The following is a 60,948-nucleotide window of genomic DNA, read 5'->3' as shown; positions in this document are numbered from 1 at the left end:
CCGCGAAATTTGCCATTTTGAAACTCTGATTTGCGAAATTAAATTCCGCGAAAATTTCTTCTCGCGAAAATTTCTTCCCTTAAGGGTATTTTCAAATAAGGTTTCACACTAGAGATTTAGAGTTTATACATAACTTTTTGAAATGTGAAAACACTAATAATATCACCCTGATAATATCAATTCAATATACCCCGGTGTCACGTCTCCCCGGTGGAAGAAAACCCTTTAAGTTCCGTCCCCATTGGAAAAAATGAAATAATTATACTATCCGCACTGTAAAAATAAATTATAATATCCCATCCCCACTGGGTACTTGTGATTGAAAACACTAAAAATCAATATCCCGATCATAAAATGAAAGGGATTTTCCATCCCCACTGGGATATTTTTCCTCAATTCATCCCAATTGGCGATAATAAAGAATTATAACAAATAAGATGTTGGATGTAACTAAATGGAATTTATATACCAGTGGTCTATCATACTAAGTTTCGTTTAAAAACTTTGTTAGAAACTATCATAAATGGATGTTAAATGGGCGTTGCCAAATTCAAAGAGTGACCACATACCAAACATCTATCATGCTAGATTTCATTTCAAAATTCAATCGTTATCAGTAATTATCATGAAAAAGACGTTAATTGGATGTTAAATGGACGTTATCATTTTCGAAGGGTGTGGTATATACCAAAGTCCTATCATGCTAAGTTTCATTTAGAAATTTAATCCCAATCATTAATCATCGTGAAAAAGACGTAAATGGATGTGAAATGGAAGTTGTCATTTTTAAACGGTGTGGTATGTACCTAAGCCTTACCATGCTAAGTTTGATTTAAAAATTCAATCCCAATCATTAATTATCATGAAAAAGACGTTCAATGGATGATAAATGGATGTTAAATAAAGTCCATAAGATAAAAGTTATTTTACATGCTGTCTGAAGTTCGCAAAAATATAATCATTAAACCGTTCGCTAATTACATAACTGCGCAGCTCGAAAATTACATATCTGCGCAGAAATTACATAACTGCGCACAACAACCTGGCTGGTCATTAAAATACAAAGTTAAATCAAAACAAAAATGGTAGGGTAAAGATGCGAGTGGAGCTGCGTATTTGTATTTTAATGACCAGCCAGGTCATTCATTTGAGGGCTATGCATGTTAGCCTCCACTGAGGCAAGTTACCCGGTATAAGAAGATTAAAAGAAAAAAGAAAAAAATTGCAATACCAAGAACATGATTCATATTTTATTTTTCAGACAACAAAATGTAAAATAAATGACCTACCAGCCACTTTTTTATAATCCTGGTTCAATTCCACCAACAATGGCTTCGAAATCTGGAAAGAATGCTATCAAATATTATATTTTGTTGAAAGATATTGTTGGATTCGAGAAAAAGAAGAGTAGACTTCTTAGAACAGAAACTTTAGACCAATACCAAGCACTAATGGGTGAAATCTTTTATAAAGAAGAGAAAAAGAATGAATTTGATGAAGATGCATTTGTGTCAGCTGAAAATCAAGACCGACATGTTAATTGCACGGAAGAGAAATTCGAACCCCTGTCAAGCAAGCTGTTCAGAATATTAATTGCTGTGCCATCTAAGATTGAACGAATGTACTTATTAGATTCCAAAGAAATGGTGAAAAAGATATTGAACATTGAAGTTGGTGATATGGTTGATGTCGAGTTAAACAATTCTGAAGGATCCAAAACGGTTTCGGGTGGGAGGATTGGCTATGTTGGACAAATACAAGGAAGGGTTGGAGAATATATTGGAATTCGCTTTGAAGTAAGTGATTGTTGTTTTGCCTTATTTTCAAGATGATCATAACCTCTTGTTGGTGCTATTATTTAACTTTGATCTTAGTATCCTTTTTTAAAGCATTCTCATTAAATTAGTTCCGGTACGTTTTACGTTTCAAGCTTCTATTCCTTCTCGGCGAGTTATTCTCATTGCAAAAAAATATACCTAAGCGAAGCGCTGTCCCATTTTTTTGCAACCTGTCTTAAGATTCTTGGAGTTCTTAGATGATTATAATATTTGATGGTGCTAGATTTGATAAATGAATTTGAATGAAAATTGACAGACCGTTTCTCAGTTAACATGCACATGTCTATTTATTGACCACCTGGATACTTAGATCGTTTAATATGTTTGCTATCACTCATGATGAAATGTCTAATAAATTCTTACTCTGTGTCTAGAGGAGTACATCGTTGAAAAAATCTTTCTTGATTTTACTTAACATTATTCATCGTCCCTCCACACAGCATCTTTAAACAAAATATTGATTCGAAATTTCTACTTTCCTTCGCCTTGGCACAATATTCTTAATATATTGTTTATTTTATTTGTCAGTATTTTAAGCTATTCTTATGCTTGAAATAGTTTACACTCTACCACAGAGACTCGATAAATATCTTTCACGTGGGCGAAGAAAATGTTTTTCTTGTAAATTTGTTACCTGTCCCTTCAAGATCCGACCATGAAAAGGTGTAAATTAACCAGGTACCACAATAAGTACGCTGCATCAATTTGGGTACAAATGCCAAAGTAAATGGTCATGTAAGATTAAAAGTCTTTTTTTGTTACAGGAAGCTTATGGTGATAGCGATGGATCGATAGACAGAAAGTTTTATTTTCATGCAAAAGCAAAACATGGACTTTTCGTATCTGCTGACAAAATCAAAAAAGTGATCAAGAGAAAGGACATTCCAAAGGAAATTATGAAAAGACAAAAGAGTTCTGACAATTCTTTACAACCACAGAAAAACCATGGTCCAAATAAAAGCTTTGGAAATCATTACAACACAAGAAGTCAAGCCCCATCCTCTATGCCAGCTGGTGGATCATATGCTAAAGCCACAAAAGGAGGGAAGGCAGACTCTAAAACAAAACCAAAGAAGGGCAGGAAGAAGGAAATCGAAAGCGTCGGAGATGAATACGAGGGCCACCAAGTCAATACAAGAGTGGTATTTTTTACTGAAAATGCAAAACAAATATGTGGCGTTTTGAAGTTTTTAGGATATCTCAAGTCAGACGATGATACTGTTTGGGCTGTCGTTGAGACGGTAATAATTTTTTTATCACATTACACATTCAACTGACGTGGTGTAGTGTACTAATTAAAAGACGGGAAGGGATAGACGACGCTGATTTCAATAGTTCATTTAACCTAAGAAATTTGCTAAAAGATTTGGCGACTTTAAAGTTGATTTGCCTCATCTGGTTTTTAACAAACATGCAGTCGTTGCCTACAAGTTTTTTTTAAGAAACTAGTTTTACCAAACTTTTTGACATAACCAGCCTATTTTTCATGTAAAGAAAAAAAAACATTTGTTTCGATTGGAAGGTTCTTAAGAAAAACCGAATTAAAAAATGTTATTTTTTCATTCTCAGCCTCAGCATGTTTCTTAGATGTTTCTTAGTTTTTAGGCATTCTGAGCCTCGTGTTTCTTAAAAGTGTGTTTCTTAAAAAAAAAGGTGTATATTAAAATGGAAAAAGTTAACTTTTGGGTACAAGGATGTAAGTGCCGTTTATCCGTAGCTTTTCAAATATTTTTTTATTCAAAATGCAGAAAATGCGCAACCGAAAATTCAAAATTAAAAGTACTTTTCTAATAATTCGAAGGAATTGCTATTTATCACATTAAGTTTTGTATTTTGACAGGACAATTACTTTACAGTAGCAGGATACGCTGATACAAAACTTAAATTCTCGAAAGAATTGAAAGCATTGAAAATTCCCTCCAACAAAGGGTTCGTTGCTCGGCCATTGGAACTGATGAAGGAAGAAGTACTTATGGGACAAATCCACGAGGATAGCAACAAACCATGTAAGTGGCAATGAATGAGCTCGAACTATGTTTTAGATTGTATTTGAAATAAATAAACATTAAGAACTTACTATCGTATTTTGATAAGTTGAGGGGGAAATTTCTGAGGACATTTCTCTTCAAATGAGGATATTTTATTACTCCTTATGACGGCAATCTAGTCATAGTGCGGAAAGGGGTCTGACCCCCCCCCTTCTTAAATGACCCCCCCTTCTTGACATCCCCCAACCTTTAAAAATGCCTATCCCCCAAGTGTTTCGGGCTTAATCTTTTATGGTAAAAAGGAAAGGGAAACAGTAAAGACTGGCAAAAATAATACCACTTTTTAGTGAAAATAAAGAACTTCCTTTTATGCTGACCAAATTTCATAACAGTGCTGGAAAATAATATACAATATATGTAAGCCCCCCTTCTTAAACGATTCCCCTCCTTCTTAAACGATCCCCCTCCTTGCTATCCCCGCCCCTTTTTTTAGTGAAAATTTCTGATCCCCCTTCTTCACTTTTTTGGAAGGTGTCACCCCCCCCCCCCTTAAGTAAGGGGGGGGGGTCCGAACTATGTCTAGTGTCGTGAAAAAAATGGCTCTTCAGATTAAAGATGAATTGAATTTTTAAATAACAACTGTATCTGGCCATTAAAAAAACGATCCGTTGAGCAATAAATGTATCATTACAATTTTTTTTCGCTACATTTTTTAAATCCGAATCTAAATTCTATTTATTGTATATGCCACAATACACATTTCTTTTTATAAGCAACTCCAATTTTCGGGTCAGGGCTAGGGCTGCTTAGCATTCTAGCTTATTTTCTGAAAATTTTGCTTTGACCAACCCTGATTTTATGCAATATTTATGCGTATGGAGTCAAGGGCTATCGTTTGCCATACTAAGATTATCTAAAAAGCTTTTACTTTACGAGAAGCTTTTACTTTGACTAATTTCAGGGCTGGAGCCTTATTAACTAGAAATGGTAGCCCGTATGCTTCTCGGAGATATTACCTGTAAACACATCATTTTTGCCAACTTCTTTAAACATTGTCATTTTAGATAATAGAGATGTTGAAAACTCAGGTCATGATGAAGAGGCTGAAGTTCTTAAACCAAAGGAATTAAACGCACGAGAATTCAAGAATGAGCTCCTAAAACAACAACAAGACATTGAAATGAAAAGTGTGAAGAAAGAAAATATGTATCATGCAAGACTTGAGGACAAAGATGCGATAAGAACTGTAAATTCGATCGATCCTTCCACTCTAACAGAAGAGTTCAAAAATCACATACCAAACCCAGACAGTTATAGTAAAGCTCCAAAAGAAAGTTCAGACTATGCATCAATCAACCCTCAAAAAGTTGGAAAGGGTTTTGCTGAAATAGGTGATGACCCATCAGTTATACCGAGTGGCCCGAATCAACCAATTTACGACGAGGTACAACAGCCTGGAACGAGATACTCTACAAAAAGAACGGACTATCAGCAAGTTAACGATATCAAACCTTCTAGAGCTCTTCCTGATATCTATACTGTGGATACGACCCAATTACAGGGTTCAAGTGCTTTGCAAAATCAATATCTTCAAAGAGAACTTGATCAAATGAAGCATCAGTTGCCAACAAATACTTCTTCAAACTTGCCACAAAACTTTTACAACGGTGTTAATGATGTACAACCTGGTCAGTCATTCCAAATGGACATAAACCAAGGAGACCAACTTCAAAGTAAACAATACTATAGTTCGCTTTTAATACTTTCCGTCTGTAGATGGAAATCCGTCCAGCTAAGATATCGTACACTATAATGTTTGTCTTAGCAGAGATGTAACTGTAACACTGATAAGTTCATTTTAAGCTTAGCTCATTAAGTGCCTAAACGAAATTTATATTAGTAGAGTAACATTTTGAAGACAACAAATTAGTTTCTAATTTTCAATGAGTAATAGTTTATCTGATAGTACTCTGTTTTATCGACTGAGAATATTTTTCCCTTACTCTAATTTTGAACAACATTTTGTATTGAAAACTAGGACCTGGTATGGAAGACAAAAGAGTAGCTGAAGAGCCCCCAATTGAGTTAACTGTGGAAATGATGGTGGAGGTTTCTGTGAATAAAAAACCTTATTATGGTGTGGTCAAGTGGCTCGGTCTTTCAGAAGTAGAAGGTAAAATGGTGGACATCGTGGGCTTGGAAATGGTATGTTCACAGCACGCTTTTACTTTCTGCAACTGGTCGAACCGTTTTTTATTACCAATTGCTATAGCTTAAGATTTTAAAAGGAATATCTACAGTACTCCTCAAATGGGCATCGAATGACAGTAAATGAAGAGTACTTTTCTACTACTTTAAGTTGTGTTTATTGACAAAAAACCGGGGGGGGGGGGGGGGTACTAGGGCAAGATGGGTAACGGGGATGCTCCGCTGGTCAGAGTACCTTTTTTAACCTCCACGAGTCCCAGGTAGGGTCGCAAAAACACCACAATAGAAAAATCAGTCCCTCGTAGGGTGCCTATTTTTGGAAAATTTTGGGGAAAAGTAGAAAATTTGAGAAAATTTTGGAATTTCAGTCCCATTCAGGGTCACTTTTTTCGCAAATTTCGAGTACCACGTAGGGTCTATTTTTCGAACCTCAGCGGAGCACCCCCGTCGGTCGACAAGGGTAGTACCCCCCCCCCCCGGGGACAAAACTTATTAGCTTGGCAGCTTTCTAAAACCAATCATTATTCCATAAATTAAAATCATACGGATGTGAATGTGTGTTTCTAAAAAAAGCTGTTAACCCTTCGAATATTTTATGGGGGCAAAGAGGCCCCCAAATTTATTGATGACATCATGACCACCTGATGACGTCAGGACCCCCTCTAACATTTTTTCACTTTATTTTTTTCGCTCAAATTTTGTGAGGCTACTCCACGTGACATATATTTTTGGGGCATAGGATCAATTTTTTGTCGCCTGTTGGTATTGTGTATTTTACAGACCGGCCCAAAAATGACCCTTTTTGCTTAAATCAGTTCTAGAATACTGTATCTAGTTATCGGAAAATGCTGTTGACTTTAAACTTTGACAAATGCTAGGTATTGACAATACAAGCTTGCAGCTAAAATGTCAGCAAAATCAGACGAGCGGTTATGCTGAAAGTGAGCATTTTAGGTAAAAAACGAACCGGTCTGTACCGTGGACCATATCTGCCATTTTTCAAAATGTGTCTCACTTTTTGTGAAGAAAGGTGTAAAGACTCAAAAGCTCAAATTTTGTTTCATTTCTACTACAAAAATTTTGTTACACTTAATGAAAAATAAGTCGTCATTTTAAATTATTTTTGACGCGTTAAATCATTAACGAGCTTTTCCCGCGCTCAAAGTCGACGAGTTAGTATTCTAAAAAGCTTTTTTGAGAAATTCTGATGAGTTTGATTGCTAACGAGCTTTTTTGTAATTTTTTTACATTTCCAATCCTAAAGTGCTAATTCCAACAATCAAAATCGACGAGTTAGTATTTTAACAAGCTTTTTTGCGAAATTTTGACGCGTTAATTTGCGAACGCGCTTTTCTCGCGCTCAAAATCGACGAGTTAGTATTCTAACGAGCTTTTTTGCGAAATTTTGATGCGTTAGTTTGCGAACGAGCTTAGGTCTGTAAGTAACCAATCTCTCATTTGATAAAATTGAAACTTTTGGGTTGGAATAAGCCGGGGTGGGGGGGGGGTGTTGGAAAAAATCTCAAAACTTAATAAGCAAGGGATTGGAATAAAAATGTCCTGGGTGGAAAATTCTGGCAAAAGAGGCTAATACAGCAGAATTAGGACAAAAGTGATAACTGTCAAAAACATTTTCCCAAAAATTAATAAGCGGAGGGGCTGGAATAAGAATGTCCTGAATGGAAAATTTTCGAAAAATTAATTAGCGGGGGGGGCGGCTATTAGGTACCCGTTAGTAGTTGCCAAGTTGACAGCTTTTGAAATTCACTTTTTAGTACTTAAGTTATGTATCGGCTGTGGTCGGTAAACGTCTCCAAAGTCAGGTCACCCGGTCTAGGCGAGATAATTGTTAAAATTCGTATTAACACAGATTGACATGCTTTAGATTGGTTACTTTAAAGCAAAAAGCTACTAAAATTAAAAAAGATTTTGAAGTTTTTTTTTTTAATTTTAATAAGATAGAGGAGCTTGTTCGAAAATTGCTCAATAATATCTTATTGATGATACTATACTACATTTCGGAATCTTCTAGATATTTTTATTCCAAAGTACTGATGAATGTTGGAGTTGTACATCTTACTCTCCCCAATATTTTTTCTAAAGGCTTTGAATTGAAGCCCCGGGGGGGGGCACTCGATTTCGAAACGACGGTATGTGCCGCGCAAAATCTGCTTTTCAAAATCGTACCCTTACAGTGCAGTTCAATATGCCTGAAAAGGTACCCTTTCAGTGCATTTTCTCTTGATTTACCCAACCGTTATAGTACACTATATTTCTCAGCTGTAAATCTGCGTGAAAGAAAAAACTTGGGAAATTTTCTGTTTCAAAGAAAAACTGGGAAAATTATTCTTGTCAGCTGTAATTATCAGACAATAGAAACTTTTTCAAACAAACGAGAAGAATAAACCTTTCTTTTTAACAATTATTTTGAATTTGTTTTAAAATTCGACCCTTGCAGTGCAATCTCACAGAAACACACCCTTACAGTGCATTTTGGGATGCTGAAAAACCCCACCCTTAAGGGCGGCACATGACGTAGGCCAGATCATATGAGTGCCCCCCCCCGGGATTGAAGCGAAATGTCTTTGAATAAAAAAATTGTCCTTCATTACCTTTTATTTTATTTCAGGAAGAGGCGTATAATTTTGCAAGTACTAACGGAATTTTTCAAGGACAGAAACGTTTTGATTGCCCAAGCGGTAATAGTTTTTTTACCAAAGCGAAAAAGTGTAAACCCGACAGGCGTTTCCAAATGGAAGAAGAACAGCCAAAACAGAAGAAAAGAGGTATAATTGGGTATTGTTTTATTCTATAATAAAAAAGGAACAAAACGTCTCAAGTAATGGTTGTTAACCGTTCGTTAGAATCATAACGTGCTCTTTCGAAAATTTTTACCATTAACTATGAACTATCTGACTTATGCTTAAGTATTCAATTTTTCAATGTTTTAGTTCCCTGATCCATAAATTTTGCATTCGTATGCTTAGCTTAGTCTTTTGCATTATATTCCACTGAGAGTACTCTTCTACTGTCTTAGTTAACAAAACTCAAACGCCTCGGCCAAAGGAAGATGTGCCCCTCACAGGATATTCTCCACCTGCTACTGAGCTGAAGCAGCGGAAACACCTTGGTCGTATGAAAGGTATTCAGGGACATCACAACTCGTGCTACATGGATTCCACTTTATTCGCTATGTTCTCCTTCACCGATGCTTTTGATGCCGCTCTCCTCCGCGAACGAAAGGATGATGTTACTGAAGATTATAAGCCAGCACAGAAAATCTTGAAAGAAGAAATTGTCAATCCGCTCAGACAGTAAGATGATCTAACGCTTATGTTTCCTAAGCTTAAATTATAATACTCATTTACGTTGGAGCATGCCCTCGTATAAGCAATGTAAATGTATCTAAACAGTGGGGTGGATTAGTTCAAACAAACATGCAAATGTTGCAGAGCCAATAAATCACTTGTAGTATTCTTATGCTAAGCCACCCCACTACGTGAGGGCTAAAACGTGACTAAAACGATTTGGAACGGCCTGTAGTTTTTATCCGCAAAATCGAGGAGGGTAAAAGCGCTACTTATCGTGTTTTATAAAGTCCAAATCTAGACAAATAGTATGCTTTATGATAAAGAAAATATTTGAGTGTGTGATTTTTCGCATAGAATGTGCTCTAATTTAGGCTGAAATTGGAACCAGTGCTAAATTGAGAGATTCTGATGCATATACAAATGGATTACCAAGAAATTGGAACCTATACAAAAGTCTTCAAAAAGTCTAATAATTTGCTCACTGTTGTCTTTCTCATAGAAATGGTTTTGTTCAAAGTGGCAGTGTAATGAACTTACGAAAAATTTTGAACAAACACGCTGGAAAGTTGGGAGGTTTCATGACTGAAGAAAAAGGTTAAGTGTCACCTCTGATGGTTATAGTTCAACTATATTTTATTGAATATAACGACTGTTTTATTCAAACTTTTTCATTTAAAACCAGTTAATCTAAGCTCAGCACTGTTTTTGACAGGTTTTCGACAGGTTTTCACTTGAAGATCGCATATGTAAATTTTTATTTTTTTTAAGGTGCGAATTTTTAATGTACCCAGGGGGATTTTAGCACTAGAATATTAAACAAGTACGAGGTCTAAAAGAAATTTCGTGAAATTTTTGCATACACCCATGCAAAATTTGAGAAGTAAATGTTTTAGAACAGTTCAAGATAGACACTATCCTTTTTTGGTCTTCTCTGGACCAGTTTTTCCAAAAATTGGTCTTTCCTTTTTGTATACCATCGCATCCCTAGCACTGTAACATGAAATATTATCTAATCAAAGTGTAATGGCCCATGTCCAAAAATGGTTGATAATTCATTGCGTAAATTCTTTGAGAAAAATAATTCTGATTCAATTGATGTTTTCTTTTCAGATCCCGAAGAGCTTGTGGTATTATTATTTGAGAAAGTCATCCCCATGGAGCCTTTGATCAGCATCAAAACACCAAATGCCGTCAATAGATCTTTATTGTATCAAATCTTTCCACCTAAACCTGATTATGATTTACCCAGTGTTCAAGATCTTCTAACGTTGTCCCTGATCGATACAGATCTTCTATTGAACGAGGTTTGTTTTAAACTGCTGATAGGTAGAGGAAGAATTTGATGGGAATTTGATTTGGCGGATAACAGAAAAATCTACTAACAAGTCTGAAAATGTTCTTTACTTATTCACTTTTTGCGAAATGAAACTGAATGAAGTTAAGGTTAATACAATTAAATACTTTGCTCGTGTTCTTATATAATTAATCAAAACAAAGGCTTACGAATGCTCCACTCTCTTTGCTTCCTCCAATAGATTCCACCAGTGATGGTGCTTCAGATGCCACGATTCGGCACTCAAAAGATGTGTGAAAGGATTTTTATCAATCCACAACTCGACCTCACCAATATCTTATACACTAGTGAAAAACTTTGTCACTTTTGCAATGAGAGAGCTTCCTGTATGTGCAAAGACTGTTCAGGCCAACCTAAACCTTTCGGTGCCGAAAATCGTAACGCGTTTTTGTGTAAACATTGCATGGAGGTATCACATAGACATCCAGACAGAGCTCACCATAAATGGAATGAAATAGAACTTTGTAAAGAACCGATAAAATATGATAAGGGTTCGTTGACTATGGAGTTGTTTGCTGTGGTTTGCATTAATACCAGCCATTATGTTTCTTTCGTCAAATGTGGAGATGGTGACAAAGAGAAATGGGTCTTCTTTGACAGTATGGCTGATCGTGAGGGTAGGTTGTGTTGCTTTCTGTACAATACTATTCTTTCTAATTCCATCTTTTTGTATCGTTTAACAATAAGATTGAGCTCTTCCAACCCAATTAAGGCACCTCCATTGGCTGACCCATGGGCAGACACTTCACATTTATCACCAGAATGTATCAATCGTGGGGGCATCCGAGAGTTTAAATTCCCGAAATCCCGTTAAATGTTTCTTAGCTTGTTCTTCGTCCCCAGCTTAGCACACAACGTTGCTTCAACCATGGAGGTATAAAGAAACAGGAGAAGTATGCTATTGTAACCAAGCTCGCCCTACAATTAAAAAAATTACGAGGTATGCATGCTCATAATCTCATATATCGTGCATTTTTGATAAGCTATTTTGTTGATAGTTGAAATCTTATTGGCTAACTTGATTGTTGGAAATAAGATGAGACGAGATTCATTGTTTCTGACATTGGTGTAAGAAAATATTTGGACTAAAAAAGGGCCTGTAAACTTCATCCTTCATCAAATGGCAAGATTTTTCGATCAACATTTTATTCAAGGTGAAATCTATTGCTTAATACTTTCCTCCAAAATTCTCCAGCGACTTTTTGTCTCCAAATTGGGTCTGAAATTTTGTGTGCTTATAAAGAACCTTTTATTTTCTGGCTGGAGAAAATATCGATTCAAAACAAAACTTAATGGATGACAAAATTGAACGCAAACTTATTTCGTAGGGCTAAATTTTATTTTACTCTCGTATATTAGAAGGCTAGAAATCTTCGATGCTGATAGTAAGAATGTTCAGAGCAAACTTGAGTTCTACTAAAAAGTCATATTTCATCGGGCGAGCTCAGAATTTCTTTTGATTTATTCCATAAAAGAAATCAAAAGACTTTAACGACCAATTACCGACAAATACGTCTCCTGTCTTTCTTTATACCTCCATGCTTCAACGTTCATCTAACGTTATATTGACGTTGTGAACATCAGATATCCATTGAAGCAACGTTGTGTACCAGTTGGGTTACATCTAAACTTTGTGAGGAAAAAGCGGCAAAATTTGTCTAAATGCATTAATCCCGAGAAATGTTTGCTTGATTACTGTTTTCCCGTTAAATTTAAGGGTGGAATCCCGTTATTGGCGTAGAGTTCCAGTCCCGTTTCCCCGTTGTATTTTCAATTAAATCACGAAATACCGTTCAAAAAAATGCCTGGTCCGGTGACCCCCAATCCCTCATATATATTGATCTTTTCTTGAAAATTTCAGGAGGAGACAGCGATGGTTACAATATACCAGAAGTTGCAGAGCTTCCTGACTTGAAAAAGCACTTGAAAGACGTAGAGTTGGTCAAAGGACTGAAAAAGGAAATGCACAATAAAAACAATGAGAGATTATTACGTTTTTTCGAAGACGCGTCGCTTTGCATGTACAGAAGTAAAGAATATCTTGCCTATCAATAGAGTTGATTAATTATGTTCTATAGACTTCGAGTCTTCATGATGGCCGATATGAAATTGTTGGATGAAAAGTTCAGAAAGCGTTCCACAATGAATAAACGAATGCGATGGATGAAGATGGTCGTCATTGGGGAAGTTAATACTAATATTATTTCTTGTTGGCTTGCAGCTTTATGATTGGATATAACCTACCATGAATAAAATTGATAAAATCCTAGTTGAGAATGCTGCTGCACTTCTTTCTTGCTCTTTTTTGGAAGGAGCCAAAAGCTTTTTAGAAATAGAACATGGGGTGTTCTGGTCATCATGATTGGTATTGATTTTCTTCTATCGTTCTTTGTGGAATTTGATTAAAATACTATGAGCGGCTTCGAAATGAATCTCTCACGCAAACGAATAATTTGAAACTTCGTTCGAAAATTTCGAGATTACACCCCTGTCTCAGTGAATGACCCAGTGAGAGAAACATTTGAGCAAGTTGGAAGAAGTGAAATATACAATAAGATGAGAAGTCACCTGATTCCAAGAGGGGGGTTTTATTGCTTTTCATTGTGTATCACCAAATGAGATGAGAATTCAGTGCAGCAATGGGGATGTATTTCATATAATTTCAGAGTATTTTTCCAATTGAGACGATTTTTCGACTGATCATTTCACAAGTTGGTAGGTGGCCTCGTTAGGGTTGTTTCCATTTTGTCCTTGAAAGCAAATGGAGAATCATTGCGCCCTCTGAATCAGTTATTAAGGTAACTAAGATAAATAAGTTTCCAATTAATATATTTAAAATTTGCTGAACTCAAGGTCTTTTTTGTAGTGTACATTATTATTTCTACTATTTTATTTTTGGATTCGATATTTTTTTTGCTAATTTTTTGTCTTTTTTTTTTTGTAATTTGATTAATCATATCTAAAGGTTCCCCTCTTTGTGGGATTTAATCCCACTTCCAATCCAAATTCGTTGTTTTTTAATTTACATGGCATCTGTATAATTTTTTTAGGCTACACGTATCACCTATGATATGTTTTGAAATAGGGGATGCGTATCGTGTATAGAATTCTCGTCCGAGACTTGTTTCAATTTATAGCCTGTTCATTTCCAGTACACAGATTTGATCAGACTGATTTTACTCTCCTTTCGTTTTTCGAGTAAAGACTAACGTAACGCGTAAACTAAACTAAACTAAAGCGTAACGTTCTTTCAGCTTGGTTGGTAAAATATACCACTCAAAACACAAAGACGAAGGTCACTCTCGAACGGCAATTTCATACACGATATGCATCCCCTATATCAATCAGTTTTGGGTATGCGCGCAGCCTAGTATACTTTCGAAAAATAAGCCACCTTCTATTAATCAAGGATGCCTGGTTGTCAAGTTTTAAACACTTTTTATGTGCTATTTTCCTCGATATTGGTAAAAGAACATTATTTTTGAAGCACGTCTAACAAAAGGTCTAGAAGTCAATGATGATGCTGATGTCTAAAGTGACATATTCTTTCTAAGGAAAACACTCATGGTATTTCCTGCCATTTAGTTGCGTGTTTTTCAAGCTTTGGATCGATGGTATTCCAAAATCTGCAGGGATAAAATGTTTAGTATTCGCCGAACATGATATTCTGTATTCCAGTCTGTGTAATTATGCCTTATTAGTCATCCACCCGCCCTTTTGCTTTTTCACTTAACTACTCTCATCAATTCATTTTCGTCTATTTAAATTATTATTTAAAAATCTTAATTGCAATTTAATTAAGGAAGTTTGGTTTTTTTATACTCCGTCTGAGCGAAACCATCCTTCGCAAGGGGGTTTCCTTGCAATCATTTACGTATTACGTTTGTCGAAATCTATTTTGTGTATTGTGCGGTATAAACTATCATGTAACATTTCCTTTGCTTTTGTCTTTGGTATAGATTTTTAGTTTACTGACACTATGTCTCTACCGAACCTCTCAAATACATTTTTCGTAAGGCTCACTACCTACAAAATTCGTCAAATACGACCAGTCATTTTACATTGTGTCCTAAAAAGCAGAATAGATTTGATCCAAAAATAAATCCTGCAAGCTTGTCATGCCACACGAGTTTAGAATAATTATAATACCCCTACAATACCATAAGATTTCTTTGTTCTTTGCTCGAGTAATACGGTATAGATTATCAGGAATTTTATTTCCACAAATTATGCTCCGCTTCCTACCAACTTCCACAAGTTGCATATGATCATTTCAATCCAATTTCCAAAACGCCTCTATTGAATTTTGTCAAGGTCAAAATAGAATCAAATGAGGTATGGCATGTACGTCATGAAAAATGGTCATCCCATTTTTCAATTTGTAAAATTTATAGAGCATTATATTTTTTGTATTTTTACATCTTTTCTTAAAAACCTAAAGGTATTGACACTAATATTCTAGTTATGTTCAGGGCTTTTCATAAGATAACAAATAGTTACATAGATGTTCTCAAAATATTCTTTTTTACCAAGTAGCACGTTTCGTTAGCCTTTAGAATGTCTCCTTGGACGTTTTTCAATCTCTTACCTCGAGTTTTGTTTGCCCTGTACTTTGCTCTTATGTAAAAAACACTTTTCTCGTGTCTTTCTTACTTGAAAAACTGTCTATAATTTATAGTATATATTAGCCTTGGGATTACTTTCAGATTGCAGTTCATTTTTTTTGTCAATACTTAGCCTAGCACTATGTCAACACAATGTTTTTGTAAATACAATTTGTGTCGTGTTTTTATTTCTCGGTTGTGATTATATATGATTATATGACAACAGCTCTTACTTTAGAATTATAAAAAGGATTCTCTACTCAAGCTACTTTTCATTGTCAATTTTCCTCTTTTCCACTTTATTTCTAACCAGCATAATTTTTTGGAATATCGTTGCGCTATAATACAAAATTCGAAGGACTTTTTAAATCTTGGAACTCAAATAAATACAAACTCAACTTGATCGGATAAAAAGGATAACATTTGTTTTCTTAACGTTGGTGATATAAAACATTTTCTTGTACATAATGATTGCGGTATTGACATGTCAGATATGACAAATGGGGTTTTCACTTAATCAGGAGGGTTTTACTCAGAGTATTCAAAGAAAAATATCTTATGCCAAAATGCAGTAATTTGATCTAAACGGCTGGTTTAAAGGGACAAATTCCAACGCTATTTAAATAGACGTATCTTTCGAAATAAATAAAGCAAAAACATTTTACACAATTGCCTCTTTAAATTTTTTGTTTTGTTAATTTGTTACAAATAATTGTGTTGGAATGACCTCTAATTATTTGAAAATTGGCTTTTATTGGAGTAATTGTTGGCCTTTACACCTCCTGAAAGCATAACACTTATCATCTATCACTTGGCAACTGTACATTCCTCCACATGTAGACTCCGCAGATACAAACGTTTTGAAATGCGAGTATTCTCTCTTTTTACAAAAGAAATTTAACATACATCACGCACTGAATATATCATCCTCAAAGATAATCATCAAACACCGTATATTGTCTTGGGGGCTGTAAAAATTGCTTTTAGGGTTGTAATGATTTCCAACAATCCAAGGCTAATGCCCTATAGTCTACTACACGTTAATGCCAAGTTCCTGTGGTTTTTACATACTAAAAATAAAGAGGCCCCAGGGCAGGGGGGGGTGGGGTACTTAGGCAGAAATGGGTGCTGGGTATGTGCGGACGGTAATGGCCGGTTTTTTCACCTTTCAGTCTCTCTAAGGGTCGGAAAATTCACGATTTTTAGGATTTTTTTTATTTCTAAAGAAAAAATTGTAGAAAAGTCTCTCTAAGTCATTATTTCGGCAAAAGTCAGTCTCTCTAAGGGTCGGTTTTCGGAGGTCCCGTCCGCACATACCCCTTATTCGTCAACCCTTGTACCCCCCCCCCTGGAAATAAGCCCTAAGGTTGACCATCTTTACTCATAACTTACACATAAAACTCATACCCAAAAATTGCAGGACGAAATTAATTTTGAGCTCATATAGTATCAAAAGTTAATTAATCATTTTGGCGCTTAAAACTGTGTGTTATACCATGGAGGTATAAAGAAAACAGGAGTTGAATGTGTCGGTAATTGGTCGTTAAAGTCTTTTGATTTCTTTTATAAAATGTATCAAAAGAAATTCTAAGCCCTAGTGTTTGCTTGAACACATAATCAGTATTGAGATTCTCGCCTATACGAAATTAGAAAAAAATCCACGAAACAAATTTAGTTCCACTATCCTTCAATTGTTTGAAAAGATTTTCTCAAGCCAGAAAATGAAAAGTTCTTTATAAGCACACACGATTTCAGACTCAATTTGTAGAATAAAGTCGCTGGAGTTTTGGAGGAAAGTATCAAGCAAAAGTTCACCGAAAGAAAACATTGACGAAAAATCTTATATTTGATGAAGGATGCCAAGTTACAGGCCTTTTTTAGTCCAAATATTTTCTTACACTGATCAGAAACAAAGTCTCATCTAATTTTAAAGCTTAAATGGCCAAAAGATTTAACTTTAAAGCTCATTAAAAATGCACGATATTGAATTAAGCATGCATTAATCGTAACTTTTAATCGTAAGTTGGTTACAAAGTGTTTTCTTTAACCTGCATGGTTATACATTTTTTTAATACCATAAACCACTGAAAGTATTTTCGTTTTGTGTAATGTGCGTGTATGATTGATTGATGATGTCCCTTTAAATTGATATTTTTCCTTCTCTCCTTCGTGTGCTCTCCTTAAGTTGCTCGCTGAAAGGAGGAAATAATAAACACAAACACTCCTCTTATTTTCTTGTCATGCATTAACATGATTTGATGGGATATTGAGTTTTTGGTTTTGTATTGCATAATCCTGGCGGGAAAATAAAACAAACGTCATTGCAATTTATAAAATAGCGGGAAATATCCGCAATTCTATAAAATGTGTGTATTAGGTATTTGGCGCGAAGTATTGAGATTATATCAGTTTAGGGATAAGTAAAGGTCTTACCGTAATTGTCTTTTTGCAGGCAAACATGGCATTACATTGGGCTTTTTAATTAAGCGGCAATAGATACAATATTTCGAGCATAAGAAAATATAGACAGAATGGTGAAAATCCTTTTCGTACAATCAAAACTTCCAATAAAACGCGAAATTCAAACAATCCAACCAAAACGCATATTCGGTATTATTTATTAACTAAAAATCTCCAGCACCAGCAACCTACAGTGAGAGTTTGTTGTTGCTTGATAAATTGATAAATTTCTCACTACGCAAGTTTCTGCGTAGCTAGTCGGGGTATTTAAAAGGCTGGAACACCGGATTCTTCCAGTCGTTTATACAAACTAAATCCCGTATTATTATTAGTATTATTAGTATTACACGCATTACAAACGACTCCAGTCTACGAATTTCCCCCTGCTGACAAAAAAAAGAATGAAAAATCCGGAAAATTTTTGACTGCCATGTGTCAATTTGCTGAAGTCTCTAGTTTTTGAGGAGGAAACCCTATTTATTTTAGAACTTTCTTATAAAAAACATACAATATAGTGATCATTCTTATAAAAAAAATACCAAATTCAATTTGAATCTGAGACAAAGAAAGTACTCCAAAGATACATGTACGTGACACCGGTGGGATAGTATAATCAAAAAGGTTCAAAAAGTTCCTATAAAAAGCAAATCATCGATCCATCCTTCAAGTAAAAAGATTGGTTGCAATTCACTTTCGATTTCGACCAAAACTTTTTAAAAACACGTGGTTTTGTTTACAAATTCAAACCTTCGCGGACTTTCTTCCCGGGCTTTTCGCTGCGATTTCTCGATGCGATTTGATTGGCTACCGCAAAAACTGTTGAAAGCTGATTGGTCAAAGTATGCAGATGAATAAAGTCCCCGGGTTTTTTTTTGTCGAAAAATGCATTGCGTTGAAAACAACAAGACAAGGTCGATAGCGCCAAATTTTTATTTTCGTGTGGAAGGTGAAGAGGTTGGACGGTCTCTTGGACAAAATTATCCCTGAAATTCAACTTAGTCTAAACCATTTCTTTAAAAAGATCTGAAAATCCCTTCACCAGAAGCATAGGAATGAGTCAAACAAACCAAGGGTAAGCAATACTTTTTTGCATTTCTATGAATTTCAAACCTCTCTACCTGTCTACTTTTCAGTTTGATATGGCTGTTTTTTAAAGGCAAAGAAAGTTTTTTTATACCATTGTGACCTACTTTTTTAGCCCAGCACTTCGAACCAGACGGAAAACAGCAACAGGTACTGAAGTTTTGGACAGAAAGAGAAAGAATCGATCTTCGACAACGGTAAGTTGTACACGATTATAAATGTTCGCGCCGTCCTTGAATGAGCAAAATGGCTGCCTACTACCATTTTTATTCCTCATTTTCCGTTTTAAACACAATATTTCATGATATCAAAACGAATTGGTAATATTTTTCTTGTCTCTTATCAGGAGGAAGAATCTCGCTCCAAAAAGAGGCTGCATCAAAGAAACCCAAACAAGCAGGTCAGTGTAAATTTCATAGTGAATCTTTAAATTCATTAGATTTGATTTCTGCTCCAATAGTTTGAAGATCAATTTTCTGACATTTTTTTTTACGACTGACTGACTCTTTTTTTTTGCCATGAACACAAGTTATTTGTGATTGTGGGGAATCTTCAAAAGTATAGCAGGTGAAAGGCCGTGTTCGTCTGGCTGGTATAAGTGTAATTCAGCTTATTTCCAAAATAAACTTCTTTTTAGTCGTAATTCAAAAATTTTATTGTTGCCGTTTGGAGAGGGTTAACTAATTGGTACTGTGAATTTGGGTAACTTGCATCAGTGGAGGCTAACATGCATAGCCCTCATAGCCCTGAGCCTGACCAATCAAAGCAGCAAAATTTCCAAACAAATGAATTACGCGGCTCAGCGACTCTACTCTACCATTTTTTTTTTGAGTTAACTTTGTATTTTAAGGACCAGCCAGGTCATTCATTTGAGGGCTATGCATGTTAGCCTCCACTGATGCAAGTTAGTCGGGTATGGTTGATAATAGGTGATTGTAAAAAATGAAATTCCAAGGGACTCCTCAGTAGAGAATTGTTGATTTCTTAGATTCCTAAGTTTGGGGTTGGGTGTCAGGCAATACGACTCATCAATAATCATGCAACTGTTTCTCGGACAAAAAAAGCAGTCGGAGTAGACAAACTTCTGCGCTGATTTTATTTAGTCTGGATCTGGACTGTTTTGTTGTCGGACTACTGAGATGCACCCGTGATCGTGGTCTGATATTTTTACATTATACGGGAAATTTGTTCCTCTGAAATCGATTGTGATTGTTTTCTCAATGGTGAAAACAATTCTTGCAAATAACTATTACATGCACATGATTTAAAAATCATAGCAATCAGTAGCAATGTTGTGAAACGGGGTAAAAGAAAAGAAAAGACACTTATTTTGAGATAGGAACTTTGCCTTGACAGCAGTGATTTGCTGTTATTATCAGGGTTGACTTTCATGAGGATGGTCCTTTAAAATATTTTGCAACATAAAAGTATATTTTGAGCAGTTTTGAGTGCTGTTTTCCCTTATCCCAGACATTCTTAAAGTTTTTCTAAACACACATGGTTTAAGGTGTTCAGAAAATTCATTTTCAGTTGCTACTTAAGAAAACTTATGGCATAAAAAAGAAGATATTTTCTTCACAAGAGTAAGCTTTTGCTTTTTTAATCAGTTTTTTTAGGATTTTCATGTATGAACTATTTAAAGGGAATTGATATGTGTGATTTTCAATGAAACTTGTGATTATATTCTTAAGAGCTCATTGACACGATTCCAAAAATATATAACGGGTGCGGCTAAAAAAATTATACAGGTTTGTCAAGATATTGTGAGCATATTAAAGATTTTTGGTTTAAATTTTTTATTCCATGAATAACTTTAAAATCAGTCCAGTCAATTAAAAGTTATTTCATTTAAGGTTTCTGAAGCATAAAATTTTCCCAGAAAATGAAAACTTCCATCAAAATTTGAAAATTCCAGTTAAAAAGCACACTAAAACCGCCCAAGAAGTATAAAATCTATTAAAATACAACCATATTGATGCTTTGACACCATTAGTTCAGTTTTATGCGTCTTTTTTGGATCATTTTTAAAACAAAATAGTATTTTGAAATTAGCGCCAACAAAAACAACATTTCCCCCCAAAACAATGCCTTTGAATTTCATTTTGATCAAATTCCCTTTTTTAATAATAGTCTTGGTTTTTTGTCCAAATTTTGATTTCTGTTTTTAATGGATTTTGTCATTTTGGGTAGGTCAAAAGTTATTGTTTTCTTTTTTAAGATAACTTTTGATTGGATCAAACTGATTTAAAGTTTCCTCTATAGAAAAAAAAAGAAATGAACTATCAACTGTAAGATCGCAATTTCTTGATAAACTTTTTTAGTTGAATGCTAATGTAATAACTGGATCAATAATTTTATGAAATTATGGATGACTTTCATTATTTTGTAATTACTGATCAAGAAATCTTACACATTTACATTCAAACAATGAAAAATTTGAATATCAAACCTCTTTTTCTCAGACATGTATTTTTAGAACAGTTATGAATTTTAAGTCCTTTTTCCTAATCCTTCGGTTTTTCTGAGTAGAGTTTTCAACTATCCAAATAAAAACAAACCAGGAAACTTTAAAGACGTTGTTTAAAACAGCAATCTTGCAGGGCACAACACTATGACAACACTATGCATCCATAGAAAGTGTAGAAATTGTAAGGGGTAAACAGACCAGCTGAAGACAACAAAATATAGATGACGATTCAATAAAGATGAAACTTAAAGTACTATCATAATTCAACTTTTTTTTTTTTGTACACTGTATGAAGCTCTGGTCCTGATAATGAAGCTTTTTGATGAAATCATCTATCAATTATTGACAGCAAAATAGTTTGAAAATTACTAAACAGACGTGTACTCAAGAGTGATATTGGGAATTGATGAGTTCAATTGAAATTTTCGATTAAAAAAAATATGTGACACAAGTATAAAATAAACTGTTGGATTGAAAATATGCAGGATCTAGAAACAAGAAAACAAAATATATCAATTGACCTGTAAAAAAAACAGGAGAAATGCCAGAAAATCCGGTTTTGTTGACATTATCTTGGGACTTAAAATCAATACGTGATTTTTTTGCCGCATATGACAATATGATTTTTCCTGTTAAATGTTTTTTGATCTTCTGAAGATTCACTCACAGGGTTACTTGTTTGATGAAAATTGACTCCTTTTATATTTTTATCAAATTAAGTGCGTTAATTTTGCTAGGACCTGACCTTTGAGACTGACTTGATAATACATATAACATATAGTAAACTAACTGATTCAAAATTTCTCTTATCTTAGTTAATAAATCAATGTAAATTTTCCATTTCCAGGAGATGGCATTGGAGTCAACAGAACAGTTGGACGATTCCACCACAGAGTTAAATTCATCAAACTGTATTGACACTAACAATGAGAACAATAATAAGATAGTCGCTTGTAAGCAGGATAATTCCAGAAGAAGATCTTTGCGCACACTGCGTTCAAATCCAAACAGCAAAGACAAAGTTATAGAAAAAGACACTTTAAATCTGACAGATCGTCCACAAACACCTACTGAAATAATTAATGGAATGACAAGTTTTACATTTTCAAATTACTTTACACCCTGTTCTAAAGAAAGTTCTCCTTTACCTGCATTATCATGGGCAGACTCAGATGAAGTATGGGAAACAATGTTACAAAAAGACCGTGAATATAAAAGAGACTCTTTATACATAAGAAAGCACCCTTCGTTGCAGCCAAGAATGAGATCAGTTTTACTTGATTGGTTGGTGGAGGTAAATGAAGCTTTGACACTGGCTCTTTGTCAGTTTGTGAACCCTGTTATATTTGAACATTTTCTTTTTCATAGAATCAATTGTGGGAACTAGATGCTTGGTCTTCAGACAGTTGTTTTATAACAGGACAAAGCATGCTTAAAAGAATAATTTATCAAAAAGCCTACTAATACAGTATCTATCTATCTTCTATTATGTGTTGCACTCTAAGGAGCCTTGCACTTATAAAAAGTTATTCAAAAGAGAAGAGACACTTGTTTGAGGAGATTGAATTTACATTTATCATTTTGTATGAAGCTTTGACTCAATTATTTTTTTACTTTCAGGTATGTGAGGTATACAGGCTACACAGAGAGACCTTTTACCTTGCAGTTGACTACGTAGATAGATACTTATCCACACAAAGAAATATCCCAAAAACTAGACTGCAATTGGTTGGTGTGACAGCCCTTTTTATAGCAGCTAAAAATGAAGTATGTAAATGATTGATTCTTAAAATCAAATTTTTTTGATTTTTATGGGAACATCAAAGATTTGTTCAGCTAAGAGTTCTGATCTTGTACACCCACAGTTCAATCCTGTGGAAGGACTGCATTAAATATGAACATGAAATTGAAATGTATCTCATATGCCTGCTAAAGTCAAAATTGTACTATATCTGACAATATTTTTTTGTCTAGGAAATCTATCCACCAAAACTTACAGAATTTGCTTATGTAACGGATGGTGCATGTACAGAAGAAGAGATATTGCAACAAGAAATGAACCTCTTACAGGTGAGCAACAAGTTCCTTGAAAATATGTTAAGCGTTGCTCATAAAACAAGTCATAACATACACAGGCTTTTCCAGGAAGAAATAAGTAGGATAGCAACGAATCACTCACATAACAAAGACAGCAATTTTTCGCTCACCATACGAGATTGACAAGCGTTTTACTAAGCGTGAGCGCGATCGCGCACGTCTTATTGAAAAGCATGATACAGTTATCTGATTTAACATGCGGCCATAATTGCTTAGAACGCTTGAGCATATCTCGTTACTGAGAAATGCTATTCCTTTGCATCATTTCCCAAGTTCCATCTTAATGCCAAGTTTAGTAATTTTTCAATGATTTTCTTTTCAGTGCTTGAAATGGAAACTTTGCCCTGTCACTCCTGTCAGCTGGCTGACAGTTTACTTACAAATTGCTAATAGAAGATTAAACTTACCTTCAAAAGAAAATATAGATGAAAATTTTGAGATGCCATATTTTTCAGCTGTCCACCTGTGCAGAGGATCTGAGGTATGCATCTTCCTGAGCCACTGAAAGTCTCCCGTTGAGAAAAGATCTCAAAGTACAAGACCATCATATTGTATAACCTTACATGGTAGGGGCAAATTCTTAGGACCTGTGCCATTTTTTTATGTGATGCAACCAAACCTTGTCCATTTCAAAGATTGAAGTATTTAAAGAGTTTCTCGTGAGGATGGTTTTATGCTAAGGCCTAGGAAAAATTTTTAGGGTGCAAAGTGACGTCACAAGCAAAACCCCCTTGACCTTGAAAATTTGACAAAATTTCCCAAAACCACTATACCACTTTTAACCAGTTGTAAGCTCTATAAATTGATTTAGAGGACTTTTTAACATAGGGAAATCATTCCCAACCTAGCTCAAGTAAATCAACCCGAAAAGACATCAAAACGTACTTTAGGCGTACAAACTTTTGCGAGCAGAAACTTTCACGAGGACGAAAAATCGGAATTCACTACATTTACTTTCGCCAATTTAACAGAAAAATATTTTTTGCGAGCATAAACTTTCGCAAATCAAGACGTAAAATTGAGAATTTTCACATGAAAAAATGGCTTAGGGGGGCAAATACTTTTTGGATTGGCTTTAAATATTTTTCTTTTGACTTATTAGTATTTTAGCAGGCTAAAAAGTGCAATGAAAGTTACATTTTATTCAAAGTTTGAAGTTTTACAGATTTTCTATTTTGTCAAAAAATTTTTCCGAGCATAAACTTTCGCAAATGGCCCTTCCTAGAATTTTTAAAGACATTTACTTTCGCGAAAAGAGCCAAAATTTGCGAAAATCGCGAAAGTTTCTGCTCGCGAAAGTTTCTACGCCTAAAGTAGGTTGGGAAATCGACTATATTCACATAAGTCCTATATTATTTTTTGAGAGGTTACAACTGGTATAAGTGACGTCTGTTTTTGAGTCAAACTCCCCTCGTGAAAAATTCTTTAAATACTTCATTCTTTAAAATGGACCATGTTTGGTTGCGTCACATGAAAGATGTCATGGTCCTAAGGATTTGCCCCTACTAACATAACTTATTATTGGTTAACTTCTCAAAATAGTTATTCTGCTGTTGTTATACTTACTATATAAACAATTTCCTAATTTTTTTCAGCTAATTGATATATGCTGTTTGGACACTGGGTTTCTTCAGTTTTCATATAGTATTATAGCTGCATCAGCGTTGTATCATATGGTTGGGAAAGATTTAGTTGAAGTCACAGGTAAGTCAATCTTCAAAAGTTGAAGTTGAAGCGATTTACGCTTGTTTCTTTGGGTGAATATCTGAGCTTGCATGTTTGTCCATGAGAGTTTCTCCCTTCTTCCCTGGCAACCCCAACTCAAAGCTATCAATTTGTCTTAACTGGTATCTACTATTGCTATATCTTCATCTCTTTCATTCACCAGGTCATAAACACGAAGAACTATTTCCTTGTATACAGTGGTTAGCTCCTTTTGCAAGTGCTCTTCTTCAACAGCAAGTCAAACCACCGAAACATTTTGAAAAGGTGAGATTTATAATGTTCAATAAAGTGCAGAAACTTTACATGTACCTCACTTTCTTGCCTAATTCAATATCTACACCACACCCTGTCATGGTGAAATTTCATCCAACCCTGATTGCTTGAGCAAGCATTGTTCGGGAAGCAATTTGAAGAAATGAGGATTTTGCTAGATTTCTAGAAAAGGGTACAAATCTTTTTAGATAATTTTTTGCTGGTATGATAAAGAAAAACCTGCTGAAATCAAGAAGAGAATTTTTGGTTCTTCTGGTGCTCTCTAATGGGACAGTTCCCCCTGTTTCTATGCTGCTATTGTCCAGGCGACCACTGTTTTTTTATTCCCACCTATTTGGGGACTGCTCTAGAAAATTAGACAATTTCCTTTAACATTATTCCCGTCTTCTTTAGATTCCAAGAGAAGATTCACATAATATTCAAGTTCATAATAATGGGGTTCAAATCTTGGTAAGCTGCAGTCTTGTTTGTTTAGTTCTCTTTTGTTGGACAAAGGGTTTGACACCTCTAACCATAATTGTTGCTACAGGCAAAGAATAAACAGTAACTTGGACCCCTTCTAAGGCCAATGAAGGCCGTTTCAGTGTCAAAATGAATCATGGTTTTGATTGCGCTCCTATGAAGGCCCTCCATTGGTCAGATGCCTCCATAATTTTAGATTAAAAGAGTCGTTATCAATCAGAGCCATGATTGTACCCATGATTCCTACCTCCTTAAGCCAGAAGGAAATGATTTCCTCTTAATTGAATGGTATTTTCAAAATGTCCTTACATACCTGGTGGGCTTAGGATCTATAGTATAGTGATAGATTATGTTGACTGTCGAAGATTTGATTTACCTCTTACTCTCTTTTCTCACAGGATCTGGTTCACACACAACTCAGCACTGTTCTACCTGTCAATAACCTACAAAGAAGTAGTCCAATGGTGCAATGCAAAGGTCTCTTAACACCTCCCAGGAGTACGGAAAAAGAGATTCTTTGACACATTGATGTCTTCTTCACTTCTTGATCCTTTCACTTTCCACGCATCTTCACCTTACATTCAATACTCAACTGATATTTTTGTGTTCGATTCTCAAACTGTTTAAAAACGAAGTTAACGGTTTTTTTTTCTTCCTTAAATTTTCCTAAAATATTTTTATTTTTCAATCCTAGTTAGGTTTTTTCCAATATTTTTAAAATTGATATCAAACATTTCAAAAGAGCCTTGCTGAACTTTAAATATAGATGCAAAACGTTAATTATTTTGTGTTACAAGACAATATCACTCACTCACTGAAAGTGCCAAAATCTTTTAGCAGGTGGCATAAGTTTTGAGTAGCTTTTGAAATGTTCGTTGTATTTCCTGTTTTTGTCTATCTTAATTTTCAAGAAAGACAAAAAAATAATGTTCCGAGTTAAAAGAATTAACTTTTTCATATATCTTTGTTATCTTTTTCAATTTTTTTTCTCTGAAATTTTAAAATTTATACAAAAAAAACAAGTAATAAATTATTATGACCCTTACCACCAAATATTATTTAGTATTTGAAAACTTAATGTACATAAGGAATTTTAAACAAAGAATGGTAAACATTTTTTATTGAACAAAATTTTTGACCATCTATTGAATTATAATTTTTTGAGTTCTGGGGAAGACGGGGGAAAATCTTGAAAAAATTATTGCGAGTCTTACTATATAATTCTATTATCTTAAGACTTCCTTGACGAATAATTTTTCACAAAATATCAATGTTTCGCTCCGGAACATATTCTTAACATATTCTGCAAATGTCAAAGCTGATTTGAAATGGTCTCTTTTGAATGATTTGGATAAAGTTAAAACAATTTTGAAAATAATTTTTGTAAAAATGTTGTATTATTTTAAAGAAATAAGATAGAAAATTAAAAAAAATTAACTGAGATATCTTCCTGTGTCTTCTGGTTCATCCTAAATGCAAATTCGGCATTTTCAAGCTTTCCCTTTTTCCGGCAGTTCTTTGGATATCCTGTTGTAGCTATTTCTGAATATTTTCGGTTTTATCAACGCTGATTCTAGGGCCCCCAAAATACTGGCCAACCTTTTAGATATTATATCTTTTACCTATATCTTTTAGTCATTTTCTAAAGTCACAGATGCATCTGCACTTTTTAAAAGGTATTAGGTGTAGAAAGTTTTCTATACCCCATTTTCATGACTTATTTTCAATACCCAATGAGCTAGAGTGAGTTATATGCAATTTTTATCTAATTTTGGTGTTGTAATATTTCCTTCAGACGCAAATATGTTATTTTGAATCTGTCTCAAACCATCAAAAACATCATTTTTAAGTATAACCATCATTCTTTCAAAATAAACAAAGATCGTCTAATTCTGATAAATCTACAGGTCAAAATCCTCCTTTTGGTCTAACTCGTAGGAGTTGGATTGGGCACCATGGTCAAGGAAAAAAAATCAAAATTGAATCTTTCCAGCGAGATTTAACTTAAAATTTTTTTAGCTTAAAATTTAAGCCAAAAAGTAAAAAAATTGCAAAAATTGGACAAAAATCCACTTTTTTAAGATTTTGACCATTTTTGGTCAACGAGTGATCCCAGAACCTCCAAATTTGGCCCTACTTTACTAGACTCTCTCCTCCAGCAAATTAATTTGAAGTTTTACCACTGGGCACCTTTGCTTTCTATCATTCAGAAATGGGGCCGTCCACATAGTACGTACGCACTAAGGCGGGGAGGAGGGAGGTCTTCTCAAAAGCGTATGCTTGCGTACAGGGGGAGGGGAGGGGTCAAAGGAAAATGTACGTACACAGAGAAAAAAAATTTTCATAGCCCTTTTTTGCTTGTTTTTTTTGTTTTTTTTGCTTCATGTATGCAATAAAGGTCCGAACAAAACGACTTGAAATCGAAAATTTCTTCAACCGGGGGGGGGGGGGGGGGTTTGTTGAATGCAAAACTACGTACTTACCAGGGGGTATAGCCAAATGGAAAATGCACAAATGCGTTAGCTTGCGTACAAGGGGGAGTGGGTATCCGATTTTCGCCATTTTAGTGCGTACGTACTATGTGGATGGCCCCCAGGTCCGCGCATATTCGGAGATATAAGCCTTTAAAGTTGGAACTAGCGATTTTCTTTTAAAAAACTTAGAAAGAAATGACCGTGACACTTAAAAGGTTAAGACGACCTTTTGGGGGCCATATACTTTTCACATAATGCTCCAGAATGTTCTTGAAATTACGGCTGAGCTCAGTGTTCTTTTCCTTTGTAAAAAACCTATAATTAACGGAATTAAAAAGTAAAGGGATACAGCTATAGTTCGTTCCGAAAATTTATTTTTAGAGGGTTGGTATATCTGAGGAGCTCAGTCAAGATTTCTTAATCCCTACTAACAATGTTTTCATCTTAATGACAAAAGATTTCAAGTCAAGCTTGAAATAGACCAAAGCAGCTCTAAAAATATTTATTTAAATTGTAACTAAAATTTATTTCAAATACATAATTATCCTTAAAAAATGTTTTTCCATAAAATTCAAAAAAATATCACAATCATCACTACATTATTACGAATAGAAAATTTCGGAAAGAAAATTACAAGTAGACACAAAATTATACACATCACAAATAAGTGGTGGTAACATTTGTACACAACCTTAAATATTACCTTTAAAAGGTGAAAATATGAAAATTTACACAAAAGATAAAAAATTTACGATTAAAATAGAGAAAAAGAGAATACAGGTCATCGACATGTATTCGACTGTCAAATACTAATTCTAACTGAAAAATAATTCAGCACACGGCGGAGATTTTCGGCAAATGGTGGAGAAAACATATTCTTCCTTGTCGATAGTGTAGGAAAAGAATCTCTCGAAACGTAGTAAAACGCAAAATCTCGATCTAAGACGCCATAAACTCTCAGTATGATATATTCTCAAGAAGTTATTGGAAATAAGCAAGAACGAATGAATTTGATTAATCCAGGTACAATTTGATCTAAAACACCCAGTTCAGTTTCTCTGCAAAAGATGAGAAATGGGAAAATGCAGTTTTAAAGTACTATGCTACCTAAACATATGAAATCACAATAAAATGCAATAAAATTTCTAAATGTTAGTAAAATTTCCTAAGATCGTGCAAGGCTTAAAAATGTTTTGTAAAAAATACGAATGCAAAATACACCTCCTTTTCACGTAACCATAACGACAATGAAATGACCGTCTCTTCCCCTGGTCTTGAAAAAAATCATTAGTTGGCTCGGAAACATCTTTATTACTCGTTCAGTTTATAATCAAAAGGATCAGGAGCTCTCATTGTTCTGTTTGACCAAAATATTCACAGATAAACGCGCATGTTTTGGACTTCTTCAGATGGCTGAAGATGAAAGATCTCTCATTCTTTGATAGTAAAAGAAAAGACTATCTAATTCTTACTCGATCAATTGCACCTTTCCACCTTATCACTAACTCCTTCGCATGAATTCTACTCAAACATCATCTTCCTCGTAAAAATCTTCAGGATTATACAAAATATTGATCTCATAAAATTTGGCGCCAAATTGACGTAAGAACGTAAAATCATCTTCGTCGTAGTCGTCAGGGTCAAAGTCCAAATCACTCAGATCTTCAACGTCCGAATCTTGTCCTTCATACCCATAATGCAACAGAGTGTCTTTGGGATGATAAGCATCGTCATTATTGGCATCAGTAAGATTGGCATTAATGAACGCAGCGACATCAATATCGTCCGCACGGCTACGCTCGAAACGGGCGCGGGCGGCTGATTCGGATTCTTTGAAACTGGACGTGAATGTCGTTTCGATGTTTTCCGTTTGAACGGCTGTTTCAGCTTGAAGGAGTTGCTGATTTTCTTCTGTAAATCAAGAAAAAGTTGTGTTTAAAATATGAATGAACGAATCTCCCCAACATGCCTGTGATACTCCGAGTTTTTTTTATTACACCAATAAAATGCGAAAACCATGGTTAATGTTTCTAGATCTCGAGTCGATATACTTCTTGAAGATCCAATCTATTGAATACTAAGCTCTTAGGAAAAATTCAAGAATGAAAATATAGTTACCGTCTTTTTGAATGAATTGGCTTTTAGTGCTTGCTCCGAAAAGCGCACTGGCGGCTCCTGCGAACCCAGAACCATCAGCTCCGGAAACTGCAATGTTTGAACTTGCCGTACCACCTGCTGCCATAGCTGATTTCTTAGCGACGTTCGCGCGGGCGAGAGCGTCTGCTTCATCTCGGTATTCATCCATAAAGATGAGATCGCGACCTCCAGTGTGCATGAGGAGTTTCTCGAGATCGTAATTCTCAAAATCATCCTCACCGGCACCTAAGAAAGAAAAATATTTGAACTTTTGAAAGATTTTGAATAAATAGAGAAAAAGAGAGAGTGTCAAAAATCCATCACTAAACGTTTTACAAAAAAATTGCAAAAAGAATCAGATTTTACAAATTCAGGCTAACAGGAGGATGATGGTGTATTATGTATGACGTCTGATGACGCTTTTCTTTGTCAAAAATTCGACATTCTAAAACTCCTTATAAAAATGCGATAACACACATTTTCTTCTGAGTATTCTTTATTCTGGAAACTAATAATGTTAATATTCGGGTCTATAAATGAATGCTTTGTTACTGTTTTATGGGGAATGAAAACAAACCTTCATCGTTGTACGGCATAATGTTTTCACGGCCATTGTCATCCACATAAATAGGTATTGCTTTATTTTTCTTAGAAAGGTTGGCCACAGCTAACGCTACCAATACAAGAACCAATAAGAAGGCGAGCACTAAGACAACTAAGATCGTCATTCCGTTTGAACCCATCGCTGGCGCAGCACCTGAAGTGAATTGAGAAACATATGATCAAACTGACTTGGGTATTTTATATTTTACATGACCAAATGTTATAACTTGTTTATGCAAATTATAGCCTACTTGACTTTATTTCTGCCACTAATACAAGTAAAGGTTAGGGGCACGAAGGGTGATGAAACTAAAAAAAAAACAATCACACAAACCCAGAGGAGCATCTCCTGGTTTGATACCGCAGAAAGGTCCAGACCATCCAAAATAACACAGACAATATGGTGGAGAGCCAGCGATGCATACTCCTCCATTGAGGCATAAGCTTGCAGCTCCTGCATCACAAGAACAATTCTTATACACGTTTTCACGGTATATTTCAACGTATTTGCTTTCTTGTTCCACTTTTCCAGGACCAATTTTTCGATCGAGGTAGTTTCCTTGGTAAGTGTTGTGTGCGATGCATCCTATGGGAAATGTAGAATGAAGACTTTTAAAGATGATATTAACAGAGTTTAAATTTTAAAAAAAGCTTAGAACATAACAATATAGCATTTTCTTTCCTTCAATTATTCCATACCTGAAACAAATCCCGTTTTCGAGAACTAAAAAGAATTGATCGTTTAAGCCTAAATAAAAGACTAAAGCAAAGGAAGGGTTGAAAGTAGAGGGTTTAAAGATTTAGATAAGTTGAATTTTAGAATGGAAATCGAGTATATGTAGATATTTGTAATGTGATACTTTAAAAATATTTTCTTGAAAAGGTCAAGCCAGATTTATACGTGACTTAGGTGTGTGATTGAGTATAAATTCAGTATGAAAGGAAACGAACCTCGGAAATTATCGACAACTTCTACGTCTCCGTTAATTTTGTACAGATTACCACCGACGTATAAAACACCTGATGTGTCTAACAACTGGTGTCGTCCTTTACTACCCGTCACACGACCGACAATCTCGTTATTTGACGTCATTTCTAACGTCGCTTGATTACCGATACGGTGGACAGTGATGTTATGCCACATTCCGTCGGTGATGTTAGCGTTGCTAAGGACCAGTGTTTTGTTGCCATCACCAAGATTGAAATGATAATGAAGACGCCGGTCGATGATCTGAAAATAAGCAGATAAAAAATTAAAGAAAGCCCAACAGCATTATGATATTAGATATTGGTATCCTAGTTGATCTTTTGAAACATCATTCGTTTCGAATGTTCGAATCAATAGATCTTCGAGGTTGCGAGTAGTCAACTACCGGGTCTCGTGTGTCTTTGACGGATATTTCAATAATACACAAGGCAATGTTAAGAAGGTTTGAAAAAAGAGCTTTCCCAGCACAAGACATACCTCAAGAGTACTGAATTCAAATCTCCTCTGGAACCTGGATCCTTCTTCATGTAGAATGACACCATCTCCTTTCGTGCGCACTTGCACTTTGTAATGAGTGACGTAACGATCATACCACGTAACCGGTTGTTTCGTAATGGTGTACTTTGAATAACTGTTCGACATGTATGTGTAAGCTTCCACTCCTGAAAAATAATGGATATAATTTCAAGAAATTGTCCATTTTGAAATTATACATCAAGGATATCAATAGACTAGAGTCTACTTCTGGCTGATTTTGCTTTTTGATAGTTTTTGATGACGCTGAGTCCAGTGAAGTAGACATTTGAAGAGGTTGCCATTTTGAAAATGAATGTTTAAAATCCAAATAACAAAACAAACTACTTAGAGTTGAAAGATATAACCAATAACAGATTTGCAATCTCTTATTCTGAAATAAAAACATTGCTTTATACTGTTTTTACCTTCCAAAAACAACTAAAATCTGGCGCACTGTTTTACAGTCCGCCTAAGCAAAAGCATATTACCATATACTACCGGGCTACTTAATCGCGCCATCCAGTCTATCAAAAAGCTTTAAGTGGACCCCGGGCTAGGATATCAATGGTGAAAAGGATCCGTGGATTTACTTTCACTCATTATCTAATTTATCAGGGTTTCGATAAGGAATCGATTGCATCATTTTTTCTTAGTTTAAAGGATTTTAGAAAACTTTTGAAACGTGGACTGGTACAACTAAATAATAAGTCTCAAGCGTGCGTGCTGGACAAATGTTTTTGGGAACTTTCCATAGTCATGTTTAATGAACCAAATCGTTTTTTGAGATACTGAACAAAGACGGTTTGTTGGTGAAAAAGAAATTTAAAACGACTCACGTTGATCACAGTTGCTTCCCATCCATCCGTGAGAACACTGACATGCGTACGATTTCGTCATCACGTTCAACATGGACATATCACAAATACCATTATAGCAAGCAGGACAAAACATATTCGTGAAAAGCGAGCATCCGAGCTCCGTATTGTAATTCAACAACGGGAATCGCAAATCGTACATTCGTCCGTTGTCAATGATATTACGGATACACCCTTTGAAAGGCATGAAGCGGTGCGTGCGGTCGTTAACGTCGCGGTTCGGATAGCCAAGCGTGTAATCACGCACTCCACCGACTTGTAGAGGATAAATACCATTGATAAATCTAAGAATAATAAGTGGAACAATTTACAGAAAGGGCCAAAGATATAAGTATACGATGCTTTTGATGCTCGGAGTGTTAAATGAGGCTGTGGCAGAAAAATTGTGACGACACAGTTCCAATAACAAAAAGGTTTTATTTAAATCATTCGTATTTCTTTTTTAATTGTCAAAGAGTGAATTGACGACAACAATCTATTGTGGCCCAGAAATAATTTTCCTTAACGTCAACGAAGTTTCAATGATACTTTGGCTAAAGAAACTTACTTCCATCGTCCGGGAATGGTTCCAGTTAATTCACATTTGCTTTTATCTTGAATGGAAGGTTTATCCCAGCTTTCTTCAATCGCTGCATAGCGGCATCGATCCAAGACGACTTTGATAAACTGAAAACGGAAATGATTAGAGATGAGTAACTACTTTAGATACAGGTTGAAATTTAACTAGAAGACTGTCGGGTGATGAAATTTTGAATGTAAACTCGATTATTCAAATAGGTTAGACCAAAGAAATTTGTCCAGTTTATAATAGATACATAGAATATTAATCAAATTTCACAAACCTAAAAAATCTAGATATAACAGACTGGTATTTTTAAACTACTTCAGTTACGTCGCTATGAAGAACATACTATAGGTAGAATGGTTACTAGGGGTTACCACAGAGATTTCTGTTACCTTTTCACGTTTATAGATACGGACGTGATGGAAGACACCATCAGCAAGTGTTGAATGAACTGATTTTAATGTCTTCTGAAACACTTTCCTTTCACCCTGACTGACTGAGATGCGTAGCTGACCATTGTCCAAGTCGATTGCCAGGAAGTCTGAAATATCCGTCTTTTGCCCTAAGGGAATAAAGGAAGAAGATCTTTGCATTGTTCGCCTTGAGTTATGCATTTAAAAAAAATTAGCAATGTAAAGAAGCTTAGCACGGTCTAAAACAATTCCTTTACTTCAAAAGGTCATATTAGGAACTAGGCGAATGAAAAGAATTAAGATTATCTCTTAATATAATTTTTCCTTACATTTGGTGATGGGCCCATGGTACAACAATAAACCACTTTGTCTTTGTGTTGCGAATTCAAATTCAATTTCACCTTCATAGAAAGAACTCAACGTATCCAACCAGAAATATCCATTGTCTTTGATATGTCGGGTCGTCGCTTGACATTGAGGGCCGTCGAAACCAGATGGACATTTACATCTATAACCGTTAGAGCCAAGTGGAACGCAAATACCACCGTTGAGGCAGGCTTTGGAGTTCAAACTGGTGCACAGGTCAGGACCTTTAGCTTGTTTGGTACATCGGCTGAGGACTTGAACATCAAAAGTAACGATTGATTTTCCAGATTTCTGAGCAGGGATGATTCCATTTTCATTTGAAACTGTGGTGTATTTGCTGCTGCCCTGGATGACATTAGAACAGAAGCCATCTCTGCAAGTCTCTTTGGAACAAGCATCGATACCAATGGAAAGGATTTCACTACCTTCAAAAACAAGAAATAGGAATTTGACGTTTGCGTTTTTACTAATTAATATTTATTTTCTCAGGGGTTAAATATTTTGAAACATAGAGACTCGTGTATTCTTTTTTTCGGTTGACTGTTTGTTTTACGCCGGTAAAATTCCCCTTTTAAAGTTAGATCTAAGGGTAGAACTTGCAAGGCTCGAATTTCAATCACCGTGATCTATATCATTAAACTTGAAAATTTTCTCAGAAGCAACTTCTAGAAAATTTAAGATTAAATCATAAGCCTCCATAAAAACTAAAACTAGGCTATATCAAAACAACCTTCCAGAAAAAGATGAAACAGATATACACATACCTGTCTCTCGTTCAAGTTCTTCTCTCTTCTCACTGATTTTCGTCAACAGCTCCATGTAAGACATATACTCTACATCGTCATAACCTGAGTCCGCTCCCACCTTCTTCAAAATGGTGAACCAGATGTCCACTCCACGGTAGACTGATCGCGCTTCTTGCACGCTAAACACCACCACTTGGCTTCGATCAACACGTAACACTTTTGATATGATGGATGCAAAATCGACGTATTTGATTTCATTACATGTCAACGGTTTTCGTAAACCACGCATGCGTAGAGGGAACCCATTTTGAACGACTTCATCGGGGATATTGGCGACATTTATATCGATTGAGCTCGTTACGTCCTGACCACTTAGATCTCTTGAGACAACTTTAAATTGATAATTTCCTTCCTCAGCTCCAAGTTCGGTCACTTGAACGACTCCAAACTCGTTAATCGTGAAACTCTCACTCTTCGGTTCCAATCGATGTTTATAAGTATGATTCAATCCTCGATCATTATCGATAATCAAGACTCGACCGATTTCCGCATTTTTTATTTTACCGTTATACGATAAAACATCGAAGGTCATTTTGCCACCGTTTGATGCCTTATTGTCATTTTTATCACCGACCTCCACATAAACATTGGTGGTGCTCTCCAGGCCTCCTCTATCAATTGCTTTGACTTTGATTTTATATAATTGTTGATCTTTAACGTCTCTATCAAATTTGGCGTTCGGTTTTGTTTTGATGAAAGCTTTGTAACTGTCCGCTTTGTTGTAATCGATAGTGAATAAACCGTACGGATCGATCAAATCGAAAGTGCAAGGACACTGATTTTTGACCGGGTCGTCTGGATCGGTAATATGTACGGTAGTGACCAATTGCTGTGTTCCGGTTAACTCTTCCTCGACATGTCCACAGAAATCGGGTGGGCGGAAAGAGGGTGGATTATCATTGACGTCGTTAACCAAAACAGTGAGTTGGGCGTAACCTGTTTTGGGTGCATCGCCCCGATCACGCGCCCCGATTTGGATAATGTGTTCTGATAATGTTTCCCGATCTAACTTCCATGCTAAGGTGACGATTCCGATTTCGGCGTTGTTTTCATCACGTCGAATATCGAATTGATAATTCTCATCGGGGTTGACGATAAAGAAATCGAACTCTTTGTTGACGCCCGAATCTGCGTCTTGTGCTGAAACTTTGATGACCTATTGAAAAGAGCAAACATGTAAAGGTTGTTTATAATTATGAGTCGCGCATAATAATAGTCCGTTCACCGCTTTTCGTTGGATAATCGTTAATGCTTTCCAAGTAAAAGTCTTTTCTTTCCACTATCGTGAACAATGAAAATATTAGCGCTTATAAACACCAGAATTATTCGGATGATAGAGAAAGAATTATGCATACATGCATGAAGCAAGATCTTTTAAGATATTTTGAAAATTTGATTTGGAAAATAATAATATCTATTTCTCAAGGATAATGAGAAGGAAAACATGCTAAAAAAAGTTATTGTTAACTTTAAAAAACAAAATGGATTCCTAAACAAAACATACCACTGTCCCAATGTTTGCATCCTCACTGATGTTGGTTTTGTAAGTAGCTTTACTGAATCGTGGTGCGTTATCATTGCAATCCTGAATATCAATAATCACTGATGCGTTTTTCTTGCTGATCAACTCGATGTAACCCCCGTCTCGCACACTAATGAACAATTCGAACCGTTTCTTTTCAGTCTCGTAATCGAGGCTTCGGGCAACGGTAATTATACCTTTCTTGTTATCGATCCGGAAATGACGTGGTGAGTTTCCACGTGCTATGGCATAAAAGAGTTCCGCATTTTTTCCCAAATCGTTGTCTCGAGCAACGACTCTCGTAACTGTATCGCCAAAGTTGTAACATTCCGGTACTTGAACTCGTGTGACGTCTTTCTCGAAGTACGGGTACTGATCATTGGCGTCGTCCACCAGGATGGTGACTTCGGTTTCACCGTGTAATGGTGGCTCACCGTGATCAGTTGCGCGCACGATAACCTTGGTAGGGAAGAATTGCAAATAATGTTTCACAAAGGCATTGATATAAGATTACATTCACATTAAGGAAGAGATGTACGAAATTTTTGGCCTTAGGATCTCAAACAATTAAGGGCTCTGGTCATAGTGAAAAATCTATTTCAGAATTTGAAGATAAAACCTTATGTTTTCGCTTCTTTGACATGTTTAAGAACAAACTGCTTTTGAAAAAATGAATTTAAGTAATTACATCATGAGTAATTAAGGAATAAGTGTGGCATGGACCTTAATAAAACGTCATAACGACGCTATTCATATGCTTTTCACAAAAAAAGCCTAATCTTCTTGGGGAAATCATTTTGTTGTTTCAAACTTTTTTCAAGTTAATGACAAATAATTTATTGATTTAGATTTTTTCGGAAAATGTTCTATTTGGCTACATCCCAAGCTATAGCTGTTTTCGTATGGAAATTTAGTGGACAAAATTGCCAAAAATGAGGTTTTATGGAGATTTTAAAGGAAAAATACTTCCACAAAAATTTTCCGAAATTCTATTTTTAAATACTAAAAAGATACATTATTACCTGAACCAAAAAAAATTCCAAAATGTTTGATTTTTACCGAGATTAGGGCTTTAAAAGGTGAAATACTCTTCTTCGAAAAAACTCTTCGTTTTCTTCTTCATTTCATTTTTAATTTCAATTTTTCGATTTTTAAATTCTAAAAAGGTAGGTTTAACAGGACATATAAAAAAGCTATAAGCTAAGCATTTAAGTTGGTGTAAAATCGAAAAATTGGGTATGTCCAGAGCCCTTAAACTAAGGCTTTCATGAGGTTTCTGAATACATTCAAATATGTTTCAACATCTGTCTCATACACAACACAATGTCTAACATTCTTGCATAATCCTTATTTTTTCAACCGTATATCCTGTTAAGCTCTTTATGATATGCAACACTGTAACGACTTAAACGAAATTTACATATAATTTCATTGTTTTTCCTTTACCTATTTCATCATTTGCAGACTGATCAGTGACGTAATGTCAGAAGATATAACATGGCTACATACTTTAAATCTAGTTCATTGGCTAAAAAAAGAAAGCATACCTTGAAATGGTTATCGTTGCTTTCACGATCCAGTTTCACTTTCGTTCTTATCAAACCTGTGTTTGGTTCAATCCGAAAACGATCTGTGTGACGTCTCAAAGAGTACGTAATCATTGCATTGTCTTTTTCATCGCGATCTTTGGCTAAAACGTAACCTACTGCTTTACCAGGCTCTTTGTTTTCTTCTACTTTCCGTATATACGGACCATCCAAGAATACAGGCTTCTCGTCATTCCGATCGAGAACATTGACTTTGATGACACTTTGACCGAACCGAATACCATCGGTTGCAAATACAAGGAATTTGTAAATGGGTTTCTCTTCACGATCGAAAGGGACTGGACCTACACAGCAAAAGAAGCAGGAATTAATTATTACAAATACAATCAAGTCAGATACACGTATGGACCAAGTTTGAAGACGCTGAACGAACGTAAGTGGTTATAATGAGCTTAAGTATTTGTTATAGCAGTCAGCTTTGCTCCTACTTTATTTTTCATTCATCAAGTTCTCAAAACAAAGTCTAAAATTGTTAGGGTCGGTACCAAAATAGTCCAGTGCCTAAAACTAAGCTATAAAATGGAAAGATAAAAAGTACCTGTGGTGATAATTCCTTTGTTTTTATCAATAGTGAAATATCCGGTGGCTTCTTTTGCAAGTTGATACGTGATTGGTTGTTGAGTTTCCGGACTGTCCGCATCGACGGCTGCCACCGTAGTGACGTAAATACCGGGCGCTGAATTCTCCGGAACAGTTGCATTGTAAAGAGGTTTCAGAAAACGAGGGTTGTTGTCGTTAACGTCTTTCACCTAACACAAATACGGAAAATAAAAAATAAAATGGTATCCTGTTCAGACGTTAATATAGCTTGTTTTAGCAACAAGCAACAAAACAGGGAAATGGTAAAGCAGCCTGATTTAAATTACAGATGAAAAATTTAAAAATGAAAAATTATAGCTGGAGGAAAAATTGAAAAAGATTCTCGAGGCAACATTATTTTTAAAAATTCATTAAATCTTGCAAAATAAAACTAAAATAAAAAAAAATTGTAAGAACTTTGGTATTAGAAAAGCTTGAGATCAGAATCAAAACACAAACAAACGCAAAAATAAAATTACTCACGTTGATAATAACAGTAGTTGTATCATCATATTTATAATCACTAGCCGCTATCTTCAACACGAATGTCTCCGTTTCTTCTCGGTCTAGTTCCTTTTCTACGGTCACGAAACCGATGCTTTTCCCATCCGTCCGGTGAATGGACTTTGTACCGAAATATCCTTTATCATTACCGGACACAATATAGTAATTCAATCGCGCATTCTCTCCTGTGAAAAAATGTGAAGTTTTGAAAATAAACACCTGGAAAACACTCGAGACTCGTTATTTAATAACACGGGTGATCGATCGATTACCACAGTCAAGATTACCAGAGTGTCATATAGAATGAAATACACAACCAAGACCGGGATTTCCTTTTCGTCTGCGTAGAAAAAACGCCGCGACGTCTAGTATAATGGCTACCGTCAACGAGAAGCTCTCATAAATAAAGCTCTAACATTCGATATGCTTATTCGATTAAAATCTAATTCCCCCTGAAAACGGAATTAAAGAACGTCAACGTTATTTAAAAAACATACTGACCTGCATCTTTGTCTCTTGCTTCAATCTCCAAAACATTAGAACCAATTTTCACGTCCTCCATCACTGTTTTGTTGTATTGTTTATATAAGAAGACTGGGGGCGAGTCATTAACATCGGTTATTTGAACAGTCACAGCCACAGAATTATCAAGCGGTGGATCAGCACCATCGGTCGCTCGCACATTAAAAGTAACGCGCGGTGTCTGCTCGCGGTCAAAGCGTACCTTCGTTTTAATGACACCTGTGACAGGATCGATTGAAAACATCCTGCCTTCTTTACTGTTAACAAGAGAATACGTCACTTGACCGAATTTCCCAGAATCCAAATCAGTAGCGTTGACTTGTTCCACGATTTGTCCGGGAGGCTTATTCTCGGACACTTTTCCGAATTCATAATTTGTGATGAAGATTGGTGAATTATCATTGACGTCGAAAATTTCAATTTCTACTTTGATATGACTTTTCATGCCTCGCTCATCTTTTGCTGAAACGGTTAAATCATATTTTTTCAGTTTCTCATAATCGAGCAAGCGACTTGTCTTGATTACTCCAGTTTCAGGGTCAATTGTAAAAGTCTTTGGTTTATTTGTGGAGGGAAAGTTGCCAGGTAACAGACTGTAATAAACTTTTCCGGTGGTTTTTGTGTCTTGACTTACAGCTTCTACTGTCAAGACCTCACTTCCAGCGCCAACATCTTCAGAGAGCCGCGTTTTGTAGCTAGGCTGTTTGAATCGGGGAGGGTTGGAAGATCTGACGTTGATATCAATCTCAATCGATGCAAAGTTGGGCCGGGCACCTTTATCCCGTGCCTCTACTTGAAATTTATACCAGTCTTGATTCTTTCCTATCAATGATTGAGCAACAGATACAGCACCAGTGTTTGGATCAATTTTAAACTCAGGAGTCAGGCTAGCTTGTTTGATGGAGTACACAATCTCTGCGTTGGTTCCCTCATCTGCATCTTGCGCACTGACTTCAATGACAACCTGATCGATAGAAGTGTCTTCAGAAATCGAGATATCGTAACTCGGATTGGAAAACACCGGAACATGATCATTGATATCCTCAATCTTAATTTCTAACTGACAGCTGGCGGAATTTCTCTCCGCGGTGGAACGTCCGTTACCTCCATCTAAGGCGATGACGAGGACAATGTAACTACTCTTCTGCTCACGGTTGAAAATACGATTTGTGGAGATTTCACCAGTGGCGTTGTCGATTCGAAATGCTGGCTCCACCAATGCACCTGAAAATATGAAAGAGTTTGGGAACCTTTTTTAAAACTTTTGAAGGACCAGCGAAAGCCTTACCGGCAGTACTCTGTATCATTATCTTTGTTACAATTTTTTTTCAATACTTTATGCAACCCATTTTAAAATATTCCAAACATACAGACGTTGAAAATAGTATGGATCATACGTCGCACCCCCGTCTTTTATTATGAAAGCATAAATCATATGATAACCATACTCAGATCTTCGAAAAAAAATAAGCACAACTTAATCTCAGAGACTCAGTTTCTGACATTTCAAAACAAAAAGTCCTAAATAAATAAAAAGCATGTCGATGCATGACATAACCTTACCTTTCCAGAAGTCAGAAAAAGCATATTTAAGGTTCGCGTACATAGCAACTCATATTTACTACATGCTTATTTTTTAAAACGTGTAGAGACTTCAAAAAAACATGGACCAATTTTTCATACCTTGTTCTTGTTGTGGTTCTTGTAATTCGTACTCAATCTCTCCGTTCCTACCACGGTCACCGTCCGTTGCCGTCACTCTAATGACGTATGCACCGACGGAGGCTTGTTCCAACACGGATGGTTTGTATTTCGCACAATCTTCAAATAAGGGGGAATTATCATTTACGTCATCAATCCTGATTTTCAACGCAAAATAATCTTTATATAGCCCATCGTAAGCGCTTATGTTGAGTACATAATTATGTTGTGTGAAGGATGGAGTGCCTTTTGTCGTGATTTGCACGACCCCCGTCTTTGGACCGATCTCAAAATTACTATCACCCCCGGATTCAATGGAGTACGTTAGCTCATCATTATCTGGGTCACTAGCCTGGACCGTGAAGATAACAGTTCCAGACTTGATGAGTTCTACCATTGAAAGATCCGCCATTTTGGGTTTGAATATCGGGTGATTATCATTGGCATTTTTAATCGGAATCACCACATCTGTGACACCTTTCAAAGGGGAATCACCATTGTCGAAAACTTCAACTTGGAAACGATATTCTTTATGTGTTTCATAATCGAGTTTGCCAATGTTGGTGATAGCTCCAGTGATGGGGTCAATTTTGAAGATATCTTTAAACTGGTTGATGCTGTATGTGAGCAAACCTCCGGCGCATTTCCCGAATTCCCCGCAATCTTTATCGGTTGCCGTAACTGTGAGAATTGTGCTGCCGATGCCGAGACTTTCGGAGATCGGTTGAGGTGGTCGATATGAAAAAGTCGTGAACTCCGGAGCATTATCGTTTTCATTTGTTACTTGTATAGCTACGTTGACTCGACTTTCCAAAGGACTCTTGCTGTGTTCCTTAGCTAGGACGATAAGATCAAAAAGAGCAGATCCAGATTCGTAATCTAGTCTACCTTGCAATGTGATCAAACCTTGAGAATCAATACTGAAGAGGTTTTTCTGGTTTCCACTTTCGATGTCATATCGGACTGGAATTCCGGACAAACTTCGAGCAGACACTCTTCCGATAAAATCACCCGGTTCAGCATTTTCACGAGCAACGAAATGATAAACATCTTTTTGAAATTCTGGTGGATTTTCACCAGTTTTGATGTAAACGTTTTGACGTGTTGTTCGTCTTGGCTTGCCACGGTCTGTTGCCTAAACAATGGAAAAAATGTTTTGGAAATTTCAGAGTAGTGCAAATTTAAGCGCCATCAGCTTTTTAATTCAGGTATTTGACAGATACAAACCCTTTGATCAGGCTTATAATTTCAATTAACTCATTTCAATAGGATGTTCTTTTGAGCCATAAAAATTCATTTGCACTATCTGTTATTAGGAAAATTTGATATTTAAACCTTACCTTAATTGTGACATTGTACCATTCTTGATTGATTTCCCATGAAGATGTTTTAATCTCCGAAGTGAAAGGATCTATGGAAAACGGAATCGTATCGGGTTCAAGTTGCAAATCGATTGTACCCGCGTCTCCACTATCTTCATCCTCTACGGAAATCTGAAGTACCGTTGTCCCTAGTTGTGCGTTCCGGTTGACTTTCCCGATCAAATCTTTCATCGTGAAGACCGGACTGTTATCGTTTTCGTCGGTGACCTGGATCCGAACTTCGTATGTGACGTAATCACTGACATCATCAGTATTTGTTTCTTCGATAAAAATCGTATACTCTTTTGTCGATTCGTAATCGATTTTCGATCTGATACGAACGTTTCCTGAACTTTGGTCATCGATGTAAAAAGGATTTTCATCCGGGTAGATGATTTTGAATACGGAATTGATGTATCGACCACCGACTTTTCGGATTATGGAAGAGTCTGTTAAAGCCACACTTTCGCTGACCGATCGAATTTCTTCACCAGGGAGTTTGTTGACAAGGAGGACTCTGACTTGAGCTGCAGATTCAAAGCCACCTGTATCTGTTGCTTGTACTTGAAACGTGTATTGATTGGTGCCAACAGCTAGTCCTTGAAAACTTTTCAGCGATCTAATAACACCATTATAGGGCCCAATTTGAAAATAATTTCGTGCGCTTCCAATTATGTTATATTTTACTCGATCACCAATGTCCAAGTCGTAACCGTCAATTTTGACAATGATTGTATTGACTGGACTGTCACGTGGTACAATGGCTTCGATTAAACTGTTCACCGCATTACGGAACTTCGGTAAATTATCGTTCACATTTTCTACATTGATTTCAATACTTGATTCAGCGAAGCGCTCGCTCAAATCGGTCGCGCGGACGTAAATCAAATACTTGGTGTTCTCTTCAGCGTCCAAAGCTCTAGTAGGGTATATCGTTCCCGTGTTTGCATTGATTTTGAAAAGCCCGTTTTCATTTCCCTTGTGAATTGTATACTTCAGCTCGTCAACGCTTACAGCTGTTGCGCGGCCGAGAGAGAGTGACGGGTCCTTATTTTCCTTGGTAGTGAATACAAATTTAGGTAGTGCGAACTTCGGTGGACCCTCTTTAATGACTGCACGAAATTGGACGACCGCTTGACCACTCAAAGCGACCGAACCGCTGTCCTTGGCTTTGATGTTGAGCGTAAATGTTTTGATGAGTTTTCCATCTTTGTCTTGAAGCAAAGCGATTGGCTTACGCAATGTGATGATACCGGTTGCACTATCGATGGTGAAGGTGCCGTCATAATCTCCATTGACGATTTGGTATTGCACCTTTCCGTTCAGACCACTGTCTAAATCAGATGCAAACACCTGTGCAACGAAAAAATAATTATATAATAATTAAATCTTTTTTGCGAATGTATTTCGAAATTTTGTTCCTCATGATCATTTATGAGATGTTTTTGACAATTCTTCCTTTTTCATTACTTTGTAGAAAACTAAAGAGTTCAATCTTGACCAAATGTCTGTTGAAAATGGATGTTTGTATCACTGAGAAAGTCAAGAAAATAATCTTACATGTAGGAGAGATTGTCCAGGTTTTTGTGTCATAGAGATGACTTCAGAATAAATGGTTTCACTGAAGGTTGGAAGCTCGTCGTTGATGTCTTTCACTACAATCTTCAACTCTTGCAAAGCTGGTTGTTTTAAAGAAAAGAAAAGTTAATAAGAATCTTACCCTGATTAAGGGCACTGACCATAGTCGAAAAATTATTTTGGTATTTGAAAGTAAAAGTTATGTTTTAGGTTCCATAACACTTTTAACAAAGAATTGCCTTTACAAATTACTTTTTGCTCCGGCCTAGGAGCCTTTAATTCTGTCTTCCGACAACAATAACGACGGTCAAGGCGGTCAAGACATTTTGTTTTGTTTATCTAATCCGATGATCTATTCCGATTTAATAAAAACGGATTATCTGGATTCCGATAATATTATTATCTCAGTGAAAGATAGTGATCATTTTCATCATTATTCATGTTGTTTTGGACATGATTTATGAGAAGTTTGATGCATACTTGTTCTCTAACAATGTGGAAAGACTTTGGAGAAATTTTGGCCATGAGTCGTCAGCTGAGTGCTTAAATCTTGCATATGGCTAACTTCTCTTCTAGACGCACAAAACCATAAAACTCTGTAACTTGACAATGAAACTTTCAAACACACATCCATTGGAATTTAAAAGAGAATACTAAAATTACAACATTACAGTGCAAATTTGAAAAAGATCTGAGTAGTTTTTGTGGTGTTATGTGTATGGCTGAAAATGATCCTGTTTTATATTCATCATTTGTTGACTGGCGACCGTTCCTTTTGATTTTTCAAACCCGACACAGATATTTTACAAACATATCACTATGAGAATTCAATAAAGGATACTAAAACACAATTCCTGTGTAAATTTGAACAAGATTGGAGAAATTTTCACAGTATTATGGCTGAAAATAATCGTTTTTGGACTTTGTCGTAATTTCATCGTTCCTTTTGATTTTTCAAACCCGTCACAGATTTTTTACAAACATATCACTATGAGAATTCAGTAAAGGATACTAAAACACAATTCCTGTGAAATTTGAACAAGATCGGAGAAATTTTCACAGTGTTATAACTGAAAATGATATTTTTTGGACTTTGTCGTAATTTCATTGGCTGGGGCGACTGTTCCTTTTGAAGATTTTCAAACCCGAAACAGGTTTTTTCCAAATATACCACTATTTATTACATACACACTATTGTACCATTTTATTTGGTTTATCCTACTCTCCTCCAAGTATTATCCCAACAGAAAAAATAATGCTTAGCTAAAAACCCGTGGCCTCTAATTTAGGCCTAGGAAATTTTATCCGGACAATCAAATCAACGGCGCTTCGCTATTGGCAAGTTTAAAAAAAAATAAATTTATAAGAACTTGGAAATATTGACTTCTAAATGTTTATCTCCTTTAGCTCCAATTTTGAACTTTTTAGTCGAGGATGAGTGGGCGGGGTGGGGTTGGTTCTTTAGGCAAGAAAGTGCATGTGTAATCACTTAGAAGAGCTAAACTTCCAGCTGGTTTATTTATTCGTTAAGATTATTTCTCATACTCGCTCTGCAATAGAATTATTACTTTGCTTTCTGATCTGTTCTGATTAGTAGTTTGTGGGCAACGTTCTAACACAACTAACTCAACAAGCTCATCTTTCACATCTTTTAATCTCTTAAGCCGGAGCTTCCAGCGCAGCTGGTTTATTTAAGTTAAAAGATACGCGATCTACCGCAAAAGTTTTTTCGAAATAGTTTTTCTTCGCCGAAAATAGGCTCTTCAAAGTTGAAATACTCTTCTTCGCAAAATTCCTCATTTTCTTCTTTATAAGATTTTTTCATTGCGATTCTTAAATTGACATTATTAGTAGCTTAGACTATTCAGGCACAATATTTGTGTAGCAGAGGGTGGCTGTTATGAAACCGTGCCATAAAAATATACGTATTTTGTATTCCTCGATGTAATACTGCTAGCATATAGGTTAAATTTTTCTAACTGGGGTAATCACCTAGTTAGCTTCTTTATATCCAGATACTTACCATAATGTTTCATGGGTCCTTGGTCTTCTGCTTTCACCGTTACGAAATATTCACCGGCAGCTTCGTAATTCAACTGTCTTGCCAGGGTGATCTTACCAGTGTCTTCATCCATACGGAATGGATTGTCGTTCTTACCAGGGCTGATAGTTTCAGTGATTGAGTACTTGATCTGTCCGTTCGTCCCTCTATCTTTATCCGTCGCCTTGACAGTGTAGATCTCCATGCCAACTGTAACAAATGAGTATTATAATGAGTATTATGCAAATCTCATTCAGGGGTCCGTCTGATAGTGGTATCCACTTTTAGAGACCATGTCCTCTTCAAAAAGACTCAAAATATTTTTCAAAATAAAAAGGAGACTTTACCTAACGACCCTTCTTGCACAGATATCTCTTTCATGGCAGTCTGTTCAAAAACTGGAAAATTGTCGTTTTCGTCGATCAAAGAGACTTTAACGGACGCCAAAGATGTTTGGTATCCATGCGTCATTTGGACCTTCAAATCAAACTGTGTCTCTTTCAGCGTGTCAACATCAATCGGTTTTTGGACGTACAGAACCTGCAATCAAAGATGAAACATGATTTTCATTAATATAGAAGTTAAGTTAAGATAATGGAAACTTCGACTGCTAAACCAGCTTTTGTTTTGAAAAGTTCAGTTTACTGCCTAATAAATCTCCATGTTTTGTTCCATTTCACACTAAAAGTAGGAAAACGAAAGACAAACCATGGTTTAGGCTTCGAAGAGACAAGGTAGGTACAAATATTGTCAAAAGGTTAGAAACAAACCTTGTTATGGTCGATACAAAAATGAGCCGCTAAATCTTCAGAAAGCACTTGAAAAGTTGTTGTTGACGAAGGATTGTTTTCTGTTGTCGTGATCGTCAACAACTCTGTACCTATCGCTGCATTATCATCCAAAGACGCAGTAAAGGTTGTAGGGTTAAATACAGGTGGTTTTGTGCCCGCTTTAACTTGAGCAAGGACTCTTAGTTGTGCTGATTTGACATTTCTTGTGTTGCTGTCTGTAGCGACAATGGTGTACTTGAATTGTGTTCCGATGGTCTCCCTATAAAGACGTAATACGCGTTTAATATACCAGTTCAAGTTTATCACTCTTCATAAAGCAAAGCTTAAATACTGCCGAAATAATTCATAATCATTTTTTAGAAGAAGAAAAAGATAAAGAACGAACAATAGAAGCAATAAACCTATCCGAAAAAAAAGTTATTAAAATATAGAAACGACATATGGGAAATGTTCATCCAAGTGATCATACTTACTGTACATCAGCGTTAATAGAGACAATACCATCGTTGCTAATGACAACCGGTGCATTACCATCGACGGAGTATTTCACCAAACCATTCACTCCTGAATCTGCGTCAAAAGCTTTGACCTAAAGATTGAAGGAAACATTGATGATGGCGACTCATCCACAGCTCTCAACAACCTCATCGCCTGATTCCTCAATTAGATGGTGTTCTAGATTTAGAACGCCATGCTACAACGTCAAAAAGGGCCGATAGGGAAGGCAAACTACGTTCTCTTATGCGTTATAAAGGATCACAGTTTTGAAGAAATTCGATTTGTAGAGGTTTCGAGCTTTTCAAGTCAATTGTATAGTTTTCAGATATATATCCGTTACCCGAAAAAGAAAACAAAATTTTCTATTGTCAGCCATGTGAGTCCTTTTAGTGGGCTAGATAAAAGTATAGAGGACTATAAGGAGTATAAAATTCAAGGTTTATAAATGCCATATAACCACTTACACGTTGAATGATGGTCCCTTCTGGCGAAAAACGGTCAATAAAAATCTTCTTTTCTTCATCTGGTTTATCGAGCGCAAACACAGGAGTGTTGTCATTTTCATCACGTACTTGCACTGTAAACAACTTTTCTGCATACTTCGGTGGTAGTGTGGTTTCTGTAGCTCTAATGATTAAAGGGAGCGAGGATGATTTTTCAGCATCTAGCGGCTTTTCTAACATCAGTTCTCCATTTTTCAGAGTCATCGAAAAGACTCCATCTGAATTGCCACCAACAATGGAATATTCAATATTGGTATCGCCACTTGTTGAGAATGTCGTAATCTTTGAATTGATTGCCAGACTCTCCGTAACCTCATTGGAAGACATACCATCACCGAATGAAAGGGGTTGTGCACTTGTTGGGTGTACGGAAATCGAAACTTTGACAGATGTTTTCCATGAGTTTGGCGAACCTATTATGAAAAAAAGTAATTATTTCAAACATACCATATTATACTTTAAAGGAGCGTCACGAAATTTTCAAAATTCCAAATTTCAAATCATCACTTCTTTAAATCAAGAAAACGAAAAAGAAGAAATCCTCTCAAATAAACTTGTTTGAGAAATAAAACCTTGATCTCTGGCGTTGACGGTCAACGAATATTTTCTTCCTTCACTCAAAGCGGATTTGACGAAGATATCCCCTGACGGCTTCAGAGTGAACCTGAAAGAAAATGATATAGCTTTATTTGAAAACCAATTTGTGAGAGATTTTAGGGTTAAATTTGCTCTCAATAATACGATTTACCATCCATAACAAATTGAACGTTGACAAAAATCTTTAGCAACAGAGAATAACTTCCAAAACAATTCAAAAATACTATGGGATAAAACACATATTCCTCCCAAGTTTCTACTTACATATTCGAGTCAGCAGTTTCTTCCAGATCATAGGAAATTTTCCCGTTTGATCCATCATCGCCATCATGAGCAGACACTTGAAGAATGGATTGACTGATCTGTGATCCTCCTTGCAAAAACACAGCGTATGATTGTTGAGCGAAGATTGGTTTGTTGTCGTTTGTATCTCGAATTTTCACTGGAAATAGAATGCAAAAGGAATATTGCAGTGTAATTATAAAGCGGAGGGTCAAATTTGTTCGAATTATGGAAATTTCCCGTTATGGAGATTTTTTGGTTTAGTTTTGGTTTTTTGGTTGTTGGTGAAGGGACCAGAAGATTGTTCGAGTTAAGGAGACATTCGAGTTATAGAGGTTCGAGTCATGAAGACTCCACTTTATCTCTATTTGAAATTACTTGAAAGGGGCCTAATCGTAAAGAGATTTAAAATAATATTTTATTTTTCTAATCAAACTTTGAAAGTTGACTAATAATGAGGTATTTATCATGGCTGATAGAAGACATTCTGATCAGATGGCCAGATTAACCCCAAAGGTTGGTTTTGAAGTACAAGCCTTATAAATAATGACTAACAAATAAAGGTTTACAGCCCAAAAAGCTACAAAAGCCCCTTGAAGCGTATAAGACACTGGAGATGACTAAGAAGATCCACTAGTAATGTAACACACCTTTCAACATAGTTGATGATTGTTCATTTAAATTCTTCTTGTTGATCGCTTTGACTTCAAATTCATATCCTGTTGTCTCTTTACTCCATTTGACGCTATCAGACAATTTGACTTTGACAACGCATGATCTCAACTCTGTAGTCAGTGTGAACAAGGAAAGTATTTGAGGCGTCACACCTTTGGTGCCCCATTCACACAAATGGCTGCCACTCGTTTCACTGGTCACACCGAGAGTCTGTACCAATGTATTTTCCACGCTGAGAAATAGAAAAAGAATTGACACATTATCGAATGTAAAGATACTTCGTATCTATGTATACTTCGTACATCATACTATAGATGAATGAGATTGGAGGTTTTAAAAGAACTTAATCTTTTAAGTTTTTAGTCAATGTTTAGTAGATGGTCTTCCTGAAAAAGAAATCAGGCATTATCGTCTAAGATCATATATATCATGTTGCATAGGATAGGTCACCGTAAGGGAAAAGGGAAAGAAAGGGGGGGGGAAGGAGTGATGGGTCACAAAATAAAGAGTGATGATACTCCGGTGATGAAATCTCCGCAAAAGGAAATAACGATGTATTCGTAAATTTGGGTAGTCTCATCCCTACTTCTTAAATATCGATACTGGTCAAGATGTGTCTACCACCTTCTACAAGCAAAAGACTATTAAACATATATTTTTTTGTTGGCACCTGTTTTCATTGAGATCGGCTAAGAACAATGATCGGTCAAAATGCGGCGGATCATTTGTGTCGACAACATTGACGTTGACTGTCGCTTCTGTTGTTTGTTTGCCGTCTGTTGCCGTGACAACAAGCTTGTATTTGTCCAAAGTCTCATAATCTAAGTTCTTGACAGATAATTGACCTGAAAGACATGACTGAATAATGTCAATTTAAGGGCAGGAATACTAACAAAGATGAAATGAAATCTATTTATGACTGTTACAATGGAATTTAAAAGAAGGAGTGCTAATTCAGCATTAGAAATATTTAGTGATGAAGAAAAAAATAATTTTACGAAGATATCTTGATTCTAGAAAATGTCTGAAATGTCTTTGGAAGGAGGGCCTGAAGAGGTGATTTCATTTGGATTATATATGTGTACGTCATGTGTCCAAAATCTTTCAGCGTCACAAACGATAAAGAATACAAACGTTCTGCTTTATAATAATTCATTAACTTCGAATGTTAGGGCTAACACTGTGTAAATGATTGATTGCTACGAGAATAAAGTCAATGGCATATGTTTGTATTATGGAAGGAATTTTAGTGTTTCATAATTTGTGGCAATATTGCTGATTGACGTAGATTTTAAATCCCAACAAAATGCAGCAGATACAGTACAAAGCATCAGAATGGCAGGCTATACCTTCTCATGACATATCACTGAGCTAATCTATTATGATCTCTTTTGATGTCTCACGACAGGCCTTATTCACTCACATCAAAATATATAATACAGAGATTAGGTCTAATTTATTCAAGAAAATAGGTCATCACAATGACCAATGATATCTTAAATGATGTTGATTATAAGAACAATTTGCGGAAGCTGTGACATTTGTATGTTTTATTAATTGGTTTGTAAAGAATTTTGTAAGACTTCCAATAATTTATGAGAAAGACAAATCGGTTTTAAAATCCAATCTGAATTCAACAGCTATACTTTCGTACTTTTAATAAGCTTTTAAGCTTATCTGATCATCAAACCTTTCTAATAAACATATACAAAGACTAAGGTATTATCAGTCAGTTTATGCTTTGTTAATAATGTGTCGTTATTAGAAGCTTTATTTCAATGAACTCAGACTGATGATATTTGATTTATGTTACGTCACATGATGCTTTTATGAAATTAGACAGGAGTTTGTCTACACTGTTTGATTATGAGAGCTATTCTTCCCAAAGTATATATATAATACAGAAACCGTTCTCCGTTACAGCATAGACATTTCCTTAAAGATATCGAAATTCGTACTTTATGTTTGGTAGTACATAAGACCTTATTTAGATGTAGTCTCTTGTTCATTGGAAACTTTTTGTATCTGATTTTATGTCCATACTGTTGAAATTTACTCGGTAGCGAAAAAGGTTATCACGTTTACTATAGTTTCATAAGACATCCAAAGTTCAAAAGAAACCGACCATCTATAAATTAAAAAGGGGAGAAAACCACATTTGAAAAAGTTACAAGCAAAAAGACCCCAAAAGACTGATAAAAAATAATTATTTCAATTCCGATTTTTCTTTATCGATCTTTGTATCAAAAGTTGGTAATTCTCTTTGGAAAGTCTATTTCTTGCACAAAAGAGTTTTTAATGCAAAAGCAATAGTGGGCTAGGTATTTATCAAAAAATCTTTGTTTTTGTAATCACGTAGGGCTATTCATCTAAAATTTCATGTTCCTTTATTAGAAATTCAATAATTCATAACGCAAATTTCAAAAGGGCATTTAATATATGGAAATAGTTTGCAAACAGACCAATTGTGTCTGCATGAATTAAACATTACTTTTCAAAAACCCAAATGTGTATCAAACAACGTCTGAAAAAACCCTTTCCATTGAATATTTCCCATTTTAAAAGTATCCCAGTATAGCAACATGACCTATCTACTGAATATTTCATATCATAGATAATAATATTTTAAAACATATAGTTATTGCACCATTTTCAGCCTCAAATTTCCACATTTTAACAAAATTTGCAAGAGCAGTACCTTAAGAGCCCCCCTTATTCGAGTTTGATTTTATCAGCCTTCAAGTCTTTGTAAAAGATGCTTCTGTTAGATTCTAGACATTCATAGATGTTAAAAAGAAAAATCAAAATCAATCATACCTGTATTTTTGTCAATAGAAAAAACATTGCCAGTATTTCCACTCTCAATGGAATAAGTGACGTCGCCTCCATCTTTGTCAATAGCAAATAAACAAACCAAGCTAGGGATATGACCAGAGTTTTCAGCAACATTGACAGTCAATGAAGATCTGGTAAATACTGGAGGATTATTATTTAGATTGATCACAGTCACTGATACAACTGCATTGGAGGATTCTGTTTGTCCTTCAATGAAAGCTGAAACTTCCATTGAAAAATATTTGGTTTTCTCGTAACTCAAAGGCATAGTTGTTGTGATCACTCCTGTATTAGTGTCTAATGCTAAACTGGTGATGTCTCTACTATTACGTAATTGGTAGATGGCAGATTTCTTTGATGTAAGAGTTTTGGCAAATACAGCAGCCACAAAAGTGTTGGCAGGCAGGTTTTCTTGAACGTTTGCATTGTACATAACATGAGACATCATTGGAGCCACATTCTCATTCGCAGTAACTTTAATTTGGACATACAACATGCCTGTCCGGCGATATCTACCATGATCTTGTGCTCTGATGTATAAATCATATGTTTGTTGTTCCTTAAAAATTACACTTGTGGTAATTTTGCCACTCTCTTTACCAACTAAAAATCTTCCAACGCCACTTCCATCAACAATATTGTATGTGACTTTTCCATCGTCAGTGTTTGATCCATCTCTATCTGCAGCTCTGGCAGTGAATCCTATCTCAGTGTTCTTATTAACACTTTGCGGAATGGATAAACTGACAGTGCTTGGGAAGAAATAAGGGTCATGAAGATTGGTGTCTAAAGATTGAATTTTGATCTCCACCTCCATTGAGGCTCTTTCTCCAGCTCCATCTTTGACATGAACTGTCAGTTTAACAATATTTAATGCCAATGTTTTGAGGGATGTGCTAAGCGTGACTACACCACTCTTCCTGCTAATATGAAACATATCAGCATGCACACCTGATAAGCTGTACTCCAATATAGTTAAGGGTCCATAAGGGTCAGTATCAGTAGCCGGTACAAAGAAAATGGTGGACATTACAGGGACATCACGCCTAACTGTTACTAAATGTTTTGTTTTTGGAAATTTTGGGGGAGAGTTTCTTCCTCCAAAAGTAGTGGTTGGTGGATATTTTGGGACATTTAAAACCTGGATTTTGATGTATGCCTCAGCAGTCAGAGGATTCAGGACAGCCTTATCCTGTGCGATGACAACCAACTGAAAAATATTTTTGACATCTTCGTTCAGAGGTGCTGCAACATTTATGACACCAGTTGCTGGGTTGATGACAAAATCATCATTAGTCTCTTTGAAATGGTAGTAAATTTCACTGTTCTGGCCCTCATCATTATCAGAGGCACTAACTTTCATGACAGAAGTCATTATTTGAGCATTTTCTTGTACGGTATTTTGCCATTTAACATGCAAGAAAACAGGGGGATTGTCATTTTTGTCTTTTATGGTGACTCTTACAACAGTTGTCTCAAACTTTTGTGCATCACCTTTACCACCATCATTTACTCTGATTAAGAGATCTAAGTACGGTGTTAATCTCATCTCATCACGATCAAGTTTCTTGTTGGTTTTCAGTACCAGTAAATCAATATCACCTCTTTTACTGGATTCCACTCGAAATTCATTGTTATTATTCCCTTCAACTATTGTGTAGCCTGCAATACCTGAGCTGTCCTTGTCTGTTGCGAAACAGTCCTCCAAACCTGCAACAATAGTATCTGCAGACATACCTTCCTCAACATGTCCATAATAAATAGATTTATCAAATTTTGGTGAATTGTCATTGGTATCTTCTATCAAAACTTTAACAGTATGAGCTGTGCCACCATACTTAAGCGCCTTATTTCTAAGGACTGAAACTATGAGTATTGAATTTGTCTTTCCTATTTCGTACTTTAAGCGTGATTTTAATTTCACTTCACCATCAGGTGTGATCAGAAAGTGCTTGTACGCTGCAGGATCAGCGTATTCATACAAGGTATAACCAAGACTGTTATCATTAAAGCGTGGAAGTTCAAATACTGTGGAGCCAACTACAGTAGATTCTGAAACCTTTTTCTCGGTAAATTTAGCCAATATAGTCCATACCACAAAATTAAATATCACAAATATTCTGTATATTTCCATGTTGATTAAAGTTCTTGGTGTAAACAGACATCTACATTATCCTTGACAATAAAAAGGCTTTTTAAAACATAACATGTCTTCCCAATTTTAAGCCAGAAAGGTCTAAAATTACAGAAAAAGTCTTTAAAAAGTATTAAGAGACATGCAAGCCATTTAGTAACATGATACCTTCTATATTATTGTGATTTCACTTACTTTCAATAAGTTTGAATTATCAAACAGAGAAACAAACATACAAATCATAAGAATAAAATATCAATTTCTCTACTAATTCGACCATGCGTCAATCAACTCTGTACTTTCATATTATAGCGCTGTAATTTAAATTCAAAATCGTCTGTTTTCAGTTACACATTAAAAAAGATTTTGTTTAATAAAAAGAGAAATCATGAGATAAATGGTATAGAAAAGAACAAATAATTGGCCATGTTATTCTTTTGATTCCTTCTCTTTTATCTATACCAATTCATAGTACTTTTAAAAGTTTAATCTCCATTCATTTCAAATCTTTCACATCTCGACTTTTCTCGTCTCTCGTCTCCTACTTTTTATATTTCACAAAACGAAAGTACAAATATGTATTGCTCCACAACACTATTCGATTGTTCACGATACTTCGCGCGCGTTTTGCAGAAAAAATGTAGATTGAGTGGGCGGCCCAAAATGAGCTTGGTGGAAATTCTCCATTCGGGATTTTACGACTTTCCATCCGTGCCTAATGGCCCTAATGCATGGTTTGGCTCTTTTTTTGTGTTCTGACCTGACATTACATAATTACAACATTATTTTTTCATTACATTTTTTCAGGTCACGGTTTCCGTGCGAAAAACGAAATCGTGTCAGAAATTTTACTTCGGTGTCCTGTGGGCCCTAGGCGCTCGAGAAAGCGCACATTTCTTAATATTTTGAAACGGGAAACAGGGCTAGGGATTGAAGAACTGGGTACTGCAATGGCTGATCGAGAGCTGTGGAGGGAAGGCTATTGTTTATTTCCGGATGACGATGACAACATTATTGGAACATCCCGGCAATCTTGTTTTTACATTTAGCTTGGTAGCTCAGTCGGTAGAACATTCGCCTTTTACAATCTAAGAGTTTCGGGTTCGATCCCCGGTCACCGCCGACTCGGCAAATGAGTAGCTTAGATCTGGGTAATTTGATCTAAGCGGTATAAGTTACTGGGAGCTGATAGAGTTACTGGGGGTAGTTGTGGCATTTTACCTCAGCATTCTATCTATCTTAGATCTCAAAAAGAAAAGGAGATAGATTCCCTCACCCCAACTCCACCGACAGCCACCAGATGCATATACTTGCTTACGTAATTTTCAAGTTAAAGAGACTCCACTGTGTATCAACAAGCATTGATGAACTGGTCTTCTGATGCTCGAGTCAAAAACAAATGCGGGGGTAATACGAGCCAAGCACCACTGGGTGAAGAACCATTAATCTAACCATTGATTACGTAGGATAAGTTGAAGGAAGATTTAGAGTCTTGAGAGAAGAATACAATGAAAAGAACACCCAAAAATTGGGCTCAGATATTAGCATGATCTTAAATTGTACAAAAGCATACTAGAAGAAATCCGTAACAACTATGATCTATGTAATGGATTTGCAAATTGCTCAAAATTATGAATTCATGTCCAATTTTTACTTTTTTTTGTTAAGTAGTATGTACCAAATTGTCTAAATACAAGCTTTTCCAAGAACAAAAAAACAATACACCTACAATTTCCTTTTTGTTCTGCTTTCTTGAGCTGATCCAAGTTTTATTTCGGAGATGAAAATAATTTCGATCCGCACTGTTAATCATTTTTCTATCGCTTGCACTTGACTGCTTCCTTCTGTTATCACTAAGTCAACAATAATATTCGTATTGTCTGCGTGCCCCGGGGGGGGGGGGGGGTACTAGGGCAAGATGGGTTACGGGGATGCTTCGCTGGTCAGGGATTTTTTTTTAACCTCCACAAGTCCCAGGTAGGGTCGCAAAACACCAAAATAGGGTGCCTATTTTTGGAAAATTTGGGAAAAAAGTAGAAAATTTGAGAAAATTTTGGAATTTCAGTCCCATTCAGGGTCACTTTTTACGCAAATTTCGAGTCCCACATAGGGTCTATTTTTCGAACCTCAGCGGAGCACCCCCGTCGGTCGACAAGGGTAGTACCCCCCCCCCCCCCCGGGCTGCGTGCACTACTCCGTGTATTCAATCTGCTATCGAAATGATACAAAATGATAAACAACAATCTACGACAGCAGTTCTTTGTCTTTTGTACTTTCACCAAATTTTATTCCCTGTAGTCCAGTCTCCTTTTCCAGCTATCTTTTTTACTACAGACGAAATTACAACCAATTTTCCATCATCATGAAAGTGCTTCCATCTTTACAGCTTTTAGGTGCCATATCTTTGTCGGAACGAGCATTTGTGAATGTACATTTTCATGACGCGTTTCTTCCAAGGAAAGGTAAGATAGCGAAGCGGTCAGGGTGAAAATGCCACTGCCATTTTAATTCCAAAAGGCCTTAAGATGAGTATTTTCCTTTTATTTCAATTTTTAGCTAAAGTGGAAGTGAAGCATGAGAAGTAAATCAGTGAGATATAGATAATCTTTCCTAAAACATTTTTAAAAAACTGCTTGAAGTCATGAATTAGAAAACTTTGCGTGAACAGAAATTTTGAGAATTTGGAAAAGTCTCTTTGAGTCACAGCGTACTTTCTCTGATTTTGCGTTCTACATTTTTCAAATTCTAGCAAGAAATGTTGTATCCAATCCAGCTTTTGTATAAAACGTAGGAGATAAAGAAGATTCTCTTTCTAACCTCCCGCTATATTATACTGTAGTAAATCCTTCTGTCCATGTGATTAAAACTGTCTTATTTCAGATCAAATATCAAAATGTCATCAATTAGTTGATCTTCATACTGACGTTACTAACATCCCTGGTAAAACCTCAATGACCACGTGGGCGGCGGTTGGGTGGGCGGGGGTCTTCTTCCGTAATAACATTTCGTTATTGTTCAAGTGCGTCTGATCTTTAGTTCTGCTCTTTAGCAGACTAAAATAAAGTTTACTTGTGGTTAAGTTTTGCTTTTTTCTGATATTCATGATATGCACCATTGCAATGTCTTCCACGGATCCAATGGCTGATTGGTTGAAAGTGACGTATTGACTGATTTTACAACCACTTACAACCAATCAGCTATTGGGTCCGTGATGTAATTTAAGAAGACATTGCAATGGTGCATATCATGAATAGTCCTCTCTCTGTACACCAAAAAAATGCCATTGTATCCCAGTGTGAGATTTTCACTACAGGAAAAAACTATTCTGAGAATATCTTTCGGCGAATTCCTTAAAAAATCTTATCCTCATTGAAATGAGAAATGACCCTTTTCAGCAACCCCAACCAGCCCACCGGGCACTGAAACAGGGGTGTAATAATTTTCTAAGGCATATTCATACTTTGCGGATGTTTACGTATAGTCTGATTTGTGCTATATAAAGGAAAGTGAGTGGAAAGCTGCCAGATCTACAGGGTGCTTTACAAAAAGTATACTCAAATAAGTAAACTCGTCCTACGAGAAAACAGCAGACACACAACGTTGTTTTGAAATATGTCTAGAACGTTACAGTGCCGTAGGAAGCGTTTTGATATTAGGGGCATAAGTTCAGTGACACCGTGAGGGCCAACCATGGTTTGGCCCGAGGGGGAAAAATTTGAAATCTAGAGCTCTAAAAAATAATTCTAGTAAAGGCAAAATTTAAAGGTAAAATACTCCATTTTATGAAGAAAATCACTCTTAAAAAAATTATTGGGAGGGGGCTAAGCACCCCCTAGCCCCCGGTGGCTACGGCACTGGTTAGATGAACGTTGAAACAACGTTCTGTGTCGGCTGGGTTTAAACTTTTCTTCAACTTCTTTTCACTTCTGAAAAAATTATTTTCAACCAACCTTTAATTAACAAGAAATTCGACTTACAAGCTGCATAGGGTTGACCATTAAAATGGATTTCTGAATTTGATCGAAATAGCAATCATCTGCTTTAAATCAATCTTAAATCAATCGTTTACTTCTTTGATTTTGGTGTGGTTGATTTCGACTTTTTACTATTTCTACACCGTCAAATCAGCTCTCTTCTTCCTGCTGATCTTGAATGTATCAGCGCGTGATTTACACCAAACTTACAGTATCTAACTATCTACCCAAACTTTCCCCAGGTTTTCTCCAGGTTTATCCCATAATAGACTCCCAGAGCACATAATGTGGGTGGTCTAAAAAAGGTTTTTTGTTTTCACAATATAGATAGTTGAACTCTGATCTTATGAAAAAGATGCATGCATACCGTTAGCATAGTATATTCATGATAGGAATAAGGACCATTAGCTATTATCTTTGCAAATGATTAAATGTTTTAGGTTGATTAAGAATTTTACACTTTAGTCTGATCGTCTCATTGAGTGTTAAGCCCGAAGGGCTAGAGGAAAAACTTTAATCCTTTTCAGACAAGAGAAATTGAAGCCATTATTTCCCATCCACAACACCCGCGCGTAGTTTTGAAACAAACGCAGGATTGAAACTAGAATTTATCGGTAGATTTCAAAAAATGTAGTCCGGCAAAACAAAGGAACCGCTAGATACAATACGTCGTCACGATTACGGTGCGTTCTATGTGCGTTTTGGATGGGAAATAATGGCTTCAATTTCTCTTGTCTGAAAAGGATTAAAGCCCTTCGGGCTTGACACTCAATGGATCGTCTTGTATGTTTGTGACAATAGAAGAATGTGTTTCAATAGAGATCGACAGTCAAATATTTGATTTTCCTCACTATAGCGCCTTGGTTCGCCCTCTCAATACTGTCCTTTTTGAGTAGAAATACGAGATAAAATCGATTCGTAGCCGTCCAGACATCCTAAAAAGTCAAATTTTGAGCGGTTTACGTTTTAAGCCATACAACTCCTGTAACGAAAGATCTGGAGTGCCAAAAAAAGAAAGTTATCACTTATAGTTATCATTTGGCGTGCGAGAGGAAGTATTGTAAAACATGTTGTGTTATTACTGATTTCGACGCACGCTCCACCAAAGGAGCTTTTCTTTGTGTTTAATTGCTGCTGAACTGACGTCATTTTCCCAAATGACCTGCGGAATTTTGCTTACATTTAAAATGAATAGTTTATTTGATACACGTATTAATTCCCAAATGACAAGAATTTGTTTGTAATTTATCTAGTCTCCTATTTCTTTTGTATGATTGTATTCCCTAATGACATTGTTAGATATTTTGACATGATGATATGCTATAAAACCTGTGGAAATTTTCATTTAATCAGAGAAGGTTGTGAGGGTAGCTCACGCCACATTTTGAAATGGTTTTTTAACAGAAGAAACTTATATCAAATCATTGAACAACCTCACAACACTCATTCTCTACAGGAAGTCTTAGAACAGATAACCTTTGCTTGATAAAAACAAAGAAAAATTTTGCCAACCAAAAGCTGTCAATAACTAGCCTCAGTAGAAACGACGATGAGCTGCCAACAAAACATTAGCTTTTTTTAATTGTAAAATAGCGTTGGTTTTTATTAGCCTTTGTTGCTACCTTTTCGTCA

The 60,948-nt window shown here is 35.9% G+C and overlaps 3 protein-coding genes across 4 annotated transcripts; 2 read left to right on the top strand and 1 right to left on the bottom strand.

Annotated features, from left to right (window-relative positions):
• The first annotated feature begins 1,259 nt into the window (after window positions 1-1,259).
• LOC136804726 (uncharacterized) lies at window positions 1,260-13,705 on the top strand. Of its 2 annotated transcripts, none has more exons than XM_067061341.1 (11): window positions 1,260-1,796; window positions 2,603-3,079; window positions 3,679-3,848; window positions 4,898-5,559; window positions 5,865-6,031; window positions 8,664-8,820; window positions 9,072-9,348; window positions 9,845-9,939; window positions 10,456-10,649; window positions 10,881-11,316; window positions 12,561-13,705. In XM_067061341.1, exons 1-11 carry the CDS (start codon window positions 1,281-1,283, stop codon window positions 12,752-12,754), a joined length of 3,345 nt encoding a protein of 1,114 aa, XP_066917442.1. In that variant the 5' UTR covers window positions 1,260-1,280; the 3' UTR covers window positions 12,755-13,705. The 2 variants fall into 2 exon arrangements, with proteins under 2 accessions (XP_066917442.1, XP_066917436.1); XM_067061335.1 differs by having other exon boundaries at window positions 1,266-1,796; window positions 3,679-3,844; window positions 4,891-5,559.
• Window positions 13,706-18,654: 4,949 nt separating this feature from the next.
• LOC136804714 (G1/S-specific cyclin-E1-like) lies at window positions 18,655-27,099 on the top strand. Its single transcript, XM_067061329.1, has 11 exons — window positions 18,655-18,835; window positions 18,962-19,043; window positions 19,193-19,246; window positions 22,161-22,607; window positions 22,934-23,080; window positions 23,288-23,383; window positions 23,733-23,891; window positions 25,006-25,114; window positions 25,299-25,399; window positions 25,802-25,858; window positions 26,269-27,099. Exons 1-11 carry the CDS (start codon window positions 18,816-18,818, stop codon window positions 26,389-26,391), a joined length of 1,395 nt encoding a protein of 464 aa, XP_066917430.1. The 5' UTR covers window positions 18,655-18,815; the 3' UTR covers window positions 26,392-27,099.
• Window positions 27,100-28,852: 1,753 nt separating this feature from the next.
• LOC136804054 (protocadherin-like protein) lies at window positions 28,853-55,643 on the bottom strand. The gene is made up of 29 exons (XM_067060796.1): window positions 53,191-55,643; window positions 51,044-51,218; window positions 50,349-50,605; window positions 49,681-49,858; window positions 49,392-49,483; window positions 48,781-49,232; window positions 48,292-48,407; window positions 47,798-48,077; window positions 47,375-47,567; window positions 47,010-47,237; window positions 44,969-45,087; window positions 43,388-44,761; window positions 42,030-43,182; window positions 40,326-41,570; window positions 39,804-40,009; window positions 39,280-39,490; window positions 38,682-39,025; window positions 37,117-37,593; window positions 35,571-36,768; window positions 34,770-35,231; window positions 34,420-34,589; window positions 34,010-34,128; window positions 33,424-33,746; window positions 32,549-32,733; window positions 32,035-32,314; window positions 31,418-31,669; window positions 31,058-31,237; window positions 30,463-30,726; window positions 28,853-30,255 (listed from the first exon to the last, which is right to left on the bottom strand). Exons 1-29 carry the CDS (start codon window positions 55,340-55,342, stop codon window positions 29,870-29,872), a joined length of 13,071 nt encoding a protein of 4,356 aa, XP_066916897.1. The 5' UTR covers window positions 55,343-55,643; the 3' UTR covers window positions 28,853-29,869.
• Between the last annotated feature and the right edge of the window lie 5,305 nt (window positions 55,644-60,948).

Source organism: Clytia hemisphaerica, unplaced genomic scaffold (genome assembly GCF_902728285.1).
Source record: "Clytia hemisphaerica strain Z4C2 unplaced genomic scaffold, Clytia hemisphaerica genome assembly, whole genome shotgun sequence".
NCBI classification, from domain to species: domain Eukaryota; kingdom Metazoa; phylum Cnidaria; class Hydrozoa; order Leptothecata; family Clytiidae; genus Clytia; species Clytia hemisphaerica.
This window is presented reverse-complemented; position numbering and strand designations above follow the sequence as displayed.

Coding starts and splice junctions, on each gene's coding strand:
- LOC136804054 (XM_067060796.1), bottom strand. CDS start 55,342: ATGGAAATATACAGAATATTTGTGATATTTAATTTTGTGGTATGGACT. Junction 37,594..38,681: donor GCAACGATAACCATTTCAAG/GTATGCTTTCTT, acceptor TTCCCTACCAAG/GTTATCGTGCGCGCAACTGA. Junction 31,238..31,417: donor ACCAGGAGATGCTCCTCTGG/GTTTGTGTGATT, acceptor AATTCACTTCAG/GTGCTGCGCCAGCGATGGGT.
- LOC136804714 (XM_067061329.1), top strand. CDS start 18,816: ATGAGTCAAACAAACCAAGG. Junction 19,247..22,160: donor AAAGAAACCCAAACAAGCAG/GTCAGTGTAAAT, acceptor TTCCATTTCCAG/GAGATGGCATTGGAGTCAAC. Junction 25,400..25,801: donor CACCGAAACATTTTGAAAAG/GTGAGATTTATA, acceptor CGTCTTCTTTAG/ATTCCAAGAGAAGATTCACA.
- LOC136804726 (XM_067061335.1), top strand. CDS start 1,281: ATGACCTACCAGCCACTTTTTTATAATCCTGGTTCAATTCCACCAACA. Junction 5,560..5,864: donor CCAAGGAGACCAACTTCAAA/GTAAACAATACT, acceptor ATTGAAAACTAG/GACCTGGTATGGAAGACAAA. Junction 8,821..9,071: donor GCCAAAACAGAAGAAAAGAG/GTATAATTGGGT, acceptor CTACTGTCTTAG/TTAACAAAACTCAAACGCCT.